General features: G+C 47.5%; 1 protein-coding gene across 2 annotated transcripts; it reads left to right on the top strand.

Annotated features, from left to right (window-relative positions):
* Nucleotides 1-13,953: 13,953 nt before the first annotated feature.
* Nucleotides 13,954-67,476, top strand: LOC308219572 (uncharacterized protein; the record flags this gene model as incomplete). 2 transcript variants are annotated; one of them, XM_080614771.1, is made up of 5 exons in its annotated part: nucleotides 13,954-14,022; nucleotides 31,259-31,334; nucleotides 32,495-32,985; nucleotides 55,081-55,134; nucleotides 67,348-67,476. In XM_080614771.1, 5 exons carry the CDS (start codon nucleotides 13,954-13,956, stop codon nucleotides 67,474-67,476), a joined length of 819 nt encoding a protein of 272 aa, XP_080470897.1. The 2 variants fall into 2 exon arrangements, with proteins under 2 accessions (XP_080470897.1, XP_080470898.1); XM_080614772.1 differs by lacking the exon at nucleotides 55,081-55,134.
* Nucleotides 67,477-71,006: the final 3,530 nt, after the last annotated feature.

The following is a 71,006-nucleotide window of genomic DNA, read 5'->3' as shown; positions in this document are numbered from 1 at the left end:
TGAAGGCACAGCTTTCCCAACACTTGGCAATAGGAAAGGGTTGTGCATGGGTAAGGACTTCTGTTTCATGGTGCAAGACGTCTACGGAGACAGGAGCAGGAAGGAGAGAATGAAGAGATTGCTTCCTTCGCCAGCCTCCTGCTTAATGACCTGCCTCAAGAATGACATTGAACCCTTACTACAGGTCAGAGGCTTCCCAGAGGGAATGGAGATATCTTAATGATGGAATAGGGTCCTTCCCCACACTTGCACCTGGTCCTTTATTAATGGCAGGATCCTCCCCTCCCAGTTCAGCTTCTTTAATCTCTCTGGAGTCAAGCCAAGCTCCTCAGAAAGGAAAGAAAAGGCACCAGGTTTCCCTAGTGAATCTTTGAGCTGGGAGATACAACAGATCTGATACTCAGGGTCCTCCCATCATTTTACACCAAAAACATTCTGCCATCAACCTGGTGAGCCAAGCTTGTGGGGGGAACCAGGTAGTGTCCTTCCTACAGAACAGTGGGCAGTTCGGCTGAGATTCTTCAAGGAGGATGGGGCTGGATCAAACCCTAACTACCTGGAGGTAACAAAAAGCCTGAAGTGCTATGAGGTTGTCTTATGCTTCCTGGGTTGCTGCGCATTTCCCAGCTAGCAGGGTAGCATCAAGGGGCTCCCACCAGTCTGATTCTCCATGGCTCACAAATGAAGTAGAGAAAAGAGCAACTATAGAGCCTGCTCTTATACTGTGAGGTCTTCTCAGACAAGGAAGAGTCCTGAGATCCCAGCAGTGCACAGAGGATACCAAAACTGGAGCAGAATTTACTTAGAGGTGCTGAGTAGGGCTGTGAAGATGACTTCTTGTAGAAAAGTTTTAGATGGGGTAGAGGCTTTGAGTTCACCTACATCACAACCAGGTTTTGCTGGACTGTGTTATACTGCACGTGCTACTGGCATGCAGCAGGCTCTGAACTGTGGGGCAAGAACTGAATGTAAAAGCAGGTCAGGGCATTCCCATGTGTATATCTCTGCTGAGTTATGGACAGAAGGGAGATTTCCTAGCTGTCTTTCAAGTTTTTACCATTACAGTACCATGCTGTGTGCTTTTATGGTAGTGAAGATGCAATGCAGCTGGCCAGCATCACTTAATGGTTCCATGCATTAGGTTAGTGGGGGTCTGTTGGGTAAAAAGAGCACCTGAGATGTGACTAAAACCCCTGTGGCTTTTCTCCTCAGAATGGCCAAAATAAGCAAGTCCTTAGTAAGTTGCTCTGGCAGATTTTGTACCTTGGTAGGCCTGGTGGGGCAGGCAGTGGCGGGGTGCATGTGGTGGATGTTGTGTTCTGCTGCTCTGTGGGCAGAAGAAAGCAGCACTTGCCTTAAGGGTTCAGGTAAGGCTGCTGGGGAAAGCCACTGGGGGGAAGAGTAGTTCACTAAGGAACAAGTAATAAAGGGAGCTGGCATGACCAGAAGTGCCTAAAGCCTTTCTATTACATACAAAGAGCAATCAGTGCCTTGCTGCCTGGGGAAGAGCTCCAAGACAGTTGTCAGTCTGGCTGGCCCCTGCCCTTTAATCTGAACGTGACCAAATGGGCCTGGGGCTTTATTTTTGTATTACTGCATTGTCTCCCTCCCACTCAGTTGTGCTTTCCTTTCAGATGCCTGTGGCTGCTTTTGATGCTTCTCTGCCCTGTTTTGGCCTCTCTGTTGGGCAAACTTTGTGGTTTGCCACCTTTCCTTGCTCCTTTTCCTACATCTTTGATGGTACAAGAAAGTTTCTGGTTGTTTCTCTGTTTGTGTTTCACTCTCTTTAGGGTTGTGTCTGGTGACAATAACATGAGAGTCCTGAGTTCTAGCTAGAAAATCAGGTGTCTAGCAGGGCATATTCATCAAGCAAATGCAACGTACAGCGTGAAAAGAGGCTGTTTATTCCTCATACTTCTCAGTGTCATAAAGACAAAAATATATGCTACTTCCTTCATGCTGAAGCTATTGGCCATATTTACTTTGTTTTCTGCTCTTCCGTGACATACCTTACCTGGCAACTTCCAAGCACCTTGCCAGTGTTTATATAAATAAATCTCATGTTGCCTCTGTGCAGTAGGCATTTACCTCCATTTTGCAGTTTGAGGCATTTTAAAAGCTTAAAGACATTAGTATTTCAAAGCTAATTTTGCGGAACGACAGAATAATCCAGCCTCAAGAAAGAGAACAAGAACCTCATAGTCCTGCCTTCGTTGCCTTCACTAATGGAGTGTTCTCCACCTCTAGTTAATCGGCAGTCTTATTTTCCTTCAGGTCGCAACCCTAAAAAAGATAAAATCGTCACTTTAACCACATGTAATTGAAGTGCCTGCCTACATAGTGACCTTATCAGAAGGCTTCAGCCACTGCACAGGTGGGTAGGATGTGATGGAGCTCGCCTCTGGAGTGGGTTTTATATGGATCAGGTTGTCTGTGTCCTGAAGCTTGGGGAACACAGATTCACCTAAATTACTGTTATTAACTTTTCTTTCTTTATTTCTGCCCTAAAGAGGAGATCATGCTGTCGAAATAGGTTTTCACCCTTTTCAGGGAGGGAGAAGAAGCAGTCGCAAGCGGCAAAGAAGTTGGGAATGACAGTGATTAAGTGCCTTTCCTGGAAAAATCCCTTTCTGCCATAGGTGGCCTGAAGACACTGGTACACGAGGACTGCGGTGTTTCCAGTAACCCAGCGGGATTCGGTGGGTGGAGGAAGGGGAAGGAACTCAGCGAGCCGTGACAATGGGAAAATCTTGGCAGGGATTCGCACACGCACTCTTGCAACTGGCTTCAATGTTCCAGCTGTTGTAAGAAGGGATTGCACCGGGGTGAGGAAAGCTCAGGAAAGGGAGTGTGGAGGCAACCATAACAGCATTCTTAGCTGAGGTCTCGGGGTGAAGCGAGGAGGGGGCTCAATACCACCGCCCCGCTGTAGTGACAGAGAACACGGGGATGCTCCTTCCCCGCCTAGGGAGAAGGGGACCGAGATGGTTTGGGTCGCTGAGTGCTCTAAACCGGGCACCACTGGTGTTGCAGCCGAGCACAAGGGTTCCCTCAGGCGGCCCGTTTGGAGGTGACGGTGCTGGGGGGCTCCGGGGCCCTTAGGGGGTGTGGGGTGCGCGGCGGGCGGCAGCAGGACCCGGGCCGTCAGAGGCCGCGCCCAGCGGGCCGTTAGGGCCGTTGCGTGTTGAGCGGGTCCGGCCGGCAGTCGGTGCGTGCGCCGCTGCTGCCCCCTGCCGGCGCCGCTGAGGTAGCGCTGAGGGAAGGCGGCCGGCGGCGATCTCGGCCCGCAGGGACCGCGGACAGCGGGCCGTAAGACCCCCGAGGGCTTGTTTTGGACGGGAGGATGGGACTCCCTGTCTGGGCTAAGGGATGAGCGAGACTTCCCTGTCCGGCTGTGAGCAGAGAGCTGCTGCCATGGCATGCTGTGCGGACCTCCGGACCCACCCCGCTCCCCAAGCGCCCGTCGCCGGGCATGGCTTGGCCGGTCCCCTGCAGCGGAGCGGGTTTGCAGATGCTTTCAGTTACGGCGTGCCTTGCCTGGCCGTACATGTGTATGACTCTATCCCTGCAGCAGTTCCGGCAGTGCTATCTAGGAGTGGGTCATTTCCTCTTGACTCAGCGGCATCAGTCACAGCGTGTATGGCTCTGGCTTTTGGCTCAGGTCTTCAGCTGTGAAGACATCATACTCTCTTGCTGTCATATAGGCAGCTTGGAGACAAACCTTGGGCTTTTGTTTTGCTGGTCCCTTAGCACCCATCAGGCACTAACTGCAGCTGGCAGGGTACTATTCTGCAGCCTTCTTAGTGCCTGATATTTATCCACTGCCGACTGAAAGGTGTCAGCATGGCTCAAGGAGCAGGCAAGTCACCTGCAGGGTCTCACAGAGCACGCTTTTCAAGCTCATACTGTCTGGCTAGCACAGAAGACCCACCGCAAGGAGCGACAGGTTTCACAGTGTATTGTTTTATATGAACAAGGACATGATACAGTTTATATGGACATGGTTATATGAACATAAAGCTTCCTTTTCTACAGCTCTTGGATTTTGCCTTTGTAGCTCAGGCTTTTTCCTGTAGAAGTCAAGATAAGCTACTGCTCATGTTCTGCTGCTGAAACAAGGTGACTGGATGGACAGAGGATGCTATCCTTTTGATGGATAAACAGGAGTGGTCTGAAGGCTAAGCCTGGAAATAAATATCGTATGCCTCCACATGACTTGCCTAGAACAGTTTTAGGGAAAACCAGCTATTACTACCAGGAGAAATCAAAGTGTACCTTGTAATTTGGGATACGCTTTAGGTTCTGTATGTGCTATAGGAAAGGGCCCACAATTGCCATGCCAATCCTGTCATTCCTATGTGTCCTGTTTGCCTCTGAAAAATGCCACTGTGACTGACGTCAGGCAGGCAGGACAGAGCAATGTCTTCCAGCTCTGAAGGGCTGCAGTGGTGTTTACCATGAAGAGCTGAAGGTTCAGGATCCCTTCTGGCAAGGTGGACACAAGGTGCTCAGTCACAGGAGGGGCTTTACGCTGTTCCTGTGATCTGCCAGATCACGTGCAGCATAGACACGAGACAGTGTTAGAGATGCACAGCAAATCTCCAAAGCAAAGGCAATCTCCAGACAAGTACCTTTAAGCATGGACGAATGCACACTCCAGTTGTAAAAATGGATGTGAAAATTGCCCCCAAATATTTCCAGTTATTCCGAACAAACCCGCAGTGTCTGTGAAGGCAGAAATTCAAGGTTAACCCGGAAGGGAGGAATGAAGACACTTTAAAGTAAGGACTACTGGTGGCTGGTCAGCCAGCAACCTAAACATCTATCCACTGCACTTCTGCCAAGGAATCCCTCCTATGCAGACCAAACTTGGTACTTGTAACTATATACGGTATAAGTGCATAATAGTCTACATAAATGTATATAGAGAGGTATTATAGAAGTATGTATATAGATTATACATGTGCACATACAGGATTTTAGGGTTACATCTCTTATCGGCAAATGCTCTGGGACACTACAACTCCATCGTCTAAGAAATTAATAGCTGATTCCTATCAATTTATTCTTGCCATGCTTTTTGGCCTGTGCCAGTTAGCACTCTTCCAAACAATTCCCAGGCATGACTGAGGGAGGGAGTTAGTGTGGGCCAGGGGCCGTTCCCAACAACCACTTGGATCCAAATGCCTTGCTTGAAGGATAAAAGAGTTTAATGTTATGGGTGCAAACCATCCTATGCCAGGGCCCTCAGTGCCAGAGAACAGACTTGGGCACGTTTAGTCTACTGGTATAGACATAGTCTGGGAGCCCAAGGGATTAGGCAGGGTTTTAAGGGTTGCATGCCTGGACTTAGATACTTGATTTCTCCTGAGATCCTTTTTATGGTACCTTGTGTGTTTCGTGGACATGGGCCTTGGTCCTTTAAATCTTCTATCACCTTAGCTAAAAAGCCTTGCCTTCTGCAACTAATGGCCCTTTCATGTTGTCCCTAAATAACATACCCCTGGTGGAAGGTGAAGTATAATTACACAGTTTTATTATTGCTGCCTTCACGACAGTGGTACATAACAACGGTGAACTCTGTTTAATTAACATTTTTTAAATATTTTTAGGAAGAAAGTCACATAAAACATAAGAGGAAAAAATGAAACCATACAAACCAGTAGTTTTTCAAAGCCTGGCTAATTTTCATCAGGCTTTGTGGAAAATAGCTTCCTTTGCCTTCAGGTAAAACCTGGAAATTTTAAGATTACACTAATTTTGCTATAGGAAATTATGGAGGGACTAACTAGATTCTGCAAGGGAACACCCCTGCAAGCGTGTTACACTGACCCTTGTGGTACAACACCTCCTGGGAATGGTGGTATCCAGTGTCCACTGCGTGAATGCACTTGAGATTTTAGCTTCTTTATGTCCTCTGAGGAATGGCACAGAAAGGTGTCTGACTGACAGCAGCAAAGCTGCATTGGTGCAAAGGAACGAGGTTTCTTCGGTCAGGATGCTAATGATGATGATGATCTGCTCCAAGTCAGATACTTTTCCTGACCCATCTGCTCTTCTAATCATAGCTCTTTCTCCTAAATTTTTATGGCTGTTATCCTCTTAGCCTGACTCTTACCATAACTTGAACTTCATTTCTGTCAGTGTAGCCACCACATTAGCATCAGAATGCACAGGCCAGGGCTGAGATGAACACAAACATAATGAGTGTCTCTTCTTACTTGTGCAAGTCTGGTTGCTCTGGTGGGACTCCCACTCTACTATGCAATATGTGACTTAAGTATCCAACCATCCCACCCACATGTGCAAATAGATGTTGGGACAACTCCGATACTGTAGTGATGTTAATGCAGTGTGGTGATGATAGCAGGAAGAAACTGGGCAGAAGTATTGAAAGCCCATTTATCTGCTGGCATGATGTCTGTCTGCTATATATACAGCAAATTTGGCTGGATCTTCAGAAGTCATCCTTTGGGTTTACAAAGGAGAAAAGGGGAGGGTTGGGGTGTGATGAGATTAACATTCTTTAGGCTGAATCTATCCTACTTTTCTTGCAGTTTGCTACACAGCTGTGCAGGTCTCCCAGAGATTGAATCCCACACACCTGCTGTATGTGTTTCTTTGTGTAGCATGAGCAGGTTAATTGGGGGGATTTGATGCTACGTATTTGGGCCATCTAGAGAGGAGCCAGCATACAGCTGAGTGGATGTGGCTGAGAAACGAGAGGTTTTTCAAAAACAGGTTCCAGAAAATGACTCATAAATACCCCTAGGAATGCTGGCTGTGGTAGGGAAACTAAGACCCAGAGAATTTGCTTCTACATTGCTTCTACATTGCGTCCTCTGAATGCTGTCAGGTTGTATGGGCCATACTTTTGTTCTCCTTTGAGGGCCAGGAGACTGGTTACACTGTCCTTGGGCTTAAGCACTGACAAAGGAACGTGCAGAGCCTGGGATCAGCGACTTGGCTGGTTGTGCGTGAGGCACTCAGGCCTTTGGCTAACAAAGTGTAACTTCCTGCTTGCGTGTGTGCTTGTCAACATAAAGCAGCTCCTTGCTGCTATGTAGCTATCCCGGTTCTGCCTCAGCGCACGAGGAAGGAAGGAAGGACAAAGAGGCACATGGGAAAAAAAACAAGAACCTCTCCAGACCACTCTGCCTTCACCCGTCAGCGCTCAGCTGAAACGGGAGAGCCGGTGCGGAGGCAAAGTGGTGGTCTCTTGTGCCCTCTGGGGACGGATGGTATATAATACAGGCAACAGAAAGCATCGGATACAATACACGGCTTTCCACAAGGTTTCCTTAAGGCAGCCCCCCCCATAAGGGGGGTTTGTCGGACAGCAGCAGGCTATAGCTGTCGTCTCTTCATGGATCTGCCAGATCTGGCTTCTGTTCCGACAGCGCCTCTTAGCTGAAATGTTTTACCCTGAGAACAAAGAGACATAAGGGAGTGATGTATCATAAGACTTCCACAGAAATATCCCATCCTCACCCTTTGTCTTAGCCCATCTTCTCTTGCCCCCCTTTTTGACCATTTTTAGTGCTAGCATGCCTGCATGCAGAGCTCGCGGTTTCTGATGCCAATCTCATTTCCTCCCTCCCAAGGCCATTTTCATCCTTGTTTACACAGCCATGCTGCCTAGAGAGCTGTTCCAACTGAGATTTCTGGTGGATAGCTTGCAAATAACTGTCCTTAGTTGTAAGAAACTGATAAAAGTTTCAGCATTTGGCCTTGGCCTCTAGAAGAAACTGGGAAAGGGGAGGAAGAGGGGAAATATACAGACACAGCACGCATTCAGAGTTCAGAAAGCCAGGAGTAAATGACATGCCTGTGGTTTATTCTCATTACAAAATTTTCTAAGGTCTCTCTCCCCTTGGCCAGTCTGGCAATCTGAGCTTTTAAGGCAGAGGCTTATGAAGACAAGTTGTCTTGTTCTGTTCATCAAAGCGCAGTTTTACTGGATGCTTGGATCCCTTCAATTGGCTTTCAGCTGGTTTGTGGCCACAAATCCTCAGTCGTTTTCAGTTCTACAGTTCTTTTAAGAGCTGTATGTTTTGCTTCCAAGCCTTTCTCTGAGGATTCTGCTGTGCTGCCACTCCTGCAGAGGGCTCAAGTAGTACATGCTCCAGTCCCCAGCCTTCCCTGAGCAGCTCAGTAGCACAGGTTTATGCACTGACTTCAGCAGACCCAGAACTGTCTTCCCTCCTCACTGATGAACTGGAGCCTGGCAGCAGCTGGAGCTGGGGCACAGGCAGGCTGATGGGAGTCCTGTGAAACATCTCCAGTACCTGGCTGATGTTTTCTGATCATCTGCTGGCAATTTGAGAGGTCTGGCCAGGCTTGCAGTGAGGCACTGTGGCCAGGAGACTTCCCGCCTGGCCCAGCATGTGTGACACCTGGCTGTTGCTCTCCTCCCATGCACTGGGCCCATGGTAAGGATGAGCTGCAAGGCAGCAAGTTCAAACTTGCACCTCCTGGAAATCCTTCCTGGAATTTCTTTCCCTGGTCATACTAACCTGGCTCTTTTTGGACTTTTCTTAGAAGCACTGAACCCACTCATAAATACAGATCTAGACATGGTGCCCAACTAGATGAACTGGGAAATCTCTTTGATGTTGAAAGCTGTATTTTATTTGTACACTTGGGATAAGCCCAGAGGCTGTCTGGGCAGCCAGGAAGTTCCAGAAAGGAATTTCCCCACATCAAACTAGCAACCACAATAATATTTTTCCCTTCCCTTGTGGAGACTGTGTGTGCTCATTTCTAGCACTTTTGCTTAAGAAGTTCCCCACTTTTGCAGGATCATGAGCCCTTTCTCACTGATGCTGCCCTTCTAAGTAAGCATTGTAGATTGAGGTTTCTTGGTTTTGACCTAAAGGCCTCAATTCCAAGGCAGCTGATGAGTTGGTTGACCATCTCTGTGGGGGTAGGATGTTTATTTTGTCTTTGGACTCCTGGCTAGCTATATGGCAGGACTTACAACCACTGTGTGACTTATGCTGAGGACTGTTATCATGAAAGCATCTGAAAAGGAAGAGAGTTACAGTGGCTGTATTTGAAGAGAAGAAGGTCAGAGATCCTTTAGCCAGATGAGATAACTCCTCTTCTCCAGGGGTTAGAGGGAAGAACTATTTAAGGCGAGAATCATCTATTGTCTTTGCTTGTGATTCTGAGAAGCCAGGCTACACTTACCCTGGAGCTTCCAGCTGGCCAAGCTAAACTGTGGGCCCTGTGAGCACTGTCCAAGTAGCTCACTACCAAGTGGGTGTCGTGGGGCCCCTTCCAGGCCTCTTTGCAGAGGAACAAATGTACCAGTTAGAGGAGCATGGTGTAAATGGCCATAAAAATCCTGCTCTCCCTGGCTCTTGGTGTATTAGCCACACGCTGACTTTCCATTTGGCCCTAGCAATTTGCAGGGAGAGAATGGGCAGCAAGGGAGTTGTAACAGAAATGGGGCTGCCCAGCAGTGCTGTTAAGAGGATCATCTCTTTTCCTTACTGCTGTCACATGGCCTGTGCTGGCATGGACATTGTTTCTCTATCAAATAGTAAGGATCAGTAATTGCCAACCAGCTTTGTATTTAATTTCTTTTCTGCTTCTTTTCCTCTTCTTGTGGCAGTCAAAAACTGTATCTGCAAAACGTGCATACTGAATAGTTCATTGCCTGAATGTGCCTAAAAGAGATGTGTCTAAAAGAGAACAGATAGTTGTCAATCTCAGCCTTCCTGATACTCCCTGAATGTCCAAAGTGTTTGCATGACAGCGACTGGCTCTGCTCTGTGACAGTTTGTAGCCATTCAAATAACAGTGGCCAGCTTTCCCCTGTGGGTGTCTATAGCCTTACTGACGGGCTGCCTGGTGACTGCACGCGGGATGGTTCCCAACTGCTGGCACCACACTCCCAATATAAAGACCACACAGCCAGAGCTCGACGATCACATGTGTGCACTGCAGCTTCATCCCTGCAGCTGGGTCATGGTGTGCTTATGGTTTGTATTGGTGGGGACGCAGCATTGGTTGGCCTTTGTAAGGGCTGGCATTGCACTGAAGCAGAGACAGAGATGATCCCTCCCAGAGGAGCCTACAGGCTCAGCAATTCTCTCACTGAGAGGAGAGATGCCCAGCGGTACCTGCCACAGGTGATCAGTGGCTGGCTCAGGGGCAGAGCTCAGTGCCCTTTGCCTGTTTTGTCAGTCATACTGTTCTGGGAACAATTATCATGATTTCTGTGGACTGTTTTCCTCTGCTTTTATCTGCATACACTGGCCTGTGGCTGAGACAGTTGGTGGATGGCCCTGCTCTGTGGCACCATTCAAAGCATGCCAGGCTTTGGGCCCACATCTCCCTCCAAAGCAAGCTCTAGGCTCAGCTTTCATCCTGCTTCTGCCTTGCTATTCTCTTTTAACATTGTCTTTGGCAGATAGATGCTGCTTCTGTGCCTGGCAGTTGCTGTAGTTCCAGTGTCTATCTCAGACGTTATCCAGTCAGGGCCATAAGCGAGACCGGGAGGACAGGGATTTTCCATCCCCTCCTCTGCCTCCCTTGGTGTAATGAGGGGAGATTCCCAATAGATGGCACTTGAACCTCTGCCTTGGATGGGTTTTTAGCCGCTTCCAGTATAGAGATGTTCAGACCGACGTCCGAACAGACGCAGCATGATCCAGCTATGGAAGAGTGTGAGGGAAGAGGGGAACGAAGGGGGTTCATTGTGCAAGGTGAGCCCCTGGTGACTTCAAAAGGTGAAAATAGCACCTCTTTCCTTATGAGAAGGCTTGGCCAGGCCTGCCTAATGGGCCCTTTTGCACCCACACACATTCCTGTTCTTGAGTCTTGCAATGTTAATAGTACACCCTGGGCAGGATAAACTGCAGAAGGTATTAGACTGTCCTCCAAGCACAAGAAATACAGCTCAGGGGGAATCTGTGTATTAAAGTAATCCTTGCTGCACTGTCTTCACACATCCTGCCTGTCTCCTTTATTATGCTGTTTGGCCAGGACTCCCACAGAGGTATGTCTTGGAAGGAAAATAAGATGTGGCACACTATCGGCTGAGACAGTTCTCCAGGGATCTCTTCCCCATGGCAGCAGCAGGCAGGCACATGTGGGTATTGTGGAAGTGAACCAGGATCCTGACTCAGCTCACAGCCCCCTGCCTTCTCCCTGTCTCTGCAATGCCATGTGCTCTTGCAGGGGAAACTTGTCACTTGCCTCCCTTCTGCTTCTGGTGTGGCCATGAGGAATTTAAAGAGATCTTCAAGCAATGCTGGAGCAGGGGTCCGGGGTTACCCTCATGTTATGCAATGTATTTTTCAGGTTTTTATCGTGTGACCAGAGGCAACTTGGACGAGGTTTGCGATTTGGATTGAACCCAGTAGGCAGATCAAAACTCCAGGGGTGAGAAACCCGCAGGAACCAAAACCAAAGCAAAGTGATCACTTGAGATGCTTGGGCAGTGAAACCACTCAATTTTGCATAGCTCCAGCAGTGCGATCTAGTACCAGGCTAGATTACAGCCTGGAGCATACGGCTAGGGGCCAGGAGATACCACTTCTATTCTTGGCTGTTCCACAGCTTTCCTCAGTGACCTTTAGGAAGTCAAGTAACCTTCCTCTGTCTCAGTTTTCTCCTTTGGGAATAATACTGTTACTTACCCCTGGAAAGTATGCTGCTATCCTTGGATAGAAGTTATTTGGTAGTGTTCTGCAACCTGTATGTGTGTGGAAGAGCAGCACATCTAGACTTCTCAGGAAGCTTTCTTTCCAGTATATGATGCAGCAGCGTGACTTGTCGTCTACTGGAAAGCCATCTAGCATGTCAAGCTTCATCCTCGGGGCAAGGATCACACAAGACAGGAGTCACAGCAGTATGTTGCAGCTCCGCTTTCTGCAAGGGTTTGCCAAATTGCTTGTTGGTTATAGCAGTGTGTCCCTGTGCCTCATTCAGAGATGCTGTGAACCAATGAAGAGCTTGTGATCTGTCAATCAGTTCCTCCTGGCATTGTGTTTGTGGAGCAAGAGAGAGGCCAACAGTACTTTACCAGTGTGAGGTACAAGGTTAGCTGGGGAGGAACTTGAGAATGTGAGTTTCTCCTGAGCCTGCTGGAACACAGAGATGCCCATGGCTACACAGTCTGAGACAACACTGGAGTAGGTGTGTACAGACTGACCCCCAAAAGCTCCAGGTGTACCTGAAGACAGTGTTCCTGGCTATTCTGCTTATATGGAATACAGAGCAAGAAAGAAATAGCTGCTCTGCAGGTATCTGCCGGAACACGTGCAGATAAAGGCGGGAGGAGCAGAGTTAGCACAAGGAATTACAGTATTAGTTTCTCTCACATCACAAGTGCCTCATGGGCACGTGCTTTTGCCGCTTGTCTTGAGCAGCACCGGCCCCAGAGCAGGTCAGGCAGCCGAGCACCACACTGCTGCTCTGTGCCTTAGTGGGGCAGTAGCAGTTTGGGTACAGGGCTGTGAGGTGATGCAAGGGGAATGGCAGGTTCTGCTCTTCTCTGTTCCAGGGAGCTTTTTCAGCTTCCTCTGCCCTGAGACAAAAAACTGGGCCCTGACATGTGCCTGTCCCATTGCTTGAACCTGGAGAGCTCAGATACAGGAAAGCAACCACAGCAAGTAGTGGTTGGCGGTGGTTTATGGGTGAGATTTTACAGACCATGGGGAGGAAAGCCAGTGGCTCCAACGCCAGAATAAGGAATGAATAAAGGCTGGGGAACTGGGCTTTGTATGGAAAATAAAATTAAATCTTGTTAAGTGACATTCACTGGGGTAAGAAAATTGTAATAAGAGATTCTTAGGTGTTGGGCTTAGGGATATACCGTGATTACCGGTTAGGGATCAGGAGCAGTTCTTACCTAACATTAGGTACACCATTGCGTATCTAGAGGGAGGATTTCTGCTTTCACCTGGCATTTTACTCTTCCCCGTTGGAGGCAGGATGCTCAGCTAGCTGTCTGCTTGTGTGAGCTGTCCCTGGTTTTCTGAATTCCTGCAATAAGGAAACCAGAAGTATCTAGAACAATGTGTGGTGGCTTAGAGACATAAGTCTGGATGGTGATTTCAATTTGGTGTGAACTGGGGGAAATCATTTCATAGTGTGAATACAGAACTTACAGGGCCAGTATGGTTTAGCAGATGAGGTACTGCAGGCACCTCTAGGAAGGCACTGTCTGAAGAGCAGAGCTGTTTTCTGGCTCAGGCTCTGCCTGCTGTACGCCTTTAAGAAAAGTTACTTTGCCAGCTGGGGCCGAACCGGGGCCTTTCCTTGCAGGAAGCCCTCTCTCTATCCAGCAGTCAGCATTCCATGGGTGCTCTTTCCCTGTCTCGTTACGTCGCCCCTAAGGATCTACCCCAACTCCACCGCGGTGATGCCGGCGGGGTCCCTTTAAGCGGAGGCCCCGCCCGTCCCGACCGGTGCTGCCAATGGGCTCCGCGGCTGCCGCGCCGTTTGTTACAAGTTGCGCGTCGCGGTGCGGGCGCGGGGGCGCGCGGCGCCCGGGGTCAGCGGAGCGCGATGCGGTGCCGGTGCGGGGCAGTGCGGGACCCGCCTGGGGCGAGCGGAGCCCGGGGCCTCGGCCCGCAGTAAGCGCTATGCCCCATGCCGCCTGTTCCCTTCAGCACGCTGCCAGCTGTACCTCCGTGCTTTAGGAAGCGTAGCCGGGGAGGGGGCTGAAAGCGAAGGAAGTTTGGTGTTTATTAGTAGGCTTTGGAAAGGGGTTCCCTCTCCCTCCCACCGCCGAGGGCTGTAGGACAGAGTGCGGTGCGGAAGAGAGAGGGGCAGAGCTGGAGCGGGCTGTCCAGAGCCTCACCCTGCCGCCGTGTACCTGGGGTGCTGGATGCGAGCTCTGCGGAGCTCCTCCGAGCGCAGCAGCAGCGGCGGCTCGGCAGATGTAAGAGGCGTGCGTGTATACTTAACCCTTTCTTGGCTCCTCGGATTTGTACCATGCTGAAGATCCTCACCAAAAAGCTCAGGAACCAGAGTTTGAACGAAATTCAACCTTTTCAGCTAAAGGTAAGAACAGCCCGTTTTGTCACTGTTGTTTTTTGTACCCTTCAGGTAACTAATAACGGGGCCTTGGGAAGCTAGTAACTTGCAGTGTTTATTATGCCTGGTCAGTTTCCTCTCAGCCAGTGTGCTTAGTTGAGCTGGCCTAGCCTGTGTTCCTCTTACTGAAGTCCTGTTTCTTTGCTCTTAGGATTGTTCTGCACAATTCAATAGGTAATACAGAAAGGTGGATAAAGGTAGATGTATTTGTCCTTTAGAAGTACTTGCTTTTAACAGGGTTCATATTTAACTACATAGGCATTTGACTGTCTGTCTAGTTACCTCTGTATGTGTGCAACCTCCCAGCCCTTGCCAGGCTGGAACCCCACTCTGCCAGGTACTATACAAACATGGTTTGCCTAAAATGCCTTTTGGCTCATTATTTGCATTTCTCTCTTCTGGTTCTAAAGGACAGATTCTGAGCTGGAGTTTACAGGCTGGCTCACTGCACTGACCCCTGGCTTTTCAGACTCTGCTTACATCCTTTCTTAGTGCTCAAAAGAAAAAATGAGGATCACAAATTCAGGATAAGGAATATCTAAGCCTTTCCTGCCAAATGCAAGGAGGAATTTTTGAGCCATATGCAATGGGATAAAATGGAGTCATGGGGAGTGAGTTACAAAAAAATACCAGATCCTGACTTGGCAAAAGTGGTGTGAACTCAGGGATACCCTCTGTAATCAGCAGAGCTGCTCTGGATTGGCATCAGTACGGTGGGAAGTGTAGTGTCTGGCCACAAATCAAGGAAGGGATCTGGGAAAAGTAGCAGCCCTTGTTGCGTGAGTTGGGGGCTGGGGATTCGTATACCAAGCTCTAGTGGTCTTTTGTATGTGTTGCACAGGGCGGATTGCTGTGTGGCTGCGCTTCTGCACACTCACTGGACTGGCTGATGGCAACTTGGTTAGAAACAGTGCTGATGCTTCCTCAAAGCTTGCTGTGTCTGTGAACTTCTTCCTTTGGGGATTGCACATTCTATGGTTCTCGGAGGAGGCAGGATTAGACTTTATTTTTGGAAACAAGGGCAATGCTTTAGGCTGTAATGGACCTATTCAGTGCAGTGAATCTCTGCAGAGACTGGGGGGGATTTCTCTTGAACACTGTGTTTCAGGGCCTTGTTTGTTTCTTGGAACCCCAGGTTGAGAAACCAGGAGAATCTTTGGAAAGAGCTCGGGGGGGTATATACAGCCTTTGGGATGCTTGGAGGCATGCAGGAAGACCTGCAGGAGTGGGTATCTGCAGCCATTTTGTCCATACTGGTGCCAGGGATTTGTACTGCAAACAGGTCGTCTGCATTTTTGGTGGCTCAATAGAGAAGAGAGGCTTAATCTTGCACTGGTTCTTGCAAGGCTGATGCACAGAGCATCAGAGGTATCATTGCAGCTTGCTTTGGGGAGTGGTACAATGGCTGGTATACATGTGATTGGGCAGAAAGCCAAACTTTCAAACTCTGGGTTTATGTATGTTTTGTGGGCCTTTGGGGATCTTGTGCAGCTGCTTGGTCTTGGTTGAGCCTTGTGTCAGCATCTATAATCACTTGACATTAACACCGTGCAGTGCTCTATCTTAGGCATTGGGCCAGATCTCCTTGCAGGTGTGGAAAGTGGGTAGGTGCCACAAGCAGCAAGTGATATGGAAGCTTCCCATGGCTCCCTGCATGGACCCTCTGGTAAGGCCAAGTGTCCTGTACCATCTCCCTCTATTGCCCTCAGATGACATGAGGCTGCCATGCATGGACCAAACTGCCTTCTCAACTTCCTCATGCTGCTCTGTGTCTCTACAGGTTTATGTATTTTCTGGCACATGTTACGTGCATTATTTAAAAGGTTCAGTTTGAAACCTAGTGAAAAGTTAGTTAGGTGTGAGCATAAAATCAGGTCTATAGTAGTGTAAGTGGAGAATGAGCATCTAATTTGGGTGGAATAAAAACTGTTCTGCATCCACCACCCAAATCAAGAGCTTCCAGAGCTTTAAAAACAGTGTGCTTAGCTGCTCTTCTTCCTCATTACCCATTTGCTTTTCTACTTTATGACCTTTGTTGGAAGTTCCCGAATTCAAGGAAAAGCAAGCTGCTGTTTTGTTTCCAGCTTGCAACAGTATTACCATAAGGCAAAGTCCCAGGAGACTGTCCTTGGATAAACTGTCAACTCGTTCTTGTAAGCTTGGGAGATTTGACCAACCTTGGATTGTCAGCCAACCTTTGGAAATCTTTTCAGGATGAAATTTCTGCCCACTCTGCGGGCCTTACTTTGGTACCATGTGTGCTGAACAGGTTTAATGTTGCTGTGATCTGTCTTCCTAGTCTTCCCCTCCTTGGAGAAGCTGAGAGGCTGACATTGTCTCCTGTAAGTGAAACGAGGAAATACACAAGCTTTGGGTGTTGATATAATGAAGTTTTCTTCTTTTTGTTCCCTATTAAAGTTGGCCTTTAGGCAGCTGACAGCTAACACTGCTCAGAGGGCTTTGACTCAAGAGGTCTGATGATTGGTGTTGCTGAGGTTAGTGTCTCTTTTATTGCCCTTTCACCAGAAGTCACCATAAGGGGAAGGGAGGGATTGACAGACTGATGTTTCACCTGCTGTTAGGTTAGTGTTGCCAGTAGTTTGTACTAGGGGTAGCTAGGCTGTGAAGTGTGGTAATTAGGATTCAAATCTGAACCCTTGGAAGTCAGGTCCTGCTGACCTTGCTGCCTCCCCACTGGGCACTTGTTCCACTGTAGCAGAGATGGGTAAGTGGCAGCATGTCTGTTCCTGAGCTGTTATGGTTCATAGTCCAGCCAAATGGCTTAGAGTCCTTCAGCTGCTGTGGCTAAAGCATGAATAGTTATAGAATGGTTTGGGTTGGAAGGGACCTTAGAGCTTATCTAGTTCCACCCCCTACCATGGGCAGTGGCACCTTCTGCTAGATCAGGTTGCTGTCCAGCGTGGCCTTGAGCACTGTCAGAGATGGAGCAGCCACAGCTTCTTGTGGCACCCTGTGCCAGTGTCTTTCCACCCTCACAGAGAATTTCCTAATATCTAAATCTCCCTTCTGTCAGTTTAAAGCCATTGCTCCTTGTCCTATCCCTACAAGCCCTTGTAAAAAGTCCCTTTCCAAGTGTCTTGTAGGCCCCTTTAGCCACTGGAAGCTGCTCTAAGGTCTCCCCAGAGCCTTCTCTTCTCCAGGCTGAACAAGCCCAACTCTCTCAGCCTGTTTCCATAGGAGAGGTGCTCCATCCTTCTGTTCTTTGTGGCCTCTGGACTTGCTCGAGCAGGTCCACATCCCTCGTGTTGTTGCCCCCAGAGCTGAACACAGTGCTGTAGGTGAGGTCTCGTGAGAGTGAAGTACAGGGAGAGAATCATCTCCCTTGACCTGCTGGTCATGCTGCTTTTGATGCAGCCCAGGATACGGTTGGTTTCTGGGCTGCAAGTGCACACTGCCAGGTCATTTTGAGCTTCTTGTCAACCAGCACCTCCAAGTCCTTCTCCCCAGGGCTGCTTTCAATCCATTCTCCTCCCAGCCTGTATTTGTGCTGGGATTGTCCCAGCCGAGATGCAGGATCTTGTACTTGGCCTTGTTGAACTTCATGAGGTTTGCACTGGCCCTCCTCTCCTGCTAGGCCTGTCCAGGTCCCTCTGGATGGCTGTGTGTTGACCGCAACACACAGCTTGATGTAGTCAGCGACCTTGCTCAGGGTGCATTGTTGTTGAGTACCAAGTCCTTAGAAGTATTCTCCACTGACACAGCAAGCTTTCTACTAATGAGATGTCTTATTCATCCCTGCACCTTGGGTTAGGGTTTTCTCACACAAATGCATTTCTTCCAAATCTCTCTTCAACTCTTGTGCCCTTGCACATTTGTGTAGTAGCTAAAGTGTAGGCGTCTATTTTCTAAGCTTTGCTTGCAAGCAAGCTCCTTGGGGCAGAGGGAGCATCTCGTTGGAACAAGTCTGTGCATTACCAGTCAAACTAAGCCCTTAATTTGTGGCCCTAGGTGTTATCAGAATGAAGTACTGGGATTGTGGGGTGTTAAAAAAGTAGCTGGCTGGAACATGCAGCTGAAGAAAATTGAGCACTTTCAGGGTGGCAATTCCGTTCCAACTTTGCTGTTGACACAGACAGGTTTGGAGGTGATACAATTGATGTTCCAATCCAAAAAAGTTGTTAAATTACTTATGTGCTTGGCATTTTCCTTTTTGTCCTCGCCAGAGGTAAGGCAGACATGTTTGTCATTTCCTTAATGCCCATCAATGACATGAAGTCATAGGTGAGTCTGTTCTGGTGACATGGGAACTGTGGGTGACATGGAACACGGGTGTCTGTTCCACCAGGGAACTGTGGATGAGACACTAACAAAGCCACTGTATCAGCTCTCTTCACGTGCCCTTGCAGCTCGCATGTGTGCGTGCACAGCAGTGGGGACCATGCTGGTTTTCTGCTGACACCTGTATCTGGAATCAGCTGTAAGACTCCAGTCTGGCCAGCATGGGAATCATCCCGATCCTTCCTATATGAAGGGGTTCGCTTGACTCTGCAAAGTGAACCTCAGGCTTGAAGGCTGTGACTTGAGTCACTGTCCTGGTGGCAGCTGGTTACTCTGCAGAGCCAGGAGTGCATGATTTAAGTTTTTTTTTCTCCTCAGACCAAAAGAAGAGTGAAGTAGAGTCATTATTATTGGTGCACAGTGGGTGTGCTTTCAAAGATCTGTGTAAGGGCTCATGCTTTGTATGAATGAGAACAGATTAATTTCCTTCTTTCTTTTGGGCTGATTGCTTGTCACGTGCTCAAGCCAGCCTGTGCTCTTCAGGCTTGCTGAAGACAGCCTGGCTTAGTGAAAATGTACCTTTGTCTGTCTCCTGTGGTGTATGAAGGTTTTGTCTCCTTCATGGGTTTTTCAGCACATCTCACCAAGCAGGTTCATTCCTCCAGCTTTGCTTTTCCTCCTCTTAGCACCTGGTAACGTTTGATCCTTCTGGTTTGTCTTGCTCTTGCTCAGGAGGGACACAAGCGCTTGCATGAATGTAAGTGTGTAAGTACAGTTTTGGCTATTGGAGTATCTGTGAATATGCCTAAAGTTAGGCTTGTGGTATTTTGGACTAGAATTATGTTAATGGGTTAGAAATGCTGTGATAGACCCTTAGCCAAGGGAAAGAATAGAACAGGCAATCCCAGCCACTCAGAAACCTTGAGGTTTTGAGATTTATGCCTGAGGGATTGTAAAATAATAGGTTTGCAAATCTTTCTACTTGGCTTCTAATGTCTAAATCTTTAAGGGTTGTCATCTTTCCTGTGCTGACATCCAGTGCTGATAACCTCCTGTAATGACTTAATTCCAGAGAGTTGGACTTTAGACAAATTGCAGATATTGCAGATACAGCATAATGGGCAGTTCACTGAGGTTGGGATAGTTCAGTGGACATCCTCTCAGCTGCCTTCTTTCTGACTGATAGGAAAATATGGGCTAAATTAAAAGAAGAAAAACTTACCAGTGTAATGAAGAAATATCATTAGTTTTTCTTGTATTTCTAAATTCTTGATTTTTACTTGAATGCAAAATGAATTCTGTAAAGGGAATACTGTGTATTGAACTTTTGCATGAAGTTAAACAGATAAATCCTTTTTGCGTTGCTGGACTTTGCACTTCATTTCCTGCTGTCATGCACTGTCTTATAACTCCTGAATTTATGTTGCACTATTTGGGATGCTAAAGTTTTCCTGATCGGGAAAACAGCTTATAGCTTAAGTGAAAATAGAAAGCAGACCCAGGTCATAACTTACTTTAATTATGTCTTGCAGAGCAGTGAGTTCACCTTTTTTAAAGTAAAAGGCAAGGCTTGCATTCAGTGAGGACATCTCTGAGGAGCGGTGGGTGGCCAGCTCTTCTGGCTGTTCCTCAAGCATGCTGGGGCTACGGAAGTGTTGTTGGGATGCCTCAGTATGGGAATCAGGGGCTGTATTCCCTTTTCAGTGGGAAATAAACCACCACCCGCAGCGTAGGCAGCGCCAACCCCTCCTACCCCCATGCATTTATCTGTAGCCCCTGTTCTCCTGTTCAGTGGGATTCGGGTTGCCTGGTGACCCAACTCTTCCTAGCAACCAGCATCACAGGTATGTGTGCACTCAGGGCTGTTTTCTCTGCAGTAACTGTTGTACGTGGTCGTGGGCAGAGCCTGTTTGTCCTCTTGCCATCGTTGACCAGCAGAGTAAGCCAGCTAAGCTGTTTTTGAATAGGCATCAGTACCACTCACAACTACTCAGCATGAACACCCAGGCAAGGATTTAGAGAAAAGCCAATTAGTTCTGACCTTTATCTGCACAGAAAGCATTCCCTCTGAGGTGCAAACTCTGTTCTGACCCAGGCCTAAAAGTCAATGTAAAGGACATATGGCCCAGTGTGACCTTGCAGAGCTGTCTCCATTCTACTCTCGACACAGGCCTGCCCAAGCTGTGGGAACATGGCACACAGGTGAAGCACAGTTCAAAAAAGGCTTCTTCGGGACCAACTGGGTGCCTCTGGGCATTTCTCCCCTCTCTTGCTCTGTTCTTGCTTTTCAGACTCATTATCGCTGCCATGGACTGGTCTGTTTGAACATTGACCTGATCTTCATGTGTACCTCAGTATATACAGTATTATGAGTCGTTCAGTTGTTGTAGGACAGGCATTTTGAGGCTGGAGCATCTCAGGAGCTGGCTGAGGCAGTGGGAGTGGATCTTGTATAGAATCACAGAATAGTTAGGGTTGGAAAGGACCTTGAGATCATCTAGTTCCAACCCCCCTGCCATGGGCAGGGACACCTCACTCTCTTCCTCCTCTTTAATTACTGCAGCACACCAAGTCCTTGGCCAGGTGAATGTTTGCTGTTCTCTGTGAGACAGCCCTAGCAGAATGGGAATGCTACAACAAAATACATCATGTGAAGAGCTCACCTGGTTGCCTCTCTAGTCTAGCCTTCATGGGGTGTGAAATACTGTGGACACTTAGGAAAGCTTCCTGGATGTAGGAAAGTATCTTGCTTGGAAGGTTTACATCAAAGCTGTCACATAGCTGCACATGCAGCAATCCAGATCCTGGGTCTTCCTTAGTTGCTGTGGGTTAGCATGGCAGGAGCTAAGAGCCTGAGTAAGGTTATGTAACTATCAGCCTTGCAAGCAGCTAGTGTAGACAGTCTTTGTTTCCAGCCCTCTCCTTCCCCAGCACTCTTGGCCAGCTGGCTCACCGTCCAGGCTCACTGTAGAGATGAAGTCCTGCTGCAGAGCCCTTTCAGCTTGCCAAGGTTTGAGCTGTGGTGCTGGGAGGTCAGTGCTTGTGCTCCACTGGCATGCACCTTCTAAATGAGTGCTGTCAGCGAGATGTGGTGAAACCTGGGGAGGTGTCCCTCAGGCATGGTAGACTGTGAGGCTATGGATTGGCTTCCTCAGATGGGCTACCTTGTGTGGGACTGGCATGACATGGGTGGGTTGGTCTTTGTACCCAGCAAACTCACCTAAGGAAAGCCCTTTAGCGCTTTGCCTGGGGTCACCTCTCGGCCCTTGTTCCAGCATCAGCCCATATGAGAAGACCTAAGAGTTCAGGGCTAGAAACACCTTCTGAGGGAAAGAGGCAACTAGTGCCTAAGCCTAGGTAGCATAAGGAGGTCTTTATTAGTCATGTGTACCATTTCAGGGATGGGTTGACCTGAGGTTTTTTGCCTGACTGCAAGGCAGGTCCTTATTTGAGTTTAGGTTTCTGAAAGGACAGAAGATTCCTGAATGAAATACTCCCAAATATCTTAATATTCATTAATGTCCACAATGAGAGTAGGCAGACCTTGGTTTCTGACACTTCTAGGAAACAAACTATTGACTGGTCTTGGTTAGCTGATTGATTGACTGGGCTACATCCCTGGTTTTCAGCCACTGATTGCAGGCTGATCACAGAATTCAAGTTGCTCATGGCATACAGATCCCATCCCAACACACTCATTCTCTCCAGAAATCTGTCTTATTTTACTCCTTCCTAATGGGCTCACATTGTTTGCATGGTGCAGGCTATTTTTTTAACTGATGTCCTTCTTGGCATTAGAGGCCACAATCTGCCAAGCTCTGTATGGGCATAAGATGAGAAGAAACTTTTCTTTGGTTGAAGAGGGAATTTCCCATCCTGCGGAAAGGTGACAGACAGGCATCTAGATCCATCCTCCAGTGTGCTGAGAGGGTGTCTGGGTGTAAGCTGGGAAAATACAAAATAATCCTTCCATATCCTGTCACCCAGTTACTACACACAAGCCGAGTGGTTGTTCCAGACAGTTGTCTGCAGCCAGACTGTTCTATGTGGGGGTTCCTTTTTTTAACTTCTATTCCTAGGACTTGGTTATTCCAAAGAAATAAAAGTTCTTTGGCCAAAGGCCCGTTAACAGGGGAGAACAGTGCTATTTGGTGTGGAGCACGTGCAGTGAAATAATCTAGAGGCTTAAAAAATCAGCGGCTTCCGTGTATATATTTTTGTTCATAGAAACCCTTTATCCTGCCTTGGACAGAACAAGTCATTCTTGGGAAACCCCTCAGTGGTATTCTGCAATGCAACTTTTCCTGTCATGTTCCTGAAATGGTTCATGAGGGTGTTGATTTTTGTGGTGCTTGGGCACTGGCTCAGTAGCTGTGGTGAGTTGGATCTGCAAGAACACTGTCGGGTTTTGCGTTCATTCCCTTGTTGTGACATTGCAAGTAAATGCATGTGCTACGTGGCCTGCTTGCATGAATGGGGCTTGAGAGCATCCATCCTGTTGTAGACCCATACAGTCTGTTTCCCCTGGTACCCTATCTCCTGCAGGCACCAGAAGTGGGCACCTAGGGGAGACCATGAGAACAGCATGTATTTTGGTCTATGGGAATTCTCGGGAAGAACTAACTGCTGCCTGTACCTTAGTAGCCCGATGAACTTATTTTACTTAAACTTGTCCACTTCCCCCACCAAATGTTTGCATTCAGAACATCTTGTAGCAAAAGATATTGCACCATTAACTATGTGTTGCTGAAGGATCACCACTGTTTGTTTAGGCCCTACCTTTTTGCTAATTTAATTTCATGGAGGAGACAGTAAACATTCAAATTCTTCCTTTGTGTCACTCATCTCTAGCCCATCCCTCATGTGGGGGGTGAAGAGACCACCACTCTGGCCAGATTCTCCCAGCTAGGAACCACTTGGAATCCCACAAGGAGAGGATTTGGTGCTGCAAGAGCTACTGCAAGCTCTTACATAGTTCTTACTCTTACTTTAAAAGATGCCTGATGGGATGATTCAAAGATCTGCTCTTGAAGATCCTGCATTACTGCCTTGCTCCATGCTAAAGTGCAAGTTTGGTGTAAATCCATGGAGATGAAACAGCTCACGTCTCCTTGCACTCAGAAGGGTTAATGTGGGGTTTTTAGAGGAGGAGAAGCCTGAAATGTCTCATGTGCTCCAAATGCATTTTCCAGCCTGACTGTAAGGCATTGTTCCTTGTGTTTGCAAATCTGGCTAATGTAGTTCTGTCTGGCTGAGCAGAGGTGAGTGTTGAGTGAGGTCTCCCAACACCGACTGCTTCTCCTCAGCTACTGAGGTATCTCGGGGCAATGGCAGTTGCCCTTTCTGGGCCTTTTGAGAAGGGAATGGAACAACCGTTACCAGATATGGTGTTTATGGCAGCTGCTGCCAGCTGTACCACTCTGGTGGAGGGGACTTATGCGGTGCTAGGGACTTGCTGTGAACCGTCAGAGAAGCTGGCCTGTGCAAAGGCATCTCTTCTCATCACAGCAATGTAATAACTGAGTTATGCCAGTGGGGAGGGCATGTATTTAAATCCCTGTGGCGAAAGCAGGAATGGTTGGCCCTGGTGAGCACCCATCTCCCATTCTCCCCTCTCAGTACGTGCGTTACAGATAAAATTAGCTGTGCCTCTCCAGTTCTAGGTGTCCCTTGTACTGTCTTCCCCTTATGTCTGTGAGGGTTGTCAGCCTGTGATAAATAGTGCTGCTTTTAATCTGACTGTGTTTGGAGCTGAGGTTCAGCACCAAATGGGCTATAAATTACAGATGGACCTAAGCTGCTGTATCTTAATGTAGGTTGGATGAGGCCCCATAATGAAGGTCTTTAATCCTTCAGGCTCCTTCTTGTCTTTCTGGACTGCTGTGCTTTGTGGTGTCAACACTGCTGAGTAATGCTGCCCCTGCAGAGTGTGAGCCAGGGGAATGCCAGGGCTCCATGCTGTGAGTTGTCAGAGCAGTTGACCTCCTTTGCAAAGGGATCTCTTTGCAGCACAACTGTTTTGTAGGTCACTGTTGCTTTCTGATGGGTGCTTCCCAACAGTTTACACTGTTTTTCTTGCTAATTCCTTTCTGAATGTATGTAAAATGCTATCTCCCTGCTTAGGATAAGTAAGTTAAGAGGTGAACATTACTGTTCCAAGAATTTCTGCTGTGTAGAACCGAGTCTGTTCTCGTCTCTTTGCAAACACCTTTTGGATGTTTATCTTGAGTGGAATTAAAAAGGATGATTTTGGTTTTGCTCTTCTAACAGTATTTGCCCAGAGCTTTTGAGAACAGAGCCAGGGTGGATACAGAAGTGTTGCCTGTAAGCATCAGCTGCATTCAGTTCCCTGGGATCAGAGAACATCAAATGTCTGTTGCTTCTGGTGACTATGGAGTCCACATGTCCATGCACTATAGGATTATTGGTGCTGTATACCATACTGCTCTGGAGTGATGTTGAAGCATTGGGCCTTGCTGGTTGTTTGGGTTTGTGTGTGTGCTTTAATTTATTATTTTTTACTTTGTGAAAGCCCCTTGTGTGTTCACCTTTAGTCTCACCTCAGCTTTGCCCTGCGAAGAGCAGGGGGAGGTCTAGAAGAGGAGGTTTGATGGAGATTGACTGCTGCAAGAGAACTGATATGGGGCAGATGAGAGAGTACAGGGAGCCCAGCTTGCTCTGTGGGTTTGGCCTGTTTCTTGGTGCACCCTCACAGTGCTGGAGCCAGCCCCACTGCAGTTGCCTCTGCATTGAGTCCTCTTCTGCACTCGCAAGTGAGGATTACCAAGCCTAGGCCAGTGCCGTTGTCACCTCTGTAGTTCTAGTCAGGTTTGGCTGCAGCAGGAGCTGTAGACAGTAGATAAACATAATCTTGCCATGTAAACTACGCTCAAAACACACGTATTTGTTTGTGGAATTGCAGAAGCATGAGGAAGAGGATTTAAAACTGTAAGAGGACCACACATGCACCTCCTCCCGCCCATCGCTCGTGTCCTCACTGTAGTGTGTAAACTTAGTGCTCTCCTCTCAAGGTCTAGGTAATCCAACTGAAACCCATGCTTCTGGAAATCAAGTTCAGCAATTGTTCCTCAGAACACAGGCTCAGTTTCTATGTTCTCTGCTTAATGACTCCCACCAGTTGCACCCTAAGAGTTTACAGTCCCCATGTTTGCCTGTGTTCATGTAGGGCAAGCATTCAACAGAAATGATATATCACTGTGGGCTCTGCTACCTGGAGTGACTCTCTGCTTCTCAAATCTCTTAGACCACTGATGGTTAAGTGGGCTCTGGGCCCATGCAGAAGCTGATGTGTCTGACTAAATGTGCAGCATTCCTACAAAAATATGAATTTTGCTGTATTCAGCATGGAGCAAGCCTGGAAAATGAGGACCCTGGGGTGCTGTGTCCCACTGGCCTGTTCTGCTTTCAGGACTCAGCTGGGCAGCTGCTCTATCAAGCAGGACAGGTTATGAACCGCAGGTTTGAATTGTAGCCACTTGCAAGGAAATGGGGAAAGGTGTTTGAGGGCAGATCTGCTATGAAAATTAAAAGGGAAAATAATAGTAACAATGGAAAGAAAGACTTCAGAAAGCATTTCCAAGGACTGTTCTGGCTGGAAGTTTAGCTGTTGAAGGACCTCAGATGTAAACCCCATATCTAGTCTGGGTAGTCATGTCTCACCGATATTTGAAGACTGAACTTAATCTCTAACTCTTCTTGAGGAGAGAGCAGGCATTACAGCTTGTTTTACTAACATAAATTGTCCCTGTAATATCTCTAAAATAAAAGTTAAAGAAGAACTTGTGAGAGGAATTAGATGTTAATTTGAAGATCTGTTCGACTCATTCCTTCCTTCTTCCTCATGTTATTCCATGGCTCAAAACTGCCTTCCAGTGTCTCATCACTCCTGTTTCCCACTTGTTTAATTGAATGTTTCTTATGACTGGGAGGCTGGCACCTCCCTCGTTGAAGATGAGGCAGTGTCCCATAGCAACTGCAGTGATTGTTGACCTGGAAAAATAACATCGGGGAAATCTAGTAAAATGTTTTTACTAAAGCCAAGCAGTGGGGATGGAGAAGAGCCAGGAGCAGAGCCCTGTGCTTTAGGATGCCCATGTCTCTAGCAGCTGTTCCGAAGGCTGTGTGTCAGGGACAATATAAGTGAACACTGGTTTCATTTCTCTAATCTGAAGAAATGGAAATTGGTTCCCCATAGCAGAGATACCAGTAGTCATTGGTGAGCTCATCATCCCTTTGTGCTTTTGTGCCAGGAACCAGTGAGTGAGACCAACTCAGCAAAGTCTCTTTGCAGGACTCTTGGAAGGGGCTTTATTCAGTTGCAGAGCCTCTGGAGTACCAGGGCTCAAGTGAATGAGCCTGTGTCACAACCTTGTACACGGCAGCACAGGCAGTATTCACCTCTGCTGGGGAAGCCGCCTGGCTGGAGGTAAATGCTGTCCCTCCCAGAGGGAGATTGGGAACATGCCCTCCAGCCTATATGTATTCTTGATTCAAACTGGGAATGAGGGGTTGCCTGTGGTCAGCTGTATCTTTGTCTGATCTGCTCCTCAGGCAAACACCCTCCCATGCACCAAACCACACTGGTTTTGGTTTTAGGACAATACAGACATTAAGTGAAGTCTGCTGGGAGAGATTTATTCTGCCATGTAAGTGAGATTCCCTTCTCCTTTGTAAGCTCCCAGATGATTCTTAATGCAGCTACTTTTGATCCTGTGATAGCAGGCTGTTTTCTGTAAGCAAAGCCAGGAGGGTCTCCACTTTACCAGGGTGGGTGGGGGGGTTTGTTGTCTGGTGTATTTTGGGACTTTAGACTTCAAGGGTGATGGGACCCTTTAGGACCTGGACAATTCTGGCTACAGCTACTTATCATTTCCCAGCTGATAAACAGCAGTGTGGTGAGAAAGAGATGTTTCTCTGTCTCTAGCTTTTTCTTGTATCTACTAATTTCTTTCATGTTAAGTCTCCCTCAAAGTTATAAGCTTGACATTTAATTCCTTTTAAATGCCATCTGGTTATTCTATGCAAACCCACCTTTCGTTGCCGGAGACTACAAAATCAAGTCTGTAAGGGAGTTTGTCTGTTTTCATTTGTCACAGTAGTCCTTAGCCTGGCAGAAGGCATGTCTGATGTTGGAGCTGAAGAACCCAGGTGTAAGATTGAGAACCCCATCAACAGGAGGCCGCTGTCTTTGACCTTTGGATCTGATGTGTTTCTTGAAGAAAGCCTGGAGGATAGACGGGCACCTGTCCTTTTTCTGGCTTGTTTTTTGCCATGGTGTGTAAACATTCGCAGATCTCTGTGAACTGGAGATCTTCTTTTCAATTTTGTGTGTTAAGGTACAGAGTGTCCTGGGCACGGTCCTGGGCAACCTGTTCTAGTTGATCAGGGACTTGGATGAGATGATAACAAGAGGTGTCTTTTTAATATAAACAGTTCTAAGACTTGTATGCTGTGACTGAAGCCATGACCTGGTAGGGGGAGATCAAGTTTTCTGCTGTAGCAGTGCCACAAATCTGAGTTTGTGAGGAAAACAAGACTGTGCTTCCTTGGATGAAAGTAAAGCTGTGGCTAATGTAAGACAGGGACTGTGCAAGGGAGGCTGAAGACCTGAACACAATACTGCTGTGTTTAGTGGGGTGCTTTTGAAAAGAGAAAAGTGTGAAAGCCTTGGAAGAGTCAAGGGAGACAGCATTTATTTCCAACTAGTTGGAGCGTTAGTCTTTGAGTCCTTATATCTTTATCATTTCTAGGAATTCTTGTTATCCATACAGAGAGAAAGTCTTTCTTTTTTTAATTTCCATTAGTCTTCATCTGTGTGGTGTATTATGGCAAGTAGTTTCATGTGTAAAATAGCAATTCTGCAAGATTCATGAGTGATGAGTTAGTCTGCCATGAGTGATGGCTCCCTGTTAGGGACATGGGAGTCAGGGTCTCATACACAGGAGCTTGGGAGACTTCAGTTCCCACAGCTAGCATATAATTTGTGGGAGGATTTACTAATAGAGAATGTTAACAATACTAAAACAGAAGACCTTGCTAAATGACAAATGGGAAGAAAATGATGATGTTTCTGATTGGAAGATGCGAAGACAAAGCAGGAGGGTATTTGCATGTAATGCACACAAAATAAGAGATGCGAGGCAGTCTGAAAGCCAGTACGGGTCATGGGACATAAGAGGCAAGGTGACTTCTGAGACTTAGCATCTGTCATGCACAAAATGCACAATTGCTGGGTTTTAATGCTTTTTATGGTTAGCCTGTGACGTACATCATGAAAATATTCTAGTTTTTGAGGGTATGGTCTAAAACAGGGTTATGATGACACCAGTGGGAATAATGAGAGAACCCAAGTCTGACTGTGTAGAGAAATGGGCTACTGGTATGTTCTTCCAAAAGGTGGGTGTCAGGAAGAGTGACTCCATAGGTGCCTCTAATTGTCTTCATTCTGAAAAGCACTTGATATGTTACTTGTAAAAACTGTACTTGGTTAAAGAGCTGGAGCTTACGTTTCCATGACTAGTGTCAGGATGCAAGACTGGAGGATCCCCTTTTCTCCATGAAGCCTTTCATGTTGTCCCACCGCTTACATTTCTTTGGGGTCTACTATAAGACCAAATCCACAGACCCAGTATCTTCTTGTTTGAAAGAGATTTCTCTTGCAGGTGCTCTGAACAAAGCCTTCAGGGAAGTGATTGAGGTAACTCACAGGGGATTAGTGTTAGGCTGCCTGTGGGACTGCTGAAGACTTAACAGAGGAGAGTTATCCCTATGAGACCAGGGGCCAGCAAGATTGCACTTCAGCAGGGAAGAGTGAATATTTTGGAACCCCAGGACCAATAGACACAAAGACCTTCAAAGTGTCAATCATTGACTCAAATCCAACTCCTATGTTAAGCATCTCAAGTCAGTGACATTGTGCAGTAGCTCTCTGACCTGCATGTGCTAGATGTCATTGCCTCTTTTTTGAAGCACGGCCATGCCATGTATTGACATTTACATGGTACAAAAAATGTCTGATAGGTTTCCCAGGCAGAGCTGTTAAACTTCACTGAAAGCCCTGCCACATCCAAATGAAAGGGTTTTATGTGGGAATGAGCCACAGACTAAGGTCAGTACCTCTCGGGTTAGAATTGGAGCCTTAGCTTTTGTTAAGGAAGACAGGACCCTGCTGTCTGTCTGTACAGCAACTAGCACAATGGCACCTTAGTGTCAGCTGTCCCCTCTGTGAACTGCTGTGGCACAAACAAGGTATTATACCTGTTCTGGGGACAAGCAGAGGTCTGTTAACTTGGCAGTGTTCCTCAGTGCCAGCTGCCTTTCTTAAATGACACGTGTGTGTGAATGCATACAAGAAAATTGTGGTTGCAGTGGGAAAAACAACGCCCTGCGTTTACTTCAGGAATATCAGCAATGAGGGTAAAGCTGTGCCACTTTCACCATTCATCATTTAACAGTTGGGAAAGTAGTTTAAAGACTAGCTAGGAAGGAAAATAGTTCTGATTTCTTAAAGGGCAATGTAAATAGAGAAGGGCAAAAGGTAGCTTTAAAAAAGGAGGAGAAAAAAGGTGGCAACAAGCTTGGGGGGGAACAGAATCCGCCAACACAGTCATATTGTGATGATCACAAAATAGGTGTGTTGACTTGCTAGCTGTGTCAGTCAGAATTTCTCCACTGTTCCTGTTTCTCTGCACCAGCTGTATGTGTCTTTTGTAGGCACCTAGTTAAGAGTAGTTGCTCTTCTGGGTCTCTGAGAGGCTGAAACACTCCAGGGATGCTTCTCCAGAACAGCAGTGGAGGCAAAACAGTTCCCCATCAGTGTGATGGCTGCATGCTGCCTTATCTATAGAAGTCAAGCACAGCACATCAGGCCTTTTTAACAAGGAAACACACCTGTTGTCACTGAGTTCTGTTGTGGGCAACACAGCACGTAACCTTTTGAAACCTGTTGTCACTGAGTTCTGTTGTGGGCAAGTAGCTTGTGAGACTTGGCTAAGAATGATGGGAATGCTTGTTGTTCTGAATAAAAAGCTGTAAGGAATGATAGAACTGCTCTTGTAGTGATCATGTTATTCCAGAACTGTCTCTATAAAGGTTTCTTTTGAAGTATTGCATTTTCCTTTGACTTACTTGCTTTTGGCCGCTGCCAGAGACACATACTAAGGTAGAGTTTCCTCTACACAGGAAACTGCAGCAATGGGATCTATCTGACCTACAAAAGCTTGGTTTCAGATATCCCAACCCTTCTCAAGAGTCTACTACCAAGTTTGTTCACTGTTAGAACGTTTTAATTGGGTATTTGGGTATACAGTAAGTGGTTTGGAGAAGTCCATTGGCTGACCCAAAGCAAATGTTCCTGAAAATTCCTGATAGAATATGTGAATTATCATTACTCTTAGAGCATTTATGGGTGTTCAGTGGGACTGTAAGATTCTGTGCTGGCAGGGACAGCATAGTGTGTGCTGTCGAGGGGAAGTGTGGGTACATACATAGGATGGCTGAAGTTAACATACCACTTCCATTTGTGGGTACCTTGCGAGATGATAGTGCTGTTGACAGGATGTGTCTTTATTTTGGTGGTGGATTTTGGAGATTCAGTTGTCCACGTGATGTGGATGTGGTAGGCCATGATGGTTTCAAGCTGCATGCCTAGCGAGCTAAGGGCAGGGTATGTTCGTTGTGCTTGGGAAAGAGCTGGCGGTGCAGTAAGGTGGAAATAGCAGTGGGTTGTGTGTTTTTGTGTTGCTGCAAGTAAGAGGATATGATGGGAGTTTGAGGCGGGAGATGAGGATGTGTGAACAGGGAGGTGGTATGGCTGGGTGTGTGCGGTTAGGTGGGGTGATGCCTGCAGGATATGAGAGTGGAAGGGTGGGAGAAGCTGCTTGGGCAGCAGCAGGGCAATATTCAGTGTTCATGATGAAGCCTTTTATTTCTCTTTGCCCCCTAGATCTCCTACCCCCAAAGTGATGAGGACAGCGATGACTCTGAGGGAGAGAACCAGGAACTTGCTCAGATCGATAGAGGTAAAGGGATGTGCTCGTGTTCTTGGAAGTGCCTCCTCTGTCCTCAGTGTACCACAACCAAATACATTGAATCAGTCACCCTGTAGTCTTTGGGACCTCACAGGTAGAAGTGGTGTTATCAGAAACTGCAGTCACACTTTTCTTACTTGAGGCAGATGTGTTAAGGCATCAGTGCTGCAGAGACGGGGCAGCAAAGACTTGCAACTGAGCCAGCAGCAGAACTGGGACTAAAAATTTATCTTCTATTCTATTCTTGTGTACCTGTGTCATCTTTGTTCTAGGTTTCCTTTTCCTTGCCATTTTGAGTTCTGACCTTTACTTCTCTCATTCCCGTGGGCTCATTTTCTGTTAAGCTTGCTCCCTTCCTCCTGTACTGTTGGTATTGGGCAGCCCTATGACAGAGGGATAGACAGGTGCTCTGCTGCTGGTTTTGAATCTGGTATGAAGCAGCTTAGAGTGTCTCTTGAGTTGTGCTAAGTCTCTGCCGTTTGTGTATGCCCTGTGTTTTATTGTTGTTTAGCCAAATTCAAGTGGATTCTTATGCAAAGGCAGAAGTTAAATTACTGACCCACAGGACATGTCCTATCAAAATTAAAATCCCTGCCCCATATCCTTAACATAGAAAGAGCTCAGCAGAGCCGGTAAAGTGTGCCCAGCTTATGGCTGAAGGCAGGCCTTCTTATATGGCAAGCCTTGTAATAGAAAGAGGACTTTCACTTCCAGAAACCAGATCTCTATTATTTGAGCCACAGATGTGCTGCTTAGAATAACGTAACTTACTTGCCTCTTGTGCCCTGAGAACCGGTCATTAGAACTTAATGGGTTTAGTCGGAGGCAAGTGCCTAACACCACATTTGTAAGATCAGGTCTTCTCCATGTTCAGGGATGAGGTGGGCAGCAGATCCACATTCTTGCTCTGCGACTAGACTTCCAAGTGACAGTTTGTGAGGGGATGTCATGCAGTCTGGTCTAAGCAAAAGTCTGGGAACTTCCAAAGGGAAGCATTCAGCCAGAGTGGGTGTCTTCTGGGGAAGAAAAGGTGGGAAAACAGCTCAGAAGTTTACTTGGGAAGAGGTAAAAAAACACAGGTCAGGAACAGGCAGCCCAGGGCATGGGCCACAGATCTGCTCTGCCACTACTCTCTCTCCTCTTCCTACCAGAGAGAAGACGGAATTGTACCTTGACCCCTCTGGCCACCAACCAGCTCCAGAACCAGGAGAACCAATGCTGCAAGGTTCGTGCCCTCCTCCACGCCAGCCTTGACCGCCACAGCTCGGAAGAGGAGCTTGAGCGCATCCACCGGGAGTTTGCGGCTGAGAAGCGGAAGTGGTCGCAGGTGAGCAGGCTTGCCTGCTGCAGTGACAGCAACAACACCTCCTCCAGCGACGACGAAGTGAAGAACCTGTGCGCCATGTCCTTCCGGCCTGTGGCAGAGCCTGCCGATAGCCTGCACGCCAGCCCCAGCCCCGTGCTCTTCAGTGCCTCCCCTCCCAAGAGACTCCAGCCCTTGGTGCGGAGCACAGCCTCCAGACCTTTAATCTTCACAAGCGTTGGAGCGGGCCTTGAGCAAGTCATGCCTTGTAAGAGACATCGGCAAGGGTATGGGGATAAGGTCAGCAGGCCCAGCCTTGACCTGGAAAAAATGCAACAGGTAAGAACTTCGTAACCACCTTGAGAGAAGGTGGAATACATCTTCTTGTGAATACCCCCTTTAAGCCTACTTCTGCTGTCTGTCTAGGATAAGCTAGGCCTAAGTGTAGATACCAAAGTGTAGATACTCAAGTAGCTGCTGCTACTTGAGTAGCTCTTACTACAGTTGGGCTGTTCTCTTGCTACCCCCATTAGGAAGGCAATACCTATACTGTCCGGTTGATCACATGATGCAGGAACAAAATCACTGGAGTTGACTTGCGTCAAGTTACCCTGCTGCCATGATCTGACCCATACCAGTTACTCCAAAAGAAATGAATTGCTTAGGAGTGTATAAGGAGACACCTTTGTGATGAAAGTGATTGTAGACTTGATGCTGATAGGTATTTTCATACTTGTTGATCTCCTTGGAGCCGGGTCTCTCTATACCTCCTAGGAGTTTCACAGCAATGTAATCCAGTACTTTTCACCTTTTTAACACTTTACAAAGGATTACAGTTTGCTCTAGATGCAGTTATTCTTCGTTTTGCAGGACCTGTGTAGGGGCCTGGGGTTAAGGTGTGTAAATGCCAGGAGGTTGCCTTATTTCTGTAGTGGCTGGGAAATGGAGTGCGCCTGGTACTGGTGTGCTGGGCTGCCCTGCGTAGTGCCCATCTGGCATCTCTTTTCCACAAGGCATTACTGCAGAGTTAGCATTCCAGCTCCCTCTTGATTACTTGTTTTTCATGCACTGGTGTAGAGCAACTGTTTGAAAGGGTACCTGCAGGCATCTGCTGACCCTTGTAAACTGCAATAAGTTAAAGACAGTTAATTCTGAATTTTCTCTCCCTAGGGAAGAATCTTAGAGCCTCTGGTTGGTTGGAGGTACTAGTTTTAACCTCACTAACACAACCCCTTTAAGCCTACAAAATGAACCCACTGAAAGAAAGGACTATATATTCATTTTCCAAGATGTATGCAAGTAAGACCCCTCCATTTCCCCATTACATTGCTGCTTGTTCTTAGTCCTGCTGGCAGCATACATCTCATGAATACATAATGCAGGGACTTGTGGTTTCAGTACAGTTTTCATCACTCCCTCTTTGCTCTTCTAGCCAAGTTTCTGCTCACAGAACATTCAAAAGGCCCAGTCTTGCATTTCACATCACCCAAATCTTCTACTGATACTGACAGACTTTAATTAGTCTCACATCCTAACAAGATGAGAGGAAAGCTGGTGAGCCGGTGCCCAGCTGCCTGTTCTTTTGGAGTGCATGTGAGTAAATGTAGAAATGTTCCTTTAGAGCAGGTGCTTGCTCTCGTTTGGATCCAAGGCATAGCATCTACCTACTCTGCCTTCAGTTCTTCTCAGCAGTGTGTTTGGGAGTGTGTTGGTGAAGGTTAGGGTATAATGAAGTAAGCTTTATGAACTGTTGTGGTTTCTCTGGGCAGCCTTGTGAGACCAGTTTGTTCCCTGGTCTATCTGCTCTCCACCCTTCTCGATCAGTTGAGGCAAAGAGTTTTGCAAAAGATGCTGGAAGCTGGTGTGGAGTTGTGTGGTTTTTAAAGTACTTTTACACTTGTAGGCTGTGGAATCCCTGTTAATAAAGAAAGGATATTCACATGGTGGCTTTAATTTAAGAGTGTACTTTGGTGGGAGATAGGAGGGACAGAACACATGCAAAGTGAGATGTAGCCTGAATACTGGAACAGTGTGTGGTCATTTGCATTATTTTTATAGTTCCAATTGGTTACCTGTCAACCAGTAACATCTTGAAGCTTTATGATGACTTCTCACTTGCTATATGTACTTGTTTCTGCTACAAAAATGGCAATAGAATTAGCAATAGTGTTGTAGATTCCATCTTCTGACATTTGGATCCCCATCAGCTTAGCTAAACTCAGCAATCTTGTTTCTTATAAGAATGATCTGAAATCTGGATTTTGTTTTGAGTTCTGCCACAAATCCTTGGCAAGTCTCATTCTGTACCTCTATTCCCCACCTGTAAAATGAGACCAAGGTGTTTCTTGATCTGTTTTCATTCTCCAGCAAAACTGGTATTAACTACCTGGGCAGCACTTGGCGTGTGTTTTTCAGTCAGGTAAACAATGTAAGTGAGGAATGACAAGATTAAACTAGCTACTCTAAGGCTTCATCTGGGCTCTTACTTTCCATTCCTGCAGCTTTGTGGAGCTGACAGATGACAAGAGTATCAGGCAAGATTAATTTGTACCAGAAGCAAATGTGTTCTAAGACAGAACAGCACTTTTGGGTGCGTGATGGGGTATGGGTTACTCAGGGGTTGAAGAAGAGATGTTGAGTGTTGTCCTGTTTATGTTGGATGGTGATGGAAAATTAGTCCAGAGAGCAGCTCTGTGGGATGTCTTGGGGATGTTCATTGATGAAAAGCTCAACAGGACCTGGCAGTATGTGCTTGCAGCCCAGGAAGCCAACTGTATGCTGGGCTGCATCAAAAGGAGCATGGCTCCTTTGAGGGAAGTGATTCTCCCCCTCTACTCCGCTCTTGTGAGACCCAGCTGCAGTACTGCGTTCAGCTCTGGGGGCAACAGCACAAGAGGGACTTGGACCTGTTGGATTGCGTCCAAAGAAGGGCCACAAAGATGCTCACAGGGCGGGAGTACCTCTCCTATGAAGACCGGCTGAGAGAGCTGGGCTCGTTCATCCTGGAGAAGAGAAGGCTCTGGGAAGACCTTATAGGGAAAGGGGGAATGGTTTTAAACTGCCAGAAGGTAGATTTAGATTAGATATTAGGGAAAAAATCTTCAATATGAGGGTGTTTGGACGCTGGCACAGGCTGTCCAGAGAAGCTGTGGCTGCCCCATCCCTGGCAGTGTTCAAGGCCAGGTTGGATGGGGCTTGGAGCAACCTGGTCTAGTAGAAGGTGTCCATGGCAGGGGTTGGAACTGGATGAGCTTTAAGGTCCCTTCCAACCCAAACCATTCTCTGATTCTAGAAAGTGTGGGAGAGACCAAGTGGGTTGGGGGCAATCTGAGCATGTTTAAGGTGTTAGGGAACTGCTGTGCTTCTGCCTTCATGGCCTGTGGATAAATGGAAATCTCTGTCATCTGGGCATTTCACTTCAGCCTCCCTCAGCAAGGAAGGCTGCACAGGAGCAGGCTTAAAAAGTCCTTTTCTGGTGAGGTGCCAGGCCATGCAGACACCCGTGCCACAGCAGTGAATGACCTCTCCAGCCACCCCTTGATCATGGTCCTTGGACAGCAATGTCATTACGTGCAGGCCCTGCTGCCATCCACTTGCTGTTGAATGAAGACAGTGCAAGTCTTCATCCACAGAAGCCTGTGTTTGCTTCCACCCTGTTACCTTCGACAGACCTGGCTTTTACAGCAATGCTGAAAGCATGAGGTCAAGGAGAGCAGCGGCATCCTTGAGGTGAAGGCACGGAGGGATGCAAGGGTCAGCTAAGGTGTAAGGAAGGCCAGGGTGTCACAAAGACTCCATGGAGTTACTGAACTTATTCCCATGGGAGGAGACTAACTGGTCTTGGCACATTGTGTAAATGGAGAGGAAGTAAAGGGTCCTTTCCTCCAGTGCTGTTTAGTGGGACTGCCTGGAGCTCCTTTGTAATCTTTCAGCAGCTTGAGAAGCCAGAGTGTAGCATTTCAGGGAGAGAGAACATAGATACCTCTCTTGGAGGAGAGCAGCTTTGGGTTGGCATGATGAGCAATCCAAATTGCCCTCATTTATGTGTGGGTAGGTGGCTAGTAAGGAAAGCATTGTTTTAAAGTACAAGGCAGAGAGTTTGGCTACAAAGGTGTATTTCCAGTTACACTACAAAGTCACCAGGTAGTTCTGAGCAAGTTGTGAAACCTTCCTGCTATGGTTTGCCTGCATGTATGGTTAGATAATATCAATACTCTTGTCTTATGGAGGCTTAATGCATTATTGAAAGTGCTTTGAGGTGCTAGGATGAAAAAGGCCAGCACAGAAGAGAAAAATGCACCTGTGCTAACATTTGGATTTTTCACTGCAGATACTGCACCCCTTTGGTGGGTGGATAGTTGCAGTGCACAACAGGTAAGCAGAACTTCGTCTCGGCTTGACACTGAAAGTGGCCTGAATACAGTGTGAACTCTGGCCTGGGCTTAGCTGTGTAATATCAAGCCCAGCAGTGCTTCTACTGAATGTTTGAATGCTGGTACATTGGTTGGGCTGGACCTGATAGGGTGACTGTCACTTGGAAGCTTTCGTGGGGCCAGTACTGGTTGCATAGAGACTGCAGGGCAGTACTCAACACCCATGACCAAGGACCAGTGTATGACCCTTGGCTCATTGGTGTCTGGCCTTTGGGCTGCTAATGGCTCCAGGCTGAGATTTCCGTATCCTTACCACAGCTGGGCTTTGCCTTTGTCTGTCTCTCCAGGACTTGACAAATAGCTTCCAGATAGAGAACGTGTGAGCTCGTGAGTCCTTTTCACCTCTTGGCCTCCCATTTGAATCCAGGCCTTGTCAGCTCCTGAAAATTGTTATCATCTGTTTGCCTATCTGAGCGTGCCTCCGTGCCAATGGGGAGCTGGGTTTCCCTGCTGCTAGTTCTGTCTGTGCCCTGGACTTCACTCTGCAGAGGGACTGAGTGGACTTGAGGGGCTTGTGCTTGGTGTTAATGGCTTACACCATTTCCCAAGCAGCCCCATGCCAGAACTTGTCTCTCCCAGGCATGAGAAACTGGGCCATAGCAGCTCTTTGTCCCGGGGTGCAGCAGAGTGCTTGCTGAAGCAATGCAATAAGGAAACTGTTGCAGAAGCTGATTGCGCCATTACAGAATGAGAAATCCTGCTTCTGGTAACCTCCTGCAATTTCGCTTGTATTTGTCACCCCCAGAAATATTGTACACCAGCTGTTCCTCCGGCACAGAAGCTCCTGTCCATCTCACCCCTACCAGCATTTGGCACCAAAGCAGCCAGCAAAACAAAGGCTGTGCCTGGCTGCTGCAAGGCAATCTGAGCATGAGAAAGTTCGGAGCTGAAAATGACTGGCGGTCCAGGCTACTTGCTTGCAGGGATGTAGCTCTGGGACTCTAGGCATGGACCACATGAGTGGGCAATGGGGCATGATAGAGGTGTCTTGTTCTTTGCACATTTGGAGGAGCTGAGTTGATGTTCTCTTCTGGTTTGATGTTTGCTACAAGGACTCTGGCTCAGTGCCACTCGGCTGATGTCTGGTTTGCTGATTAAGGCACTCCTAGTTTGACAGTGGTGGAGAGGGGGGAGTGGGAAGGAAGGGTGCTGCCTGGAAGGTAGAGAGACTCAATAACAAGGGAAAGCATGAGGAACCCCACCCTGCCCCAGGGGGGTGATTGTGACTCTGCCAGGCAGCAGATACCTCTTTCTCTGTGTTCCCTAAGTGTTCCCTGGATGGTTATCTAATCCATGCAAAAACATGCCATTGTGGAAGTGCCTGCGTGCTGCTGGGCTGGATGAATCAGAGCATCAGAGAGCAGTAACCCATGTAGAACTTGGCCTAGCTGCTTCCTAGAAACGGTAATGATTTTCTCTTCTTTCCTGAAGGAGGCAATTTGGCTTACTATGTTTTCACTTCAGTGACAGTAAGGTTCACCTGCTGCCACGATGCCAGGTTGTAAATGCCAAGGGCAAAGCAAGTAGGATAATGTAGTCCTATTCCTAAGCTCATCAGTCAGTATGACAGAGGTTAGAGCATGCCCGCAGAATGGTTGAAGATGGAAGGGACTTCTGGAGATTATCCTGTCCAACCGCTGTGCTCAATGATGGTCACCTACAGCCAGTGGTCTAGGACTGCATCCAGACAACTTCTGAGTATTGCCAAGGATGGAGACTCCATAACTTCCCTGGACAACTTGTGCCAGTACTTAGTTACCCTCACAGTAGTTGTGTTTCCTAACATCCAGAGGGAACCTCTTCCTGTGTTTCAGTTTGTGCCCATTGCCCCTGGTCCTGGTCACCACTGGAAAGCACAAGCTCCATCCTCCCTTCAGATATTGGTACACAATATAAGAGCAATCCAAGCTCTCTCAGCCACTCCTCATAGGAGGGATGCTTCAGTCCCTTAATCATCTTTGTGGCCCTCTGTTGGACTTTCTCAGTAGCTTCACATCTCTCCTGTCCAGAACTGGACCCAGCAGTCCAGGAGTGGCCTCACCCCATGACATCTGTTGATGCTGTGTTCGCCTTTCAGGTGTGCTACTTGCAAACCTTTATTCTGATCATGTATCTCTCCTTGGACCTCCTCTGTCGTTGTGTTAGCCCTATGGCAGTGTGTTGGCTTGTCTGTTCCTACTGCCAAACACTTCAGCTCTTCTCCCTTAATCCCTTCCTTCCCTGTTTTGCCTGAGTACATTTTTCGCCTGGTTTTGTAACACATGCAAAGGGGCATCAGTTCAAGGGGGAGATGGGCAAGTGACCTACTAAATGTGCTACTTTCTGGAAATATTTATCTGTCTCTAGGTATCTGGCCATGTAACTTTGCCTTCTTTTCCTAGCAGCTTGCATGTTGGTGAATATAGCTACCATGGGACCTAAGTACCATTTGGGCTGTCTCCAAGCGTAAGCCAGCAGCCTGAACATCTGCTGAAACCTCTGAAACCTGGTTCCTTGAGGTGCTGCTTTGAATCATGAGAGAATGGGGATTAGGTTGGTCAGGGTGATTTGGAGTGCTCCAAAGAGCTTGGATGAAGGAAAAGGAAGATTAGGGAAGGAAATCAGATGTGGCTGAAGTTTGGACAAGTATGTGTTAAAGGCAAGAAAAGAGCTGTGGGGAAGATGAGATTAAGAATGAGTAGAGACAGAGCTAAAGAAAGTAATTTTGTTGTATTAAGATTCCTAAAGGGACAATAATAGTACCCTGGCACCAGTGGCAGTAAATTATGAGCCTAAGGTTAAAGCCAATGGCTTATCATTTAGATTGGCAAGCTTGCTGGCTACCTTCCCAACCCTGCTGTCCTTTTTTCTCTAAGCTCTAAAGCTTGGTAAGAAGGTATTAGGCTAAAGCCAATTCTTTGGCTGCAGACCAGAGACAGGAGATCAAATGGGCATATGGGCACCACTGGCATGTGTCCTTGAGATGTGACTTAGGGAATAAGTCTTGAGTGAGGGTGATGATACTGTGTGAGGCTTGAACTGATGGGACTGAGGAGTAGGTAGGCCTGGAGGGAGTAAATTTGGGGGTGGGAGAGGGGAGAGTGTTGCCGCCTGAAAGCGGCTGCCAGAATATCTGCATATGAATGGACAAGGCTGGGGTCTTGACCTCTATCCGTTTTCTCCCAAAGAACCACAGAGAATAATGTCTGCTGAACGAGCAGAAGAAAAGCCCAGTCCCCCATATTTTCTGCAGTGGTTTGTGGTTGGCTGGTGGCAGGCCACACAAATCATCACTCAGCAAACCCTAGAGATCTTAACTGCAGGTGGGGTGAATGGCAGTCACAGAGTGGGTGCTGGGTTGGATACCCAATTGTGTCCATCTTGCAGCATATTCCTCTTCTTTCTCTTGGGAGGTGGCTGTTGTGGGTGCTTTGTGAAGAAGGTTTTCCAAAGGATGTTTTGTTTCTTGCTTTGACACAATGCAGTGCAGAAGGATAATGCTGGCACATTTTCTTCCCCACTGTCTCAATTCAGCCCAAGTAGCCTTGAGGGCCTGGCAGATTAAGAAGTTTTGCTGTAACCTGTTTGTACGTTCCAGCAAGACCAGTTGGTAGATGTTGCTTGGAAATGAAGGCTGGAACCTTCTCTATAGTGCTTTCTTCTGGAATAGGGCTGGATTGTCCTCACACAGCCTTGGTGTGTCTGGATTAGAAGTGCTGCCTGGGTTGGGTCCCCATGTGGCTGTTGATACCTCTTCTTTCCCACTCCTCCTGCAGCATGTGGCTCATTGTGATAGAAATATCTCATCCTTGCCTGGGGAGAAAAGGAGTTTGCAGGTGGCTTCACCGTATGCTGTCACTGCCCATGTTGTATTTGGTTTGCGGATGAATGGATCTGTCTTCAGGCATGATAAGTTACATCCTTTGCTTATGCTAGCAACCTCTGAAAAGGAGAAAGCCTTACGTTTACCTCTTCAGAGGAGCAGTGAGGTGAGCTTGAGGAGACTAGAGAGGGTAAATAGCTATTTAGAACCAAGCTGTTTATTCCTTACATAGTCCAGAAAGTGCCTGATGGCAGTTTTCGGCTTGCTTTTCTTACTGTTACGTAGATTAAGAAACTGAAATGAGGAGAAGAGATAGGTTAGGCTTTTTCTCTTGTTCCTACCCTACCACCCCCACTAAGTGTTGCATTCCCACCTTCAGCACTTACGCAAATGACCAGTCTCTTAAAAGTCAGCACCTCTAAGACAACAGGGGCTGCTGCAGCTTAAAGATCAGATAGTAAGAGCTTGTTCAAAGCACTACAATGGTATCAAGGAATGGAAAGTAAGAGCTTGTTTTTCCCTTTGTTTTCCACTGGCACTGCTTAGCCCTGTATCTCTGAAGCAGGACACTGTCCTCCTCCAGCACTGCTTGGCACTGGTGCTTGAGAGGTGTGCTTTCCACCCTGCAGTCTCCCCTGGAGCACTGCCTGTGAGTGAGAAGGAAGGAGGGAGGTGGTAGTGTGGGTTTGGAATCAACAGAAACAGGGCGGTCCTGTGATGGCGTGCATTAACTATTAATGACGGGCGTTTGTGCTCCGGGTCTGCCATGGCACACTGAAAGCAAGCAGCTTGTCCCAGGGTATGTCTGACACATGGAAATATAGCAGCCATTGCTGTTCAAGAGGCAGAAGCTGGCTGAGCTTTTAAGGCTAAGCCTGCAACTAGAGTAAACACTCTAGGAAATACTCTTTTTGGACAAGCTTTGGCATAGTAGAATAGCCAGCCTGGCTGTCAACAACACAGCTGTCCTTGGCATGGGCTGGGGTTTAGCTCTCATTTTCTGCCTTAGCTCTGAATAGCCTCTCCACTGTTGGCTCACATGAGAACTGCACTGCTGGGCTCTGCTCGCACTTTCTTACAGCCTGTTGATGTCAATGGGAGTTTTGGGCATTGGTCCACAGCTCATCTCGCAGGAGGAGGCACTCAATAGAGGCATCTACTTCTCATGGAGATGGAGGCTGAGCTAAACCAGAGCAGATTCTCTTCTAAACCTCCTTGCCCTTCTCCAGAGCTCTGTTCCCAGACACACACTTCTTGCTGAGCTGCAGTTGGTTTTGAGGAGGTGAACCCTTCCTCTCCAAGACAAAAACATAATTACTTCCTTTTCTGAATTCAAGGCTTCAAAAGCATAGGTGTCCTGGAGGCCCCAGGTACATTAAAAGAAAGCACAAATTAAGATACTTAAGAGAAGCCCTGTTAAGTTTGATGATTTTCCTTATTGAAAATAATCTTTTCAGTCTCCTGTTGGACTTTGCTTGTTCATGGAAAGCAGTTTCCATAGAAATGAATTTACAGCACTGAGGATCCTCTAGAGTGTTAGGAACTTAATGTAAATGAAGTCTGTGGTCATGTCTATGCTAGGCAAACTGTATTTTTAAATCTAAAAATGTGCTTGTGTTTCAAGACCCTGGCATATCCTTGTAAGCTATAATTTCACCTTCGTGCCTTTGATTATGGAAAAAGTAGGTTACAGAAAGGATAAAACCCTGAATCACTTTGCAAGTTACTTTGCAATCTTATTGTAAGCATGTTCATTTTTGACAGCATTTTTGCTACCTAGAGAGACTTAAGGTACCTCCCTGTCTTGCACATCGCTTCAGAGGCTCATCAGACAGACATCCTCTAGGCTCTGGCGTGATGGTCTGTGGGCATAATACATGATTAAGAAACAAAGAGCAGTTTAACGCATCCTTTTGCAAGTTGCAAAGCATGTGGATCTGTGCAGTTCCTGGTATAGGTAGGAATGTCTTTAAAATGGAGCCAGTCATGTGTCTGGTTTTCTCACTGCTGTTAAACCCATTAGCTGTTACATTATAGGCGATGTGGTCTGCAGCTGGGGAAACCACCATTGAGAATGCCCTGGGTTTGCTCAGGAAGGTCTGTTACTGCCATTGTTTCCTGTATGTGCAGGAAAGATGTGCAGACCTCATGCAAGAATGTGCTGCACCTGGCTAGGTGATAAGACGCTATATTGAGTATACCTTAATGTAAGTCTCAACCTAAGATGTGTCATTTTGGTTGGAGCTGTGGTGAAAACAGCACAGTGAGTTCATGATACATGTATTTTTGTTGTAGTTCTGAATCTGGTGTATCATCAAATCAAGCTCTTAGCTTGTCTTCAACTCAATAGAATTTCATGTCATCCTCTGAATAACATGGCCAGCTCTAAGTATTGTTAGAAATACGAGTGTAATTATGAGCAGTGGAAGTGGTGCTGTTGGAAAATGTGATTTGAAGGTGTGTTTTTGAGCAGAGGGACTTCTAGTAGGCATCTTTATAGTGTTCTTGTATCTTTTCTTTCATCATTCAGATGATGTAACAGTCAGACTTGAGAAGATAAGTGTGAAAAGGCATTTTTGTGCTAATTCTTTCTGTCTGCATTTTGCAGGCTCTCACTATGGGCAGTTGTGCTAAACAGCCTATGGGAAGACTCTAAAGATTAGTGCAACAGTAAACCACAAGAAGCTGAAACAAATCAGATTGCTATCTCATGATGTGGCTGCTGGTAGGGTTTGAAGTATAAAGCAGTGGTAACTACTGCTGCAACCATGAGACTTGCCTGTGCTTGGTCCACTGAATAAAACTGTACTGAGCTGGGACACTGGTTTGTTTGCTTTCCAGATGCAACTACCCAAATCATGCAAAGTACCTCAAAACTATTCGTATAAATGTGGTATCAATGTTTGCTTTGATTATCAATCCTTCTGTGCACAGAAGATCTTAATAACCTTGGCCTTGAGACATTCAGGTCTCTCTTTGGACTCTTTCTTCTTTCAAGGAGATGACATGAGCTTTTGCTCTTCTCCAGTGTGGTGGGTGAATGAGCCCTCTTGGTCCTAGTACATGACTGTTTTGTCAGCATCAGATGAGCCAAAATCCTGAACTGAAAAAAGGAAACAACAAATTGATTTGTGTGTTAAAACTGATGCACATGTTATGAGCACTGGCACATGTTATACAGCCTGTGATGTGGATCTTGCAGGCTTTTGAGTTGGAGGCTTATTTCCAATGATTTGGAACGTGGATCCTGATGCACACAATTGAAAGCAATGCATGAGGTCAGCAGTTCTCCAATTAGTGCTTTGGGCACAGCTATAAGGGTTGCTTTGCTCTGCTAACAAGGGCTGGGGAGGTGGTGGCCTGCTTCTGGCTCTGAGCTGGTTCATAACTGCTTGCATTTCACTTTTCTTCGGAGCTTCTCCACTGTCCACAGATCCAAGTTCTCATCTGAAGATGTGACCTTATATGAGTTCTGCTGAAAGCTGCCTTTGTGAGTGCTCCCAGCAGCACCAGCTGAACCCAAGGCAGGGGCTCCCATAGGGTAGTATCTCTAGCACTCAGCTGGAGAGAGGATGGAAAGTGATTCTGTCATGTTTTGAGGTTTCTGTTGTGAAGGACAGGCCATGCCTGCCGGCCATGCCTGCCTGCCATGCCACTGAAAAGTGCTTCCCTCCTTGAGTCCAATGAGTATACCTCATGTTGCCCTATTTTGAGAAAATCCACTAAGACCAACACTCTAGTTAAGACTTTGCTGAAAAGGTGCATATTTCAGATTCTCCCCAGACCAACCCACTGATCTCCATTGCACAGTTTCTGTGATGGATTAGATAGGTACAGTATGGGGTTTCTACCTCCTGAAAAGTCCCTCTTCTAACTATACTCTTTAGAGCAGGCTTTTGGGCTCACAAACAGGCATTCCAGGCCAAGAATTTATACTTTAAAACGTAAATACATGATATCAACATCTAAAACATTCACATTGGCTCAAAACCATGAAGAAATTGGCTTAAAAATCTAGACTTGAAAGAATTTTGACCTTTTTCTTTTGCCTTCCCTGTGTACAGCTGTTCTTTCCTCTGCCAGGCTGAACCTGTGCGAGCATGGAGTCTCCTTCTGGAAATGTGGTGTCTCAGATGCCTAAGCTGTGCGCTTTCTGGCTGGTATGCACCAGAATCTGGGGCTTGCACAGAGCCTTTGGAGTGTCTTGTAGGTTTTGCAGTTAGTGGATGGTGTGCAGGTAACCTGGCACTCACCCTGGTAGTGCCTGCGTGCTTTGGGATTGGAGCAGCCGTATGGATTCTCTTCCTCTCTGTGTCCCTGTAATGTCACAGCTGACAAGAGCCTGTACCTTTCCTTGATCTGAATTCTCTTTCTTCTTTCCTGGGGTAATGCAGCTGTGTGACTTTCAGAGCCCTCTCTTGTCTTCCTGCTTTGGAGGAAACTGTTTACTCTATTGCCTGACTTGTGCTAATGCCTTAACCCCTTCTTGGTGTGCTCGGGGACAGTGTTTAAGCAGCATTTCCCGTGTGCCAACAAGGGGAACAGGATAAAGCTGCAGGCAGCAACGTGCCTTCTGCCCTCTCTCTGCCTATGGCAAAAGTCCATGGAGAGGAAGGGCTTTGGACTCGCATCCGAGCCAAGGCTTCAGTTAACAGTCACAAGCTGGAACTGCACAAGTGAGATACACTATAGAGACATAAGATGATGTTAGACCAGACTGGATGTTCCCAGTGGACAGCTTTGATACCAAGGCCAGGAACGGAGCGAGGAAACAGTCACGTTGGCAACCCTGAATTAAAAGCCTTGTAAGCTTTTTCTCAAGAGCTGCTACTGTGCTTGTCAGCTGTGAAACTAGACCCTTCTGTCCCTTCACACCCCTCCCTCCTCCATTCCCAGGCTGTAGTGAGCAGGAGGGGCAAGCCCAGCATTTGAACTTTGGTAACTTTGGCAAGTGCAGCTGAGTGATAGGGAATTAATCCTGCTCCTTCTTTTATATTTGTGTTACTCCACAGGTGCTGGAGGTTTTGGTCATGTCTGCTTGCTACACAAATGGAGCTTTGCATTCTTTCCAGGCCTCAAAGAAAACCAGTGAGGGATTTGGGGTTGGCGAGGAGTGAATAGATGAACCATCTGATGTACCCTGCAGACCAGCAGACTCAGACCCTGCCAGGCAAACCAGCAGGGGTAGCGGCTGCTGAGCCAGAGATGCACCATGCAGAGCGTTCACTTCCTCCATCCCCAAATTCAAATCAAAGGGCTAGTGGTAAAAGTGCCAGGGCAAATCTGGCCTCTTATCTGTGCCTAGGGGGATAGGGCTTCTGTACAAATCCAGAGCATATCTGGAGACCATATGCCACAAAGGTGACAGAGGAGCAGAAGAAAACCGGTCACCTAGACAGTTTGTTTGCTTAGACCATAACTGTGTAAATTGGTAGCTGTGTTTGTGTTAGCTATGGCAGTAGTTTAATAGTCAGTGAGAACTTCGAAAAGCAGCCTGTAATTTAATAACCTTATCGGCTTCCTGGTCCCTGGGAGTGGTGGGAATTCAGATGCTCTGCCAGGTGGCAGACCTTCCTGGCCAGGCTTGGGCTCACACTCTCTTGTAGTGGGCATTGCAACTGAGTTGTGCTTATTTAGAGGGCAATCACTTGTGGGATAGACTTACTGTTCTCTCTTCTTCTTACTGTAAGACTCAGCCCTGGTTCAGGGCCATTTTGTGTTTGCTGTAGGCTTTCAGCCATTTCTCTTAAGCAGTGACAGCTGAACCACTCCTAGTAGTGTACAAAATAAGATGATGAGTGACACCATGATTAGAAGGGATTTTGATAACCACAGAAGTTAATTTATTGTGGCTTTCATGGTCCACCATTTGCCATGTGTGATCTCAGGCAGGTCCCTGCAGTACGCTGTTTTGTAAGGCCTTGTCTGGTTTTTTGTTTCACTTCTAATTTGAATTTGTTCTCAGTGATCACTTTAGTAATCAGCATTTCCTCTGCTGCCCTGTCCAGAGGTGCTAAGTGGTCAGTGTTTGCACTATACAGAGGCCATGGATTCGTGCCACTTGCTGGCAGAGGTGCTGCCTGGAAAACTGGGGATTCTGTGTCTGATAGAGATGGGGTCCCTTTATGACGGTGTTGAAAGACCAAATGTATTGATGTTTTGAAGGCAGATTGAGGGTAAATGTTGCGAAAGAAGCATTAATGACCAATTCAACTGAATATGAAATAGAAAGAACTTTCTAAAGAACTCCGAAGCTTTTTCAGGATATTCCACAGCATTACCACAGTCTTTGGATGCTGGAGGCTGTTTTCCTGGGAGGAGACTGTTGGCCAAAGCACTTGAATTAGCCTGTATTTTAAAGTGCTGTGAGGCTGTTTAACTTCTGGTGGAGCAGCCTGCAGACTGACAGATGATAACTGTGATTTAAGGCTGTGGGTGAAATGCAGCCCTCGTGGTGCTGTGCTGATGTAGGGGCAGGGAGCTGGGAAGGCCTGCCCCTTTTGTTTCTCTGCTGATTATAGTCATATGTGCCTGTGAGCCTGAGCCTGGCTTGGGGGTAAGGTCAGCTGGAGTTGCCTTAGCTTCACAGCAGTAAGGAGGAGCCTGTGACCTTCTTCTTCCATACAGTTTTTGTACTGTAGAGCTAAAAGGTGATGCCAGTGCCCTAGCAGCACTGCTCAGTGCCAAGGAATTTAAAGATCCAGCCCAAAATCAACCTACAAAATAGATTTAAAAGGTTTTTTCCTTGTTATCCTCCTAAACCGATTGGGAGGGCAGAGCCAGCTTTGCCCCTTGCAGAGCACCCATCACCTCATTGACGGAAGGACAGGAGCCGTGGTCTGGCTCCCTTCCACCCTGCTGCATGAGCATAGAGCACTGTGCTCCTGGGTAGGAGATGTCTGCAAAAGCAGAGAGCACTGGGCTCTGGTGTTTTAGCCCAGAGGCGTTGGAGCTGTTGGGTCAGGGAGGGACTGATAACTTCAGCATCCCCACTGAGCTCTGGCTGGGGCCTCACTTGTGGGAGCATTGCCTTTGGAGGTAGTTAATCCCCTTCCTTTAATTCAGCCTGTGCTGTAAAAAGGGCCCTGCTGAAATGCTCCACTTGGTACCATGCAGGTGCTGCTGCTTTGCTTGCATGCGTGTGTCACCTTTCTCTGGTGTCCAGCAGCTGTGAGCCTCCTGCCCCTGCGCACCCCTGGGCCATCCACCCCATGCCACGCGGTGGGACGGAGGTGGGCCTCGGCCAAGCAGACGCCTGCAGCCGCAGTGTGCTGCACAATAGCCACTTTGTGCGGTGCCCTGACCTCATCTGCCCACTGCGCCGCAGCTGCACTCCTGCCCTGTGCCTTAACCCTCCGGGCGCTCTCCCTGCCACGTTCAAGCATGCAGGCTGGTGGGGAAGGCTGCGTCTCCTGGCCCAAACCAGGCTCTAGGGGCCAGTAGGGAAAGAAGTCAGGCAGGCTCCTTGCTTTCCAGTGCCTTCCCAGGACAGAAGGGCCATGGGGCTGTGCTCCCCTGGCATCTCTGTGCATGCACCAGGAGTGGTGTTGGGCTGGAGCTCACACATTGGTATTGGCTCTGCACTGGCATCTGCTTCACTTCCCCCTCACAAGAGGCATCTTGTTAAGGGCCTTTCAGCCTTCTGCTTGTTGGGCCATGGAGCTGCTTCACTGTCTTGCTGTCATTTTTTATCTCTTTATGGTTATCACATCACTGGGCATGGTTTCTCCTTCTCATCAGCCTTCTGCTATGACTTAGAGCACAGTTTCTACTCATGTTGCAATGTTTCTTTCAGTTCTTTCTGAACAAAGAAGCGTCACCAGTCTGTTTCTACATATGTATTTTCTGTGATAGACATTCAAGCTTGGTCTGCCTTGTTTCTGGAAGACTCCAGAAAACTGTGAAGCAGACTGCTAGGGTTAACAGCATTGAAGTAAAACAAGAGTTACGGAGCTGAAGAGACTTCTTGCAACTTGGTCTGCTTTAACCTTGGTATCCTGTCAAGAACTTAAGATGCCAACAAGTGACAGACACACCGGTATCTTCAAAGTGCTGTGGAGGGTCCTTAGGAGAACTAATGAAAGGCGGACTTCTGGCCTGCTTGATGTTCTTCTAAAGTCTGGTCTTTGAGTCAAGTGACAGCACGGTTACTGAAACAAATTCTTCACTTTTGAAATCTTTTCCATGAAACAAGTGAAAGTATGTGCAAAATTATTCAGTCAAAGCAAAGCTGATTGTGTTATCAGTATGGACCATTTGATAAAGCGTACTGATTTGTTGTAAATTATATGGGTTAAGTTGAACTGAGAGTTCCTGTGCTCTCTTGCATGAAATAGACTAAACTGTTCTGAAAAAAGTGGTAGTAGTTAAACAGCATCCAGCTCTTAGGTTTAAAACTACAACCAGATAATAAAGGTTAATAATAATCCCTCACCAGTAGGCAGAAGAGCTGCTGCTTTGTCCTATGGAGGTAGTGAAAATGAAATCATTCTAAAACTGTGCACATAAAAAGCAGATGTAAGGTGAAAGGTGTTTATTAACATATAAGTTAATACTTTGCGTTATACACTGATTTAAGAGATTGTCCAAACTCTTAAATATTCTAATATTTAGCTGTGGTGCCCATCTTTAAGCCATTCATTGGCACAGTGGTAAATACTTGGTTTTGAACTGCAGCAGTGTGACATAGGTTCATCCCTCTTGAGAGTTTCACTATTCCTAGAATGACCTTGTGTTAAGAATACCTGTATTTTGTTAGTATCTGTTACAATCATCTAGATAATACAGTTTGTATACAGTAGATCTGGGTACAGGAGCTTGTGAACATAAGCAAATACATGTGTGCAGCACGTAACACCTGAGTTAGTTCATTACTGCTTAAGTCAGCGTTAGAGGACTTGGAGCTTAATCAGAGCTTTCTGCTAAAGCAAGGCTGGACTAGAGAGCTGTGCTCTGAGGGAAGCAGGGGTGGTGGTTCATCTCTGCTCTTAATGTGGTGTTTTGATGAGGCAGCGATGTGCAGCAAAGCCACACGTGCCAGTTCAGGGGTTCATTACCACATCTTACTCAGTAAATATGTAACTCTCCAAGTGATCGTTTCCAGTCCCTGCAGCTTTCTTTTGAATCCAGAGCACAGTCACAGGGTTATAAACAGAAAGTATTTGTGTAACAGGAGGTGAGACTGTTTTTAGGTGGGAGGGTTTTTAGGCTGACCAGATTCTGCTGTTTTCTGGGAGTTTAACCCAAAGCATTCCAATTTAGTCTTATTTTTAGAGAGCAACAGAACTCTTGTGCCCTCAAAAAGACTTTCCACATTTCCTTAGTCCTGTCATTTCCTCTTCTTAAGCAGAAGATCATAAAACAAACTTTCCTTCGTGCAAATAACAGTGCTCCCAATCTGTAGGTTTCAGCTCTGATGCCAGCAGTTCTGTCAGAGACCAACAGGAGGGACTTTTTAATTGAAATTAAAACCTGAACACAGATGCTATCTCTTCTTCCATTTCCTTTTCTGCAGGTGGAAGAAAGAATCTCAGAAACCAAACCCTACAGTTTATTCTCAGCTCTATCACATAGTTACTAAACTGAATGTGTCACCTTTCTTATAGGCCATTTCTCCTGCTTTTAGGCTCCTGCAAGTCATGTAGCCAAATAAATGTTATTTCAGCTCTACTCTGTATCTGTGTAAATAGGAGTTAATGAGTTGCTGCATCTCCTGGCTGACTTGTGACGTGGAGGTCTCCAGAGGGAGGATGAGGAGAGGCTGCCTTGGAAAGTCCCTGGTTGTTGCTAGGCAGCACTGCATTTTAGCTTCCACGACTGAAAGTCTGCTCTCAGGTTTGGCAAGGAAAGGGAAAACCGAGGGATGGAAAACCACACAAAGATGCTTGACTTACTCTTTGTAAAGCATGGCTTTACTGTGCTGGGCGCAGCGAGTGTGTGGCTGCAAGTGAGGTGGAAGCAATTTGATTAAATAGAATAACATTTGATAACTGGCCTTCTGTTTATTCATTTTCAGCTGCAGGATCATGTGGCTGGCTTGCTCTCTGTCTGCCCCCCTCTGTTTTGTCTGTTATGATGTTCTTGATCTTGCAGTGAAGTTGGAAGAGCACAGCACAAATGGTCTTGCTTCACTTCCAGTTTAAACGGAAGTAGGAAAATCCAGCAGTTCCAGAGACTTTCCTCTGAGGCTTATGCTCCAGTTTTACAGCCTGTGGACGAGGGGATGTCATGTCTGCACTTTACTTCTAAGCCCATCAAGAGGCACACCAAAGATCTCTATTAACTAGCAAAAATTGTTATGTAGGCCATCGTGCTCTTGCTGCACATTGTAGCAACAGTACAAATAGTGGTAAGATCCTCATGTGATTAAAACTCATCACAACAGCACTGCTAAAAGCGCACCTGATTTTTCTGCCAGAAATATAGGGTTTGGGGCATAGCTGAGCACTTGAATTCCTCTTGGTAGAGTTGCTCAGTTGACCATCCATCCGTCCACCCGTGGGCTGGTTCAGACTTTTCAGACAGTCTTAGTTGTTGTCTTGTAATTGCTGTCTCTGTTTTTCCTCCCTATGCATTTTAGTAGAAGGTCAGGATGAGTAAATTTAAGGTCTTGGTGCCTCAGCTAACTGATACTTGGGAAATAATGTCTTTTGTTGCACTGTGATGGAGTCGCTGGGGGATCTGTGGGTGAGACCTCATCAGGCACTGAACCCTTCTGGACTGCACTGGTGGAAGGTAGTGTGCTTGCTCCCTGGCTGACAGGGTTGTGTTTAAAGATACTTTTCCACTTTCAGCTGAGGATCCTGTGATGCTACTGAGGTGCACTTTGGAGTTTGGTGTCACAGCCTTGCTCCATCCTTGAGGGTTCAGCCGAGTACCATTGTAAAGCTCATCTTACAGGAGCTTAGAGAACCTTGCTTAGAGAACTTTGAGAGTCTTGCCCAGAGTCATGCAGCTTGTAGTCAAATGGGATGCAGCAGGATATGTTCTGCTGTAACACTGCTCTCCACCTCAAGGATGGGGCTTGAAAACTGAGAATCAGGACTTCAGACTGATTGCTGGACCCTACTTTGTCTCACACATTTTATCTCACCATTGGCCTTGTGGCTTGAGCTGTCTACCTTAACCTTCCTCTTCCCCCCCACCCCAGCCAACGTTTCACAGCAGTCTAGAAGAAACGCTTACAGAGACCAAAGCTTTGCAAGACCTTGCAACTCCTCTCTTTGTCCCTCCCTGAATGCCTGGGTTTTGTCACTCCCACCATGTTCTCCCTCCTCCTCAGTCTTTTCCACTGTGTGGTTGTGGGGGTCTTAAAGATGGTAACCTCACAGTGAAAAACAGCCCTACAATAGCTGCCTTGCAGCCTGGCTGGGAATGGAGCCCCATGTTGTTTTATAGGAATTTCCAGAGAATGACCTGTTTAGTTGAACAGCCCAGGCTAGGGTTAGTTCAGTTCAGCAGTTCCCTTTGTCTCCTTCTACCTGGTTTGCGCAAAGAAATGTGGGGTCCTTTGAGGTTAGAAACCTGCCACGTGAGACCTGGGGACAAAGGCATCAAGGCATGGCTACTGTTGAGGCCTTTGGATAACAAAGACAGCATTAGGGATTCACCTGCTGAAGGATTAAGAGAAAAAGCTCAAAATCCTTGCAGCACCTCCCTTCTCTCCTATGCATGCTTGGACAGTCAAATGTGCTTTCCTCTGGCCCCTAACTACCTATGTACAAGTTTCAGGTTGCGCTGCACTGTATAGCCCTTCCCTTTTCTAGGCATGTCAGCGTGCCGAGGGCTGGATTTTAGATCATAGAATCATAGAATAGTTAGGGTTGGAAAGGACCTTAAGGTCATCAAGTTCCAACCCCCCTGCCATGGACAGGGACACAGCACACTAAACCATGGCACCCAAGGCTCTGTCCAACCTGGCCTTGAACACCACCAGGGATGGAGCATTCACAACCTCCCTGGGCAACCCATTCCAGTGCCTCACCACCCTCATAGTAAAGATTTTTTTCCTTATATCCAATCTAAACTTCCCCTGCTTCAGTCTGAACCTGTTACCCCTTGTCCTGTCACTACAGTCCCTAATGGAGAGTCCATCCCCAGCATCCCTATAGCCCCCTTCAGATACTGGAAGCTGCTATGAGGTCTCCACACAACCTTCTCTTCTCCAGGCTGGACAGCCTCAAAGAGGCTGATGGGTGTAGAAATGATGGATGGGCCTCCAACTCCCTCTCCAAGCTTTGGGCAGCAAAGATGTGCTTATGGAGTGTGGAATGACAGAAGGTGGTGGAGGAACAGGGCTTCTTTCCCCACGTCTCAGCAGTACTTTCTACTGGAAAAACAATACATACTTTGATTTAAGCTGCTGTGGTGTTCAGTTTGGGGTTTTGTTTTCTTCTGAGTTTCGTTGGGTTGTTTGTGTATTCCTTACTTTTTAAGCTTTTTGAGATTCCAAGGTTCCTGTTACTGTGTTGCTTTTATCTTCTACCGGAAAAAGCAAGATGACTGCAAATAAAAGGAGAGAGGAAGTTGAAAGGCCCATGTTGGTAAAATGGTGGAATGCCTTTCCATAGGTCTTCTGTGTGAAGAACTTAATCTGGAAGACACTTCGGTCACTTTGTTAAAGCGCGGGATGTGGGGAGCGTTTTCCCACACTTGATGCCGCTTTCCAACTGGAAAAGGGTAGAGATGGGGTGGTCGAGAGGGGAGGTTGTGAGGGGACAAGAGAGGCAGCCATGAGAGGTGAGTGGAGATCATGAAGGGGGACAAGAGGGGTGAGGGGAGAACAGGGGTGGCCATGAGGGAAGATCATGAAGGAAGAGGTGGGACAGCCAAGATGGGCAGTCACTGAAGGAGGATCATGAGGGGAGGCTGCAATGGGCAGAGGCGGCCATGAGGGGAGAGGTTGGGGTGGTTGAGAGTGGCAGTTGTGAGGGAGCAGGAGAGGCGGCCATGAGGGGTGAGGGGAGATCATGAAGGCGCAGGAGCAACAGCCATGAGAGGTGAGGGAAGATCATGAGCAGAGAGCAGGGGCAGCCATCAGGGAGGGTCATGAGGGACGAAGTGGGGCGGTTGTGAGAGGAGATTGGGAGGTGAGAGCAGGGGCAGCCATGGGCTGTGAGGGGTGGCCATGAAGGGAAATCCTGTGGGGAGATGAGGGCCAGCCATGAGGGGTAAGGTCAGCAGCTATATAGTATGGGTCACTGCAAGGTGGTAGGTAGGGGGTGGCTGTGGCTGGAGGTCATGAGAGGCAGCCATGAGGGAGATCAGTTTGCCCTTAGTGACATGGTTTAGTGGTGGGATTGATAGTCCTGGGGTAATGGTTGGGCTCCGTGATCTTAATGGTCTTTTGCAACCTGATTATTTGAAAACAAGCAGGAGCTAGGAAAGTCTATCACTTATTTCAAAAGCTGATGGAGAAGCTTCTTCCTGATGTGCCTCCATCACCAAACTTTTTGTTATAAAAATGTAGTTGAAGTGATTTTTATGGGAAAAACTGTTCTCTTAAAGCCTTGTTTTTCCACTCTGAGTCACTTTTTGGAGTTTTTTTGAGGGGAAGGAATGATTTTATTCACTTGCCAACTTTCAAAGCACTGCTTCAGAACTGGGATAAAGCTGTAACTCACCTGTTTATTTCCGTAGTTACACAGAGTAATTGCTGGTTTAAGGATATCCTGTTTGCTAAGTTGTGTGGTTCATGTGTTATGGCAACTTTAATGGCCCTTGCAGTATATAGCAAGGGGATTTAGGACTGTGGGCAGGTGCTTTTTACCTTGTTTTTTAATTCTAAATAAACAAACATAATGAAAATAGCTATTAAATAATGAGAACATCCACAGTTACATTAAATACACTATTCTTCATGAAAGGAAGATAAATTCACCTGCTTCAGGGCAAAGTCTAACCACTAACGGACAGAAGAAACTTCCTTTTAGGCGGTTGTTCCATCACTTTCTCCTTGGAATTTCTTGTATGTTCTTTCAGATCCCAGGGTGTCAGTCACTGCCAAGGGACTGTGCGGGTTGGGTGAGACAGTCTCAGGCTAGGCCACCTCTAGTAATTCTTAGCCTTTCATATCTCACCTACCCCTCCATCCATCTTGTTTGCTAATTAAATGTTGATGAAAAGAGACTTCCTGCAACCTCCCTCTTTCTGTTCCCTCGTGGTACTTCTACTAATCCCTGGATTCTACTTCTCTTTCAGAAGATGCTGCTTAAGAAGAATTGTGGAGCGAAGACTAGAGTAATTAAAATTCATGTAAGTTGCCCATTTCTGATCCAGTTCCTGCATCTTTCCACAGATATCTGAATGTGGTGATTCTTTTTGAGCATCTATACCAAGAAGATTATTTCTGGAGGTTTCCTGTGGCTTGGTCAGCTGCATAACAAAAACTGCTAGTTGTAATTTAGGTTAGGTGCTGATGAGGCTAATAATACATTGGCTTTTCTGTTTTGAAGGCTGTGGGCTCAAAGTTTTCTTTGAGTGAAGCTCTATGTTCCCTGCTGTGAGCTCATACAGCTATGCATAACTGTCCTATAGGGTGTCATTTGGATCCTTCTTGGCTGAGGGAAGTGCTAATTTGAGGTAACAAGTGGTGTTTGGTAGGGGTGAGAGGTACTGAGTAGACAGCTGCAGAAAATGGGCTGTACCTGCAGAACTGCATGGCGTGTGAGACTGGATGATGGCAGACGGGGAGGCTAGATTGCTTGAGTGGCTTTGTAGCTGGGCTGACACTGCAGTGTTTGAGCATCTCCCATTCTTGAGCACACACATGCCTGGCAGGGCTAGGTCTGCCCAACTCTCCTGCTTGTAATTTATGCTGCCTGCACCTCTGAGTCTCTGTCTCTAGCACCCTATCCCCTGACTTTTCAGTCAGCCTGTCTCTTCCGTAGGTACCTTGGTGTTCTTTTGATCAGTGCTGGATAGTGCTGTTGGAGATGTGTCTGTGACCTTGCACGCTGCAGCCAAAACAAGTGCCTTAGTCCATTGAGCCCCATCTGATGCTCCCCATGTTTGTGATACACAGGAAAAAACAGGTCAGGCTGAAGAAAACAGATATCCTTTGTGATAAAGCTGCTACTTTCATTGCAGTAATTATAGTCTTGCAGGAGGGATGAATGACAGACCAGGATCCTTCAGGGTTTATACCTTGTCAAGCAGGAAATGGGACTGATGCCTTTGTGCACCTAGAAGTGCTTCTGTTTATGGGCATGCTGTTGAGTGCCCCTATCCATCACTGCTTTGTTGGTGAATTTGGTATTTGAGAGGAGGAGGAGCAGGTTGGCCTGACTAGAACCTAGTGCAGAGCTGGACAGTGTTTCTCCAACTCCCTTACATGCCTTCTGCTAGGGCACTTCAGTCCTGTCTTTCAGCAACCCCACAATGACCTGATACTTCTGATTGCACAATTAATCCTGATCTGTTACCATCTCTTGTGCTCCTGCCTGGATTATTTTCAGTAGAGCTGTCTCCTTCTGTGCCCCGTGAGCTCTCCCCGTACTGTGCCTGTCCTTCAGACCTACTGACAGTCTAATCCTGCTGCAATGTTTTAGTGCAACTTGTTTATTACCTTCCTTTACGCTTGTCCATGTGCTTCCACTATTTTTCCTGGGTGTCCATGGACTTGTAGCTGTTTCTGGTGCTGCTTGGTGTCAGTCCCTCAGTCCCTGGGGTTCCAGTGATGCCTCAGTGGCGTGGTTTCCTCTGACACCTTGAGCTCATTATTGCAGGTACTCTTGTGTCCCTGGAGAATCTGAGAGGCAGAATTATCCCTTTGCTCCCTGCTGAGCCCATGTCAGCTCACACTAAAATAAACAGCAGAAATTGAGAGCACACCATTCTGACAGATAGCACAGAATCCATGCTTCTCTGGCCAACCCTGCCAAGCTGTGACAGTGCATCTCTATACCTGAGGTGCTCATGTGGTTTCCATGACAATAGCATATGATATTTGTTGTCTCTTGTTGGTCTGTCATGGTGGCAGAGTCATTAGGTAAAGGAACATTTTTGCTTCCATTTTTCAAATGATTGCAAGTGCCCACTTTAGTGTATCTAGCTTAGGAGGCAGCAGGTCCCTGGCAGAATACCTTGCTGAGGTGCCTCAGCTCTGGAAACAGCTGAGAGAGGTCAGTACCTCTGAAGGATGATGCTATGCTCTTGTCATATGAAGGGAAATCTCAATCCAGCCACTAAGACATGCTTGTTTTCTCCCTGTAGTTCTGCTGCCAGATAGAGTGAAGGAGAAATGATTATGCTTATTCCCTCCTTTGCGAGGATGGTGATCTGCTAGTAATATCAATGAAGCATTTTCATCCTGTCCTTGCTGAGGGCAGTGTTTCATATGGTAGTGAGGTGGGGTTTTGCTTTTCCATGTGCTGTTTTAACACTAAGGTGTCACCTTATTGCTGTTGCCTTCAGCTTCCCAAGAAGGGCAGCTCAGCTGGTGTCAAGCTACAACCTTTCTACTCATTCGACAGTTCTTAAGAGGGATGATAGTACAGTGATGTGACAAGTCTAAGAACTTAAACAGATTAAGGGAGAGAGATTAATAAACTTCCCAAATGTCCAGCAGTGCAGTTGTGTTGAAATGTGTTCAGGAATAGCAGCTCTGCAAGGTGAGGGCCTATAGTGAAGAGAAAATAATGCTCAAAAGAGCTTGCTTCTGTTCCCTCCAATAAAGGATAATGGAACAGGAGAATCAGCCCCTCGGGCAGAAATCAGTTGGAGGTGACAGTGTGTGTATGAAGTATGGATCTGTCCATAGTAGATACGTGTAGCATAGCACATGTCACTGCAAGGGAAGGGGTTGGCATGAGGCTACGTGGGTGCTGCACAGTGAGGTGGGCGATGTGTGTGTGCAGACCTGGTCAGCTGGTGTAATGTGTGTAACTGGAAGCAAAGCTCTAGGTGTGGATGAGGGGCACAGTGTGTGTGCGGGCATTTGAGTGTTCAGAGCATGTTTGCACAGTTCAGCTGGGTGTTGCATGGAGACACTTCCTTAGCACTGGAAGGATGACTGGAAGGATGTGCTCATGCTCACAGGTAACTGCCTCTGCCCTGGACCAGGCTTGGTCAGCTGTAGCCAGCTCTGGACGCAGAGACCCATCTTCCAAAGTCTTTCTGTAATACCACAAGTTTTTAGTTTTCCAAGCCCTTTTACAATACACTCATCTAGTCCTATTCTTGTTCTTCCATCACAAATTCCTACCTGCAGTCTCTGAATGGGATCAATGAAGCTGGGCTTATCTGAGCAGCAGCAGCAGGTGGGTAGAAGACCCAACTGGCAGGCCCCTGAGTATCTTAAGAGCTCTTGTTGGAGCAGGCAGAGAGGGAGTAAGGATTTCAAGGCCAATCTGATAACCTGGCTGATCAGAGAGATGTTTTCTGCTATGTAAAAACAAAATAAGAATTTTAAATCGGAACATAAACCTCTTGTGCTCTTGCCTTGATCTTATCAATGTTGAGAACGCCTTCTGCTTGGACAGAGGCCAGATCCCTGGAATGACTTCCGTCTCTTATATCTCTTGCATCTGCATCCTAAAAGGCCACTGCAGAAACATGCTAGGTTTTCTCCTCCTAAAATAGGGGACCTTTTCATGTTGGAGCTGAGCAGGAGATACGCTGGCCTAAGCCTTCTTGGCAGATACCTGAGCCATTCACAAATGTAAGGTGGGCTAGGTGACAGAGTAGTACTGGTGCAAACCTCTCGTTCTGGCCACACAGCATGAGGTAAAGGTTTCTAAAAAGTCAGAAGACTGTGTGTTCATACACACACATATGTTGCCCCTTCCACCACAGGCTCCCAATGCGCTTTGCAAGCATTGCTAAATATAGCATCCCAGAGGCAGGCTTAAACTGAGAAACCAGCACTTGCCCAAAGAGAGACAGTGTGAGGAGACCTGAAGTCTGGACTTTGATGTTCAAACCACATACCTTGAGCTGTGTCTTTATTCGTACCGTATCATGCAGTACAAACAGCTTTGACATCTCAGGCAGCAGAGGTCCCAAACTGCAGCTAGCTAACAGTTTGTCAGACTGTCCTGGTTGTCTTTAGTGTGCCTAAACCTGAACCTGCCCTCTAGAAGCAATGCGAGAGACTCATCTCCCTGGTGGGTCGCATCCTTGGGTTACTTGCTGTGCAGAGGCTGCTCATTGAGGTTTTAACATTCCAGTTCCCTGGGTGGGCTCCTGTCTCCTGTTGATAGGCACAAGTGTGAGGAGCAAAATCGAGAAGGTCCTCTCCTAAATGACAGTATGAATATCCATTTGATTACTGGGGGAACCAGCTCCCCCCATGCTCCCAACCCAGCCACTGAGCTGCCTGCTTCTGCTGAGGGTCTCTGTGCAGTGATAGCTGGTCCTGGACAACCTGAGCCCTTAGTGTGAATAATTCCTGACAAAAGACTTTATCCAGAGTTTCCCCTGGATCCAGCATAGCCAAGGTGGGAATGCCTCTGTCTGTTATAAACAATCCCAAGCATCTGGCTCTAGACGTTCTTTTATTTAGCATTGCTTTCATTAGATTTCATGGCAAAGGCTAACTAGACTTCAGCCTGTCCATAGCAGCCAGGAGAGGGACTGTCATGTCTCTTTTTCTGCTTCCTTAAAGGACTTTTATTGCTGCCTGCTTTCCATAAAGTCCTGCTATGTGTGCCCTTGCATCTGTTATATCATGTAACTGCTTGCCGAAGGGATGTTGTGGAATAACCAAGAGCTCCATAATCCAGACAGCCTTATGAAAGCAGAGAGTGGCTGGTGAGTCAGGAGGCTGACATCCTTCCTATTCTCAGCACTGTCCTTGCTTTGTGGTCAGATGTAGGTTACGGGTCTGGTTTAAGAAAAGGGGTGTGTGGGGAAGGGGTAGAAAGGAGTTTAGGACAGAGGTGCAGCCCAGCGACCAGCTGCTGCTGGGGCAGCCCTGGGTGTTGGTGGTGGCTGTGGCTGGCGGCACCATGGTGCAAGGGGCTGGGAAGTGGCACGGCATGTTTCTCAGAGAGGGGCACAGATTTGATGACTTTTGGGTCACACCCAGTGGAGAAGAGAGAGAAGGGTAGGGAATGGCAGAGGGTCACGATGGCTTCTGCCACTGTTTTCCAGCACAGCTTCAAGTCCGAGATGGCACATCAGGCACGTCTTTTGCCACCACATCCAGTCCCACTGCAGTTGCTCCTCGCTCCCCTTTGTTCACGTGTTTGTGGGAACCTGGCACCCATTCCCTCTCTCAATCCCTAGAGCTGTAATCTTCTTTTCCCACACACCTCTCCCATAATACACCTACTTCCTGCACTTGGGGGCGGTTTGTCCAGAGGCAAGCACACTGTGTCAGCATGTGTTTGCAGCCTGCTCATGCCAGGGTAATTAATACTCACTTTGCAGTTTTAATTTGGGTTCCCCTTAAGTTGAAAGCCACGTGCTGCTCTGTGCCAGCCTGCTTGGCCAGAGGCAATCAGGTTGTCCTGGTCTCATCCAAACTCGAAGCTGTACATGCACAAGTACACACCATGCGCCGGCGGTGTGAGAAGCATGGTAGCTGGGGCTCCTGGCCTGAAGGGAGGAGTACTGCAAGGGCATTTGACTGTGATCTGTCTGGAGGGAGGATGTTCCTGCCACAGAGAAAGAGAAAGGGAAGGTGGGGAAGGAGGAGAGGAAAAGGTACCGTCACTTAGGTACAGACTTTTGACTTAGGGTTAGATTGTGCCTTGCGTGTGTCTGCAGGTGCTTGGAGCTCCTCTCATGCCCACTCTTCATCCCACTCAGGCACACACAGCCCTTGTGATGTGTGCAGAAACTGCTGCAGGTGTGTTTAGGGAAGCAGAGGCCATTGTATCAAAAGGAGAGAAAGTGGGGACAAGACACAGCTCATGAGTAGGGGCATGTGGGTTCATTCACTTGTTTGTAAGAGATTTGTGTGGCCTTCAGAGCATGACCTTCACTGGGACCCTGGAGCAGTTTGTTCCTCAGGTTGGCCAGGGACCACTGACAGCCTGCCCCCTCCCAATGACCCATCTGTCCCTTTTCAACATGCAGCCTCCTTCCTTCAGGTTGTCAGGCAGGCAAATCAAAGCTTGCAGACAGCTTTCTCAAAGACACATCTCAAAGATGTGCGAGAGAGAAGAAAGGCTTACCATGCTGGTGCCAGCAGGGACCCATAGCTGAAACTGGCTTATTTCTGCTTTTGGGCAAGTGACCAGCAAGCATCTGCTAGGCCCTTTGAAGTACCTTCCAAATAAGTTCAGTGGTGTCTGTCTGATTGCACCTCTCTTAAGTGTGGTAGTTGCCATCTGACAACTCTGCACACAGATGTGCAGATGTATGATAGATTCTTAAGGGGTTTCATTCCTTTCAGAGGGGAACAGTGATATGTTTGTAAACTGCTGAACTGCTCTCTGCAATGTGGTTGCACAGAAGGAAGTTGGTATTGGGCAGCCATATGCTGATGGAGGAAGACAGCCCTTTCAGCCTTTTAGGGATGGGCAGTGGAGAACCCAGGGAAACAATGCTAACTGCAGAGCTTTGTTTTCCTTATCAGAACAGTGTTTGGAGTTGTCCCTTTCTTTTCTTGGAGGAGAAGGAAGGATAGTCTTGAAATGAAGTTCTGTTATGCTGTATATTTCAGCTGAAATTAAACTGTATATGAACCTGGATGTGGAGGAGAGACTTCCAGGAGGAAAGGGGCTTGCCTTTGAGAAGTTACTCTTTTTGCTGCTCTAGGTCTGACTGGAATAAATTGTCAGAGGCCCTCCTGGAGTTAATGAAGCAGCAGTTAAATGTGAATTGCTGCTCCACTGGAGGAGCTGGTCCTGCTTGTCAGCCACTATTTCTTGAAAACTGCCTGAAGCAAGACTGTAATTGAAAGGAAATCACCTCTCAGCGAAGGTCCCAACACCTAGATGGTAATTAGTTCATCCTGGCTGCCTGACTGTGGTGTACTGTCACGGTTTAACCCCAGCTGGCAACTAGGCACCACACAGCCAGTGGGATCAGGAAGGTAAAAGTGAGAAAACTTGTGCATTGAGATGAAGACAGTTTAATAAGTAAAGCAAAAACCACACACAGAAACAAAGCAAAACCAGGAATTCATTCACCACTTCCCATCAACAGGCAGATGTTCAGCCATCTCTAGGAAAGCAGGACTTAATCACACCTAGCAGTTACTTGAGAAGACAAATGCCATCACTCCCCTAGTTCATATGCTGAGCAGATATCATATGGTGTGGAATATCCCTTGGGGAAGCTGGGGCAGCTGTCCCAGCTGTGTCCCCTCCCAACTCCTTGTGCCACTCCAGCCTTCACACTGGCAAGGCATGAGAAGCTCTAAGTCCTTGATTTGATATAAACACTACTTGGCAACAACTAAAAATACCAGTGTGTTATCGCCCTTACTCTCATACTAAATCCAAGACATAGCACTGTACCAGCTACTAGAAAGAAAATTTCTCTATCCCAGCTGAAACCAGGACAGGAGAAACTGAGGAAGTGACTTGGTCAGGGCCATGTTTGGAATATAGCTAGGAGCAAGTATGAAGGTCCCCTTCCCTTGCTCACAGCTGATAGTTTCACACATCAAAGTTGAAGTGTCATCAGTTTCTTTTCTAATCACCTGTCAGGGGTGAGTGGAAGGAGAATGAAAAGTGGAATTAAAAGCAGTGTAACTATAAATGCTCCACTGTGGAGTCTGACAGCCTTTACTCTCTCAGTGCCCTGCCTGAGTGTCGGTACTACTTCTGGCTCTGTCTAATCCTGGGCAAGGCAACTGTCTCAAGCAGGCAGACGTCTGTCTTTGCCAAGGCTCTTTTGGGAATTTATTCCTTTCCACATAGGGCAGTGGTGGGAATCGGATGCGCCTTTACAACTTGCAATTACATGGTGCCTTTCATCCCAAAGGACTTTTAACAAGTGATTCTGCAGACTGCAAAGGGATCATTCACCCACCACTGAGAGGCATCCACCACTGGAAGGCAGTATCCTTTAAACAGAACTCAACAGCATTTCCCAATCAGCAGGGCCCAAGGGTAGGAAAAAGAAGGGACTCCTGTGCTGGGCTGGCCCTGAGTAAGGGATGGGTTGGCAGAGTGCGCAAGCTGATCTGATTTTGAATCCCACCCGGATACTAGAGGTCTTATGAAAGAGGACCAAAGAGTATTAAGCAGGGCTTAGTTTTGTATCACCCCTGGCACACCACTCCCTTCTAAGACATTGTTGTGTTAGGTAACCTCATTTACCCCTCCTGTGGGGACTGTCATTCCCACAGCTGAAAGCGTGCTTGGAGCTGTGCTTGCTTCTGCTTCGTCTGGAGAACCTCACTTCTGTGGAATCATGAGTCCAAAATAAAGTTGTTTCACAATCTGCATTTGGGATATTTTCCCAGACTTCACAGGGGTAAGGGATGGGTTTCTAGAAGGAATATGTGTTTGTTTCAGTAGACTTATCCTTTACCTATTTTATCTTATTCCTATGTACTTTCTCCTTGTTGATATGTACAATCATGTTACAGATGGATTTAAGAGGCAGTTGCCCATTTCTCTGTTTTCTGAGGGCTGCTAATATGATTGAAATCCTGCATTTCTTCTGCGGTATTTAATCTCACTGGTCTTCTTTGAGGCACCTGCATCCGGTTGCTATCTGTACCATTGTCTGTTGTGCTGCTTTGTTAATGTGCTTTAGATATGTTTCAAGCTTGGCTGCTTATTTACCACCTGTATTCAGTGGTGGTAATGCAGTTGGTGACAGGCTTGCAAGAGTGTGCATGTAGGTGCGTGTATATGGAGGAAGAAGTGTGCGTCTGTGTGTATGTGACCAAGGTGGTCTGCACATAGGGTGACCCAAGCTAGGTCCCTTAGGAGCTCCTCTAACTCAAATGAGGTGTGCAATGAGGCAGCACAGGTGCCTGCAGGTACTGAAACTACCCCCTGCTCTGGGCAGTCGTATAAGCAAGTGATGAGCTGTGCTGCCTTGGACTGTCCTCTGATGCCCGTGGAGTTCAGGCCGTGCTTGGCTTGAGTTACGATGTGAGCAGACAAGATTTGTATGAGCAGGGACAGCTCTCCTTTCGATTTCCAAGTCACGAGAAGGTCTGTGTGTGCACAGAGGGACGTGAACAAGTGACCAGGGAAGTGCCTGCGTCCTGGGGAGAACCTGAGGCGCGTGAGAGCAGGTGAGCGTGTGCAAGTGAGCACGGGCACGTGTGACAGAGCGTGTGCCCCCTCCTGCCTGCAGCTGAGTGCTCGTGTCTCAGGCCATTCTCCAGCTGTGTAAATACATTGCCTAACAAATTGAGGGCTCTGGTTAATGATTGCCATTAGCACAGGGCCCATATTAGGCTCCATTTTGTGTGAGTTACCCAGCTGTCTGAATGCCATTAGAGTGAACACACCGGCCTTTAATGTCAAGCACGGACTGTTTGCGCTCTGAGGAGCCTCTGCAGGAGCTGGTCTGGGGTTGCTCAGCAGGGGCTGTCAGGCAGGTTTATAGCAAGCTCCCTGGAGCTGCTGCAGCAGCAGCAACCACTCTAACAGCCTTCTGTAGTCAGGGTGACATCCTAGGCATCCCAGGCTGGCACTGGGCACCCGAGGGGAAGAGCAGGCTAGCTAGGACGCTTGCCCACATTACAGAGAGGCAGCTGGCCCAAGTGGATAGGGTGAGAGGAACACGTTTCTCTCTCTGGCAGGCAGCCCTATCCGTCTTCTTTCTGGGAATACATCTACAGAGCTTTGCCTTGTGCTACTCATCAGAGCCAGACCATCACATGCTGTGATCCCAAATGGTGTCGTGGACTAAGCCAGATCAGGTCTGGTCATCCCTAGAGCAGGATAAGGCTCCAAAGAAAACATGCCGTTCTGCAAGAAGAGTGTGGAGTGATTTGAGGCCGGTGCTCGCCTTTCCTAGCAGAGTTGCTGCTCTATCAGTCATGGAGTAGGTGCAAGACAGACCCATACTGCTCAGGGTTATAAATCACTGCAGATTGGTCCTGGTGTTGCCATGAATTAAGGCGGTTGCATTACTGCATCCTCCTGTTACTGCCTACAGTTAGCGCCTGCAGGGCTCTTCTCACCCTGCCCTTGCCTGCATTGTCATAGCTGTGCTGTTGAAAGCCAGACATCATCTTGTGGCTGCTTGAGAGGTTCCATGATGAAGAGGCAGGATTGGTGCAGTTTGAGCCTTACTTGCAGCTCCCTGACCAACTGTGAATCTCTGCATCCTCCTGTGTCTTCTCACATCCCTGTCCTCCTCAGCCTTTGTTCTGTGCCCGTGCTCCTTGCAGTACCTGGGAAAGCTCTTTGCCCCATAGATTGACCCAGAAAAAGGTCCAGAGAGAAACCCCAGGGCACCTTCACATCCAAAGCCTGGTGGGTTTTGTGGATGACTTTTGCCTGTCCTCTGGACCCATCTTTCCCCAGCCTCTTCTTCGTCTGCTGTGTGCCAGAAATGAACCGATTCAGCTGCCTTCCCTAATCCTGTCTGGCATTTCAAAATGGAGGGAACTGCCAGGTTCTTTGTTCCCATTCCCTTTTGGCACTGGCAGGGGACATTCTCTGCTCTGGAGAAGGACAAATGTGCTGATTTATTCTGCCCCTTAGCTTTGAATAGGGGTTGCTATGTTACTCTCCAGCTCTGAGGCTTGCCAGAGCACACACCATATATAACCCCACAGCAGGTGGCTATTGAGTAAAGGCCCTTAAATCTGCCTCTGTTGTTTCTTATCCTGCTGGCCAAGGTGTCAGGGGGATGTAGCAGGGCATGATTTGCTGGCTGAAAATCCAAGCACAGATGATGCCAAGCACCATGTTGGCATTTTCCATTCTCAAGTGCCCATCTTAATTGGCAGAGGAGATACCAACTAGGCAGGAACATGCTGCCCATACTGGCTTTTAAAGAGGCCCTTTCTGACATGAAAGGCTTATGGGGCCCAGCTATGACCAAGATCCTAGAGGCAGAGGCTCCCAGATCTTGCTGCATGTAACTGCAGCACCTATGGCCTGGCTTGGGCACTGCCACAACTCCCTCTAATTTGATGTGACTGGATGAGCCTGGCCATTTGATCAGCTTTCTGGGAAAAGTTGTGTTTGTCCTGTGATGACAAGTGAAAACCCAGCCAGGACATAAGCAGGTGGCATCAAAACATCACCTTGCCGTGCCATTTTGTGGTTGCAGCTGTCTGATAGACCTGACTTTGAAGTCCCAAAATGAACCTCTGTCTCAGAGGAGACAGCAGAGTTGGTAATTGTTCCTAAAAAGCCCTGTTATTTGAAAAGCAGTCCCTTAGTGCAGGCTGAGCAGCGGAAATCATGGGTCTTGCTAGGAAAAGTCTGGAAGAGGGAGCAGGGAGACACATAACACCAGAGCCCAGGTCAGATCTCTTCTCTAACCTCCATGAAAACAATGGTAAAGCCCTTCCCAGCAGTGATGGAAGTGAGATGAGGGTGCAGGACATATGCATGAGTTTCTAAGCTTCTGAACTTCCCAGCATGTGACACTCGCAGTAGCTCATCCCTATCCCTGGGAAATGAACTCTATGGGATTATGATTAAATACTCTGCTGGCCCATGAAGTGATGAGACCTCATCTCCTGGCCAAAGAGTGTCTGTGAAGCAGCTGCCACACTGGTGTTTGTGCTTGCAGAAGAGAAGAAACAGAACAGTCCCCAAGAAGCAGAAGGAAACCACTTCCTATTTAACAGAGCAGAATCACTTCCTTGACCCTATAATTCCTCTGGGATCCACAGGTCCCAGCAGAGCCTAGGAAAGAACTGCATTTTTCTCCTGTCATGCACTGCAGAGAGTGCACTGGTATTTCTGGCCTCTTTACTCTGGATCTGCCCTGAGCACTGGGAGCAAAAGAGGAGAGAATGGTCTTTGGTGGCTGGTGCAGCGGTACAAAAAGGCTGTAAAGCCTTCAGGTGGGATCTTTTCCTCTGAGAATCTCTCAGCCATTCCTCATTGAACTCTGGAGTCTGGAGCCAAAACTCGGGGGAGTTTCAGTGTGACTGGGACTTTATAAAGAAGAGGTGATTTGTAAACCCTTACGAGAGAGCTGTTGAAAACTAGGACCGGATGACTGATTTGTCTCCCTGCTCTAAAAGTGTAGCAGGTCCTCCTTCAAGGCCAAATGAATCTGAATTTAGTTTTTTCATGTGATACTTTCTGGCAGTGCTGCTGTTCTGACTCTGGGACTCTAAATGCATCATGGATATCCTATTTCACTTACTGGCTGCAGGTGCAATGCGTCCTAGGCATGTGGATCCCGGGGATCTCAGTCCTGGAGGAGGTGGGATATGCATGCTTTTTTCTCAGTGGGTAGAAGTAAGGATACAAGCAAAGAGCTTCACTGCTTATGTTGCACTTGCTGCAAGTACAAGCATTCAAGGAGGTGCAATTGTACTAGAGAGGGATGTGACCAGCACTCAAGGCAGGAACTTCACCATTTACAGCTTGTATGAGCACTGACTTAATCCCTCTTTTTATTCCCCGGCAGAGCATCAATGGAGGCTGCCCGCCACCCCACTTTGTGTATGATCCATCCACCTTTGCCTTCCGTTCCCTCAGCACCTTGAAGCCGCTGAGCCCAATAGCTCCAGTGGAAGAACCGTCATGTGCCTACTGAAGGAGTTTCTCCAAAAACCTCAGGAACTATAATCCAACCACCTGCCTGGCAGTGAGAAGGGGAGGTGGTGATACCCAAGGGGATGGGTGGGAGAAGAAGAGGACATTGACACTTCTTTGCAGTACAGCTTTTCTGGCAGCAGGTTGCGTATGGCTTTGCAGCAGTGCCTGTTTTCATACCAATGTGAATAGTGGCAAAGGGAGAGATTTTGTCTTTCAGGGGAAAACAAATCAGTCAGGTCCACAAAGTGGCAAAGGCAGCCACCAAGGCAGTGTCAAGCCTGGGGATGGTGGTGGTTGATATCTCTGAGGTTCAGGGGCTAGTATGGCCTATATGGCAGTGGGGACAAGTGGTCCATGGGTGTGAAACCAAGTCTACTCAGTTTCCCAAGAATGCCTGTGTTTACAGTGCTTTGCTATAGACCTGATTCTTCTCTCACTCAGAAGTGAGCTCAGGATTGGAGACAGAGGCTATACAGGACTGCCTGCAAAGCAAGAAGATCCCTCTCTGATATTGCTATAATTGCATTCACTTCAAGCTCTTGTGAATGGAAGACCCTCAGAGGGGGATGTGGAGAGGTAGCAGGCACATCTAGCTGTGAGTTCCAGCCGATCTGCTGGCAACTCAGTGATATCATCTAAAAGGGGATTGAAATGAGAGGCACGAACCTCCCACTTGTAGGTTGGGAGTTAGAGCAAAACTCTAGAACGGAAGGTCTGTGTTCAGCCATCTGAGAAAACACAGCACCCACCCTCAGTCCTCAGCATTATCAGAGAGAACAGCTTGGGGGTGACTGTGTGCTATTGGGTTTCCTCTCTGCCTCAGCTGTGTTCTGGAATATGCAGCACTTCTCCACAGCATTACCGTGCTGCCCTAGCATGATGCTAAAAGTAACTGCTATCACCAAACTCCACCAAATCTAATGTCTCCAACAATCTTTCCACTCCCCTGTTATGCTGGCTAGTAAATTCAGGTACACTTGTATCAGTGGAACAAGTATTCCCAGATGTAGCATAGAGTGGAAGAAAGAGGTCTCTGTTTTGTGGCCACTTATTGGTGGAAGAAGCAGGAGGGGAGTTTTGAGTGAAGCTATGGGACATTTCTCCATACAGTTCTAAGGCAATTGGGACCATGCTGGGCCTTACTACCACTGGAGTTTGATTGGGATCTGTCCTTGAGGCATGTATGTGTTCTGCATCACAAGGCAACAGCTAATAGAACAAGGTTTTACCTCTTTTGGTGAGGCAGAGGAACAAGGCATTTCCCCTTGCTGCACCTCATAGAGAGAGTAACCTCTTTGTCTAGGTGTTCCCCACCTTGAGCCTCTATCTTGCTGAGTGCAAGGGGGAGTGAGCAATTTACTTCTTGCCTGGACCAAGAGGAGCAACTGTGAGTACAATATTTGTTTTTAACTCTGCTGCAGCAGGAGGTCTTTGATGCCACTCTGTGGATGAGACCAATGGTCAGTCCGGCTGCCACTAGGAGGCTACCCAGTGAACCAGCATTCACTGGTGCTTTCTGGGCCCTTCACTGAGACCCTTGGGGAAAGCCCAAAGGCCATGGAGCCCCGGGGACCCAAATCCCCATCTCTATCCTCCTCCCTCCCCAGCCGCCCAGCTCACTCAGATAGGCAGAGCAGCTGGGCAAGGCAGTGAGGGAACATCTGTCCAGATGCTGACCCAGCTCTGCCTGCTCTCTGGCTCCAGGCCACCACAGCTGGGCCACCCCCCGCACCAGCATCACCTCCAAGGGTGTGCTTGCTTTTGTTGGTGAGGTACCTCTGGCAGAGCATCGTGGCTCTCTGCAGTAAGTCCCTTTTTCCAAGCAAGGCCAATTCCTCTGCTGAATCCTCCTGCCACTATAGAGACTCTGCTTGTCTTGTTTTGATGGCACACCTCTGCTTCTTAACTGCTGCCGATCAAGCTGACCAGTGCAGGACAGAAAGCATTGGCCCTTCAGACCAAATCCCTGTGCTCAGGACATGTGGTCCCTGTCTGAAGAGCCACGTTCCTCATGCAGATGGCTGGGGCAGCAGCCCCTGCGTGGCCCCAAGCTTTGCTCAGCAAGAGCTGCTGAGGTGCTTGGCCCCAGAGCTGTGTTTCTGCCAACTCATGGGTGCTGCAAGCTGCCTTCCCTGGGTGGGAGCACAGGGATGTCCTGCCAATATCGATGCCTTTTAGTACTTTTGTAACTTTTCTTGTCTTTTTGAATTGGAAAAATAATTAAAAAAGCAAAGAAATAAAGTGTAACAGCTGCTATATTAGCACCTCTGGTGGGTCTCTTATTTGCTACCATCTAGGTGTTCGTGGGCCAGGGGTATAGGAGAGGATGGAGAAGAGTGAGCTATGGCACAGCACTGCCAGTCCTAAGCACTCCCAAATCCCAAACCTGCAAGAGCATGGAAACAACCAGCTAGCAAGAGCTTTGAAAACATGAATACCCAATTCTTTGCACGTAAGAGGAGCTCCCTGTGCAGCTGCTTCCTTTGAGGCTAGCCCTGATAGGATTGTATTGACTGGCTCTCGGTAATGCTTCCCTCATCAAGAAGGTGCTTTGGCTATTGAGTGACCTGCCTATTGCTCGGGGGTTGAATGTGACCTGGCTGGAGGTCTCCATCCCCCCAGAACAGAAGGGTGGTGGGTGACCACACAGCTGGTCTTCAGCTTGCAATTTTAGCCTCAGCACATCTTGCATCTCTATCCCAAGATTCTCAGCAGCCCTTTTGCTTACAGCCAGAGCTCTTGTGCTCCGCAACGGCATGACTGTACCCATCACCTTCCTCTGGATCTTGCTCCAAAAACTCCATCTGAGGTACTTGTAATGTGCATTCCCCACCCCTTGCTATCTCGTTGAGCTAATACCTGTCTCTCCCCCACACTCCTAGCTCTGTATCTTAGCCAGCACCTCACAAAGCTGTTACCTATATCCCCTTTTCCAAGGCCTCCTGACAGATACTAAATTCCCTTAGCAGTCCTACTTAGACTTGTTCTCAGGAGGCCTTCTCTGCCTTCCTCTCCAAGCTCTGACCTCCTCTAGGCTTCCTGCCATCTCTTGAAATCCTCTTCCACTCTCTGTCAGCTGCAGCTCACAGTTAATTGGCCTTGGCCTGTTTTGCAAGGGTTGTAAGGTGGACTCGCTGCTCTCCCAAGCCCTTTACTCTCATACCTCCTATACAGAATTACCTTTCTATGTGATATTTATTCCAAACCATGCTCAGCACCTGCCTTTGGGGCCCTAGAGGCCATTCAGAAGCATGGTGGCTGCTGCGGCTCCACAAATGTTGATCACCTGCAGCCTTCTGCCCGGTCAAGCTGGATCATAAGTATATCAATGCATAGAGAGGGATGCATTGATCTTGTATCAGCCAGACCATAGGTATGGGCACCTATTGTGCCAAAGCCTGGGTTCAGCAGGGAATGGCAGAAAGCTAACATAAAGCTTTGCAGTGTGCAGTCTGCTGAGTGAGCTGCCTCTGCTGTACCTAGGACTATAGTCTGGGTCCCCAGCATGTTTGGGTTAAGTTCAGTCAC

The sequence above is a fragment of the Psittacula echo genome (assembly GCF_963264785.1).
Source record: "Psittacula echo genome assembly, chromosome: 4".
Lineage (NCBI taxonomy): Eukaryota > Metazoa > Chordata > Aves > Psittaciformes > Psittacidae > Psittacula > Psittacula echo.
The sequence above is the reverse complement of the archived record's forward strand: the minus strand, read 5'-3'. Positions and strand labels throughout refer to the sequence as shown.